Here is a 71,198-nt window from a genome sequence, read left to right as displayed (position 1 = left end):
CCACAGAGATGAATCGTATCTTGGTTGATGTTGATGAAAAGCAGGTGTGCGTTGCTGGTGAGGACAGAGTACAGGGCATGTCTGAGTTTGCCTGTGACACCAAAGAGCTCTCAAATACCGTATGTGAAAATGTGTAAAAGGTTTGTTGAGAGGTGATGGGGTTAGGCTAATATAAGGGGGTTTCTGTCCAACACCGAGCTTGCTTATATCTGTACGGAACAGTAAAACCTCTGAGTAGTTCCACAGATAGCATAAGAAAATATCACAGATACTCTCCAGTAGTCATACCCTTAACCCTGATTGAAGAAAGCTTATACACTTGCCCTCCAAGCAGAAGTTGAATATAATATAAGGGAGAGAAAAATAAGCAGGTTGCTGAGAGAGTTTGAGCTATACACTGAATGATGAACCTAATGATCAGCCTAATTTGAATTATTGTTGGGCAATCCATTATGTAATTTCAGTTTCTTTCATTTTGTCATTTTGTATTTTTTAGAAATAAATTTTCATACCATTACGTTATTTTGTTTTGGTTTTATTTCTAATAACATATTTGCTAGTTAGTCACCTTTCTAGTTTTACTTGATTTTCAGTAAAGATCTAAAAACCCTGTACTGTTTGAGATATACCACACTGTAAGCCTTTTCACGATGACCCTCCATTTTGAAGGAGCTTGCTTAATTATACCAATCAATAATTCCCCTGAGTTGAATATTAAGCTGTGCTGCCAAATGCTATTACTGTACTCTCATCATTCATGAATGAATAGCCTACTGTTGATGGAACAGTAAAGGACAGCCGTGACTGGACCGCAGCGAGAAGGCGCCAATAAATTGTGCACTTCAAATCAGTGTTTTCAAAAGGCACTTTATCGATGATTGCACATAAGCTACAGAACTGTCTCTCGCTGTTTATTTCTATTTATTTCGCGATCGTAAACAAACATTACATTGTTTTCCTTGATGTGCCATAATTACTTAATTCATTACTGTACTCAAACTTAAGATTCTAACAAAGTCGATATTTTCCAGATATTTTTATTACAAACTATAAACTGCAAAAGAGCGCTTTAGAGTTAAACCATACCATATGACCGGTATAACGATTCCGCAGTAGGCTACACGTAAGGTGTTCTTCTGTTTTTTAATAAGCATGCCGTGTAAAGACTTTTGTACAGTTCATTGGATTGAATGGGATAGCAATATTTTAGGGGACGCTGAAAACACAAATTCCTTAAAAGAAAAATATTCTGTCTGGTCCAACCAGATAACTGTAGGCACTACTAGATCAGTCGGTCGCTCTAACGACAGAGCTATTTCACAGGGAGAAGATTGTGATAGGCTGAAAAAGCGTTAGCTTAGGCTAACGTACCAATATCTAGGAGGCGACCAGTGGTAATGTGCAGGTGTTGCTTTGTTGATCATTACAGTAGCTTGTGTGAGGGAAATGAAGCTTTCTCAATTTCTAAGAAATCCTGTAGAATCTTACAAATCTCTTTCTTTTTTCTCTTGTTCGTTATTAACAAAGCTTGGCTATTTCAGAGAGAGATACCCTTATCAGTTGGCTATTGTTTTGGACGTTCAGGGAAAGGAAAACACGAAGTGATTATTGAAATGATGCAACACAGACAAGACAGCATTTCTTAGACCAGATTATTCGTTCTACATATAGCCTACAACGGGGGATAATTATTTTTAAAGTCACATGCTGTGAGAAAATAGATGCCCAGACAAGTTGTCAGATTTCTATTTTTCAAATCATTTCGCCGAAACAGAAGTAGCTAATGTATTGACAAAATCGACAAATTAGACAGTTACCTCAACTTCCAAATACTTTAACACTGGAAGAAACCCTGTACAAATGCAGATGTAAGTAAAATATACTGGCAAGAAAAATTTCTATGTTCACAACATGTACTATGTTTGAAAGAACGATGATGCGATGATGTCCATAAGGCAGACTGTAGAGGTGAAGCAAATTAAACTATTATCACCGTGGCGTTATTAGTAGCCTAAATCACCAACTGAAGAGCCTCTAAAATGAATGGCGCCAACAATATAAATATTTTGTTTTAATAAGATGCCTATGTTTCATTAGGAAATTATTTTGTACGCCATTCAAACGATTGATTCAACATCACTTGTTTATAAATGGGCTAATTAAGGTATACTGGTCAGCCACAGATATTCGAATTCCAAATATAGACCTATTGGAAATCACACTCTTGGATTAATTGAGGTGGAGCAAAATACTGAAGTCCCTTTCTTTATGTTCAAGGTTCGTAAATGTTTCTTTGAGACTTGTTTCCTCGTTGCACGTGTCCACCATGAGCAAAAGAAGAGGGAGTCTTGGGCGGTGTACGTCGAACCATTTTCACGTTCACTGGAGCCTTCGACAAACAGTGTTACTTCCTTTTGAGTGAAATACCTTTTTTGTGGAATGGTAGTTAGCAAGAGTTTGAATAAGAGGAAAGGTAAAACTATTTCATGGATCAAGGAGTGCCAAGGGTATTCGTTTGTTTCAATGGTAAAGATCATTTGCCAACTTCATCTAGATACTTGCGGTTTATTTCCGCTTGTTCTTTCTGACTTTCGATCCTCGCCATTTCTATCATATTTCTCAGCAGGTGGAAAGTGAGATCAATGGAGATTGGCGGGTCATCGTTCCTCTTGGAAAGCTCCGCGAAGTCTTCCAGACTGTTGCCTTCGTCCAGCGACCGCTCCTCTTCTGTGAGCGGCAAACTGCGCGCCAGGTGACCGAGCTCCTTTGTAGTGAGTGGCGTCATAACCTGGAGGTTGTCTAAAGGAAACTGCAGGAGACCCTTCTGGAATCTTGGATTTCTTTGCAAATACCTAAGAATCTTTTCTCCTATGAGGTATGAGACGGCGTTGTCGCCCGCTTTCAACAAGACCTCGTCCATTTGGGTTTTGTAACCGTGCCCATCGAATCTGCTGAGGTCCCTTGGTCGACAGGCGCTCGGGGGGATGTGAGAAGTCAGAAGTACTGTGGCTATCAGCAGGACCAGCGGAACGGGCTTCATAATGGATAGGCGCAAATCGTGGGGTCCTGTGGTGAAGACATGCATACAATGTAATAAAATAACGAAATGTTACTCTGGTTTCACCTGATAAACTGCATCACATGCTAAATGTTCCACTGCGTGTAAGTAGATATGAATTGTAATTATCTAACATTAAACAAATGTTAATAAAACCTATTGCAAAACTTTGCCTATTTGAAAATGCAGAAAATGCCTTTGAGATTACAACAGTGCAGCATGTAAATCTGTAATCCATTAGTTTCAATGTAAAGGACCAAATCATATTTTTACGTAACATCCCATAGAACAACTTTACTAAAATTCCGCAAACAGGTAGAAATCCAGTCTTATGGAAATCTTATCAGCATAATGCGTTGCTTCACTGTATCTAATCCATTGCCGTGGAATGAATACATTTTCAGTTTTAGCCAGGATTATCTTATGTTTATTATCATCCATTAGGCTACAGTATAAGAAATTAAACGATAGCTACCAAAAGTAGATGCTTTACGGAAGGAGTAGCCTCCAGTTCTGTTTTCAGTCGCTTTCTGGTGCTGTTTAATAGTTTTCACCAAGCACATTTTGAAAATACAACGGAAACAAAGGAAAAAAGCAACTTACCTGTTCTTCTGAAGCTTGGAAAGTTTTATACAGGTTAGAAAAGTGGTACTCAAGACCTTGGTCCGAAAAGTCCTGCTTGGATGAGATTGGAATGGAACGCTTCTTGACGAATGTTTATATGCATCCAAGACTGCTCCATTGACGTCAGTGGAAGTGCATAAACTGCTTGTAAATTAGACGACTCCGATGGAACTACAGGCAAGAGTGCGAGGAACATCAGATGATGCTCTCGCAAACCCTGTCAGAACGAGACATCTAAAAGCAGGTCATTTTTCGATCTTTTTCCCCCCCCCTCAAGGTAGACGTAAGATAGCCTACCTCATTTCACCTCGGTCCCATTTTTACCTGAGGGTCGTAGTGTGTATCGCATTTGTACAGGATCACCGTAAATTCTGCCCAGGACGACGAGATGCAATGTAGACAGCGAATCCTAATGCAGTGCGATCTGGAAACATACTCCTTAACAGCTCAACAGTAGACAGTTAGGCTTAAACTTCGAATTGCTGTCTGTGAATGGATCTTTCCAAGTGGATTCACGAGTGAATGTGCGAGTAGGCTATGCTTGAATCAGAACCACAGTCTCTCCAACACTTTCTGGGGGCATCTACGTAAAGAGAACAGCACCTCTTAGCAATATCGAAAGGTGGCATGACTGATGTCGTGCTGCCCTTCCGCATGGCCGAACATCTCTGGCAGAGATCGGAGTAAATGTGTAGAACAGCCCCGCAGGCTCCCGCGAGCCGGACACATGCATACCGAGAGACCTGTCCATGGTCCTGAAAAAGGCTTGGCGCTTGTTCAGATGTCGGAGAGGATGAATTCGCTTCATTTAGCTACAAAGGAAAAGCACATCTTTGAATAATAATAATAATGAAGACAGGAAACTACTCTTAAAACCTTTCTTTTTAGCCAAAATTACATTTAATCTGCGTACAAATTCATTGGGGACAGTGCACTAATTGCTCTGAAGTAACACCATATCTAAGTGTAGATTTATTGAACAGGTATTTGAATAGTAATTTAGGATCTTTCCATTTTGCTATACAAGTTTCATGGACATACCTTTAAACAATGAATTTAAGCCTATTTCCATTGCTAATAAAACCATATACTTAATCCAAGAACATGTTGGCAATTAATCTTCAGGCTCCAAAGGGACTTTGAAGGCGAGTATTTCAGATGTGGAGTACAGTAGACTCAAAGTGTAAACATAATAGGAAATGCCCTTTCAATTCAGACATTTAACCTGAAATACTGAACACAAACGTGCATGTGGGCTTTAATTTAACATTTTGATGATATATAGAAAACAATATTCATGATAATTGTTTGTATTTCACTTTGTTTTGATAATACTCTGTCAGACTACAGTTGTTTGCAGAATATGGATAGATGTTACATGTGTGATTTTCATTTTTAATAATTGTATAAAGCTAAAGAGCTCAGAAATATATATTGTCTGTAAATATTGTTAGAAACACTTTACACTATTTTTAATCCTGCCACTACTGCACCATTATCAAACAAAACACCATTCTCCTTTGGCTGCTCTTACCATGGCCATCCTTCCAGAACTTGAACTTCTTTGCCCATCTCTAAATCCTCTGTACTCATAAACATTGCGATATGTGATACTGTTAAAATCTGGCATTTTAATATTTTGGTAGCATCAGAGATAACCCAATCTATTCAGGGAAAACTTTGAGTATTTGTTTGTCAAATGTCATAATAACCTTTAATTTTTTAACAAGAAACAAATGCATCATGGACATTGACTCATGCTCATATTCACAAGTTGTATGACAAACAACCATGAACTGACCCAAGGAAAACTGACTCATTACATGTTTTGTAGATATTACATCAGCAGGGATTAAATTAACCGAGTACACATTAACATGGTGTTACTGCTATAAATTTTATATTTTCCACTTTTTAAAAAACAACAATTAATAATGCAATAGTATGCTTTCTTTTTAGATATTAATCAGCTGTTCCAATGTGAGATTAATCATCACTTTCAGTTTTTAGTTAGCATGGCTCAAAATATGGTGAAATACAACCCCTGATAAGATTAATTTGTTAAATATCTGATGACAAAAAGGAGAACAATTATATAGTGAGAAACATTCCTTTAATGTACCACATACTCAAATGCATGTACAATCTTCAAGTATAGGACACCTCTACATATGAGCATGTACAAAGTCTCTGTAAGAAAACTCGTACTAAAGCGTTCAACAAAAATAGCAAGATTATCTAAAATGACTGTAATCTGTATTGGCAATTAGTTTTTCGTTTTTTTTGAAGGTAAATTAAACAGGTTTTGATGTCAAAGGTTTGCCTGAAGTCAATCGCATTTCAACTGCGGCAAAAACCACTGACTGTCCTATGTATTGATACATGAGGTAGAAAAAAGAGGCTTATCCATCACATCTTATTGGCCTTCCAGGATAGATAGCAATTCCAGACCACCGCCACGATCTGCACCACGGCCAGCCTGCGGGGAGGGGGGGGGGGGGGGGGTGGGAGGGGTTAGCATTAAGCGACGGATGGACTTCGGTCAAGGCCCTGCCACTACACGAGGAGTGCGGGTCGGACGGAAGAGTTGCGTCCCACTTAAGTCTGACCTCGCGTCCGTCACTCTGGATGGGACATCGTGTGCCCATTAGGAGCGCTCTCCATCAAACCGCACCATCTGGATCTCACGTTATCTTGCGCCGGCGCAGGAGGAAGAGGGAGAAACGAATGCTAATGCAGTGTTCAGAACCCGCAGATAAAAACGCTACAGCTTTCTGCAGCCATTTTTACACAGAAGTGTCTAAGACAACAAGCGTAGTACAGATCCGCGAGTTTATTTTCTTAGGTGAACATGAACACGTTTGAAGACTACAGAAATTATTTCCCCAACTCCAGTACTAACTGGTCATTTATCTGAAGCCAGTGTGCCTACAAACATTCTATTTAGCCCACATCCTTCGCCGGATTTTCCCGAATTTCACCGGGTCTCATGACCCAGCGCCGGGCACGTCGAGCTGCAGACATTAAAAACTCGAGCATGCCGCGCTGAAAGGCCACGGATCTGGCGTGACGTGCGCGGATGTTTAAAAAGGATGACGGTCAACAGGAAGTGGGGACTCGATTCTTTGAGAGCCCGTGAAAGACAAATGCGCTGTCTGCCGTGTTCCTGGGATGTGAATCACCAAACCCTTTCCCTGCTGTCTCTGGATCTGCCTAAATTTAAGTGTAAGTAAAATCAAGCAGGCAGCTGCTGACCTGAGGCTGTCGCCCCCTAAATGCCTCCGGGTGCAGCAGCAGTACAGCCTCAGAGGCCCTTCAGAAACGAGGCATCCAGCAGCTCATCAGACGATGGTCTGCGCTGTCCTCTCTCTCTCTCTCTGATGTCCTCTCTCTGTGAGTGAGGCTCTGTGCTGTCCTCCCTCTCTCTGTGAGTGAGGTTCTGTGCTGTCCTCTCTCTCTCTGTGAGTGAGGTTCTACACGGTTCTCTCTCTCTCTCTCTCTCTGTGAGTGAGGTTGTGCATGGTCCTTTCTCTCCTCCTCTCTCTCTCTCTCTCTCTGTGAGTGAGGTTCTACACGGTTCTCTCCCTCTCTCTCTCTGTGAGTGAGGTTCTGCATGGTCCTTTCTCTCCTCCTCCTCTCTCTCTCTCTCTGTAAGGCTCTATTTCCTCTGTGAAAGACCCTTCCTGAGGGTGAATGCAATTTTTAAAATCTTCAATAAGTTTCTTCAAACGTTGGGTTCTGTGCAGGGAAGTGACTCCTTCCCCTCTCTTACCTGTGGTGGAGCGGTACGAAGTAAAAATTGGCAATCTGGACGGGAGGCCAAAGCTAGAAGAAAAGGATGTGATAAAAAATTTAGAGAAATTTGAGATCCATGTGAGGACTTCTTCAGCTTCACTGACAATGCAGTTTGCCCCTTTGAGATTTAATCTACCACCAACTGTCTGATTCAAGATGTTATAATTAAATAATTGACATTAAGAATTCGGGAAGCACTTCTAGAAGTGTGTAATCATTTTTATCCATGGGTATTCTTCATTTTATTTGCCAGTTCTTCCTTCTAAATAGATTCTATTTCTCAGTCAGACTTCCTGAATAACTCACAAAATAAAATAATTATCATACATTTATAGCTGAAAGTAACAGGGGTTGCAACAAAAACAGGTTGTATGGCAAAACAGAACAAGAACAGGAATGTACCATAGGATGCAATAATAAATACTAGCACAATTATAGCCTATTACCCAGAGCTAATCATACAGCAAAGTGCACTGATGTTAGCTTTTTATCTGGGCAGCACAATGTCCTGATGAAAAATATGGAGGTGGTTCAGCCTGGCATCACCGACAACTTCAGCTTGCCAACGCCATGGACATTCCAACGGTCAAAAAAACCAAACTTTGCAGGGCGGAACTTACGTAATAATTGGAGATGAGGGCGTCTGTGTAATCCTGTGGAAAAAAAAAAATCATTAAAGTCACAAATCGCTCCTACATGGCTTCCTACACTGTTGTTGTAGAATTAATGATGAGCTCCACTGTCTCGGATCGAATTCGGACTGCGCCAATGCCAAATGTGGACGGTAGCCCCCATAGGGGGACGTGCAATTGCAGATTGTATTGCCCAGGGTATGGGAGGGATCAGTTGGCACTGAGTAAAGCCCAGAACCCTCCCAAATCTGGAACATGGACTGAAGTAAAAAAAAAAAGAGCTGTTCTAAGGTTTACTCTGTGCAGTTATTCCAGCAAACTGGAGTCTCTTGTTGCAGATTAAATAGATTTAAAAATTAATTTATCCCTGTGTCAATAAAACTTCGAAATAGCGGCAGATAAGAAAAAAGACCGAGGCCAGGATGAACACTGGAGGATCTTTGTTTTTATTAAAGGGATTTGTGCAGATCTTTGCTTTTATTGATGTGTTTGTTTTTTTCTGTTTGTCTGTAGGTGCTTTTAGGTACTTGCTGTATGTTTTTATTCACTAACATCTTTGTACGTTTTTCGTATGTGGAATGTTTGTCTTTTACGGCTGCAGCATGGGCGAAAGCCCAAGCCAAGTTTTCCACTTTGTGGGACAACAAAGTTCATCTTGAATCTTGAATCTTAACCCTTGCATCATGGTACAGGCCCCAGGTTGGACATCAGGGCGTGTTTCAGAAGGCCTGAAGGTCACGTGAGACGGGAGTAACGGTCAAAGGAATGCTGGGAGCGCACGTTTTCTCCCCTCTTTCTTTCTTGTTGCTCGGTGCGCGGTACGACGCTATGAGGCTAGCGGCCAGGTAATGAAAACAGTAATGAGAGAAAGGTCATCGGCGCTAATGCTTGTTTTTCATGTGAGGTAATTTTCGCGTGACCTTTAACTTCGTTAACGGCAGAGAAGTTTATCTGAGGAATGGACGCTGTCGAGGGACAGAAAGGGTAGATCTTTTGCCGTTCACACATCCAGTGCTGCCACTTCAGTATGTGTGTATCCGGGTATGCGTGTTTACCTACATGTGTGCATGTAAATCGGCTTACAGCCGACTATGGTGGAATGCATCAAAATTCATTTTCTCAATTTAATGTCAAATACGGCAGTCCTTTAATTAAATAACATGACATGACGTGACATAATGACAAGAACAGGCCATGCAGCCAAATAATGCTCGCCATTTTCCTGACTAAAATGTACCTAGTGCTCTGAGTACCTACAAACTGGATACTATCTAAGTAAACTGATTGAACTAAGTAGAAGTATAGTGCCTGTGTTGCAAACTAAGTAAAATGAATGTGTGCATGAATATGCATGTGTGTGTGGTGTGCACAGTGTGTGTGTGTGTGTGTGTATGGAGTGCACAGCACAGTGTGTGTATGAGAGTGTGTGTGGTGCAGTAAGTGCCAATGACCCATACGCCTGACTGAACTCATCATTAGCCAGAGCAGTGTACTTTTTTTGACCGAGGCCAAGTGGGAAACGTTGAGAGAAGTGACCCCCTGACATTTCCACTCGTACAGGGTCTCTCCCCTGGCTGGCTTCCACTTCCCCTGGTTGGCTGAGCTGCATCAACTTTGGTGCGTCAGTTTCCAGGAAGTGAAATCCCAGCCGTAAAAAAAAAAAAAACTCAAAACCAACAGCCACACCACACACCGAAACCACACACACCACACACCGAAACCACACGCAATCAAAGGGAAGGGAAATATTAGGCTGTACAGTTAAGTACCTCTCTGTGTCATTAGTGGCGACCGGCTGCTATAGGTGGGCCCTACCGTCTTCAATCTGGCTAGTCTAAGGTGTTTTTCGTTATTGCCTTTCACCTCACACTTATTTTACATCACCGGCCCAGGTTAATGAGCACATTAGTCATTTGTTTTCTGTCTTTTCTGACATTTAGGCGATTGACCTTTCAGCCTCATTTTAAATCAACCGCCGTCCTTACATAAATAATTTATGGCGACGGATCATTGGCGTGTGCCCCCCCCCCCCCGTTCGTAGACCTGTCCCTCCTGTTCTTCAAAGTATGAGTCACAGCCCTTTATTTTAACTTTCCCTCTGCCAGTGGAAATAGTTTCTAATTATATTAGGGCCAACTTTAGGGGCATTCAGTTTCCTGGTGAACATGATAGCCATCTTAAAGGTTCTTGGGAAAGCAGCAAAATATCAAACAAATGTGAATTTCCCTGTGATTTAGATCCTCTCTTAGATACTCTCTATGACACACCAACCCAAATCTAGTTCGCATTGATTGTTTCCACACCACAAAGTACACTCAAGCAAGATTATGCCAATTTATTGTAAATTTTGTTTGTGTGCCAAATTGTCTGCATACATGCATTTAGTCTAAGTCAAGGTGCATGTTTAAATATTGCAAACTAATCACAGAAGGTATAGTGATGAAGATGGTAACCAACCCTGTTCCTGGAGAGCTATGCAGAGATTGGTCAATGTGTGGAATAGCCTGCCAGGTCACGTAGTGGAGGCAGAAACTCTGGGCATCAAGACTAGGCTTGATACGGTGTTAGATACTATCTAGTCTGTAGGTAATCAGAGCACTAATTTAGTCAAGAAAATGGCAAGCACTGTTGGGCTTAATGGCCTGTTCTTGTCATATTGTTATGTGAGGTTATGTTATGTTACCGTCCTGGAGGTTTTCACTCCAACCCTAAGAAAGCTCACCTCATTCAAAAGCAAGAGATCTTGTCGAGCTGCCAATTAGTGGAGTCAGGTGTGCCAAAAATTAGGGTTGAAAACAAAACCTACTGGACGGTAGATCTCCAGGAACAGGGCTGGTTACCACCAGTCTAGATTACGGTGTACGCAAGCTTGTCGAGAGGGGGATCTTGCTGCAGTTGGTGTGCGAGGGTTGGCAGCGTGACTCTTACCCTCTTGAGTTTGGCAATGTTCTCATCCACCGTCAGCCCGTTCAAGACCCCGGAAATGCTGAGGAATGTCCCAAGGAAACAGGGTGCGAAACCCACCTGGAGACGCAAGCAAATACTTCAGCCTCCCACTTACTTCGAGCGGGGGGGGGGGGATTCTTCAAGATTTCAAGGACTTTTACAAACGGTACGTTTTACCTCAACTTGTACGACAGAGTGCCGCTGACAGATGATTTCCATTCGAACCTATTAAAAGTTCCGTCAAGAGGAAAATTGGATGATTGGATGATTACTACGGTTAGAAGCTGATGTCCACACAGACCAGCGGAAGCTCTTAGCATGAAAGGCTCAGCAGAGGATGAAGCTATTTCTATGCTGTGGGTAAAAAATTTTGAACAAAAAAAAAAAATAAAAATAAATCTTGTATCCACAGAACCAGCTGTTCTAGACTGTCAGACAACCTTTATGTTTACAACCGAATCACAATTAATGATTAAAATAAATAAATAAATAAATAAATAACTCATCCGAAAGTAAACTGTTTAACCAAAATGTTAAAAGCCACTAATTATTGCTTCCCAAGAGACTGCACAAAATTTTATAACAATGGCATTCAAAATGATGTGTCAGCCCCTTCGATATCTCTGAGTTCAGCCATCACCACTGGAGGGGCAGTGACTATGAGCTCATTAACGATGCAGTTTCCTTACGTCTGGTCTGTTAAAAAAAAAAAAAAAAAAAAAAAGTGTGTATTTTTGGCCAGTAACACCCAAAGATGAGATAAATGTTTCCGGTCCACAGGCTGTCAGTATTTTTATGCTTTCCCGTCTTCCTCGTTTTGGACACATCGATTGCAAACGTGGTCTTGCTTCACGTGGCCGTACAGAGAGGGAGAGGGAATATCCTGTTCCGTGGCTGCAATTTTCCGGCCGGATAAACATGGGAACGCGCTTTTCCATGAGCTCCGCGGGCACCGTCCGGACCGGAGCACACACGCGGTGATCACGCCAATCGTCAATGGCAACCAACAAATAATGGAAAATGCCATCGCTCAAGAGTCAAACCCACGACCAGTCCAGCGACCAAAGTTAAATTTTCCTTATACGCTATTTCAGTTCGTCTTTTTAGACAACATGAAATATCCACATTTAACACTGAATTCACATTACATGATGCAATAATCATATCTGTAGATCAGTATGACTCTGTATTCCATCTCAGATGATAAAGACCTTAACCTTAAAAACGTTAAAATTTCCGCTATTTCATAAAATAAATAAAAAAATGACTATAGAAGGGACTCGCACATGTACAGGGCCCAGAAGCTTTTCACAATGGATTTATGACCACAAGGAGGACTGACCAGGCTCTGTTTGACATACGATGACAAATTGAGCTTCAGGTCTGCTGATAAATGATGTGTGTGTGTGAGTCCGTGTGTGACATCAGAATATCTTTGTTAGTCAACTGACAGGTCCACTTGGCTGAGACAGGTATGACGGTGCCGTCTGTCATTGAGGTTAGCCATCCAGGTGGGCTACAGCGCGACCATAAAACACTCTCCACTTAAACAGAAGGGCAGTTATAATCCGTTTAGGGCGCTAAGACCGTAACTGACAGTCCTACCACTTCCTCTGGCGGCCATTTTGTCCAAGTGGCTCTTACGGGAATGCAATAAAGAGGTCGGGAACTGGAGGTTGAATCACCGTGGCGATGAAGACCCCCCCTCCCCGCCCCCTTGGAAAGGTCAGCCCAATTTCAACGTTGAGGTTATTGCTGTGGTGAACTTCAGCGAGATGAGGTCTCCTAAAGACAACCTCCACTCGGTGAAGGCAAGGTGGAGGCAGTTTTTGCATTTAAATGCTGAGAGGAAGAGAGAGAGAGAGAAAGAGAGAGTGAGAGAAGGAGCAAGAAAGAGAGATAGAGAGACAGAGAGAGAGGGGGGGAAAGTGGGTCTCTAAAATTAGCTTAGAATCCTCTTTGTAAAAAAACATTTTTTTAAATCTGAAAAAGACTTCAATTGAAGGGGGAAAGAGGGATTGTTCCAAAGTAATCCTTTTTGTGATGGAAGGCCACGTTCCTCTCCTTTTGTCGTCCTCATCCGGTTTTCCCCCAATGCGCCACAGTCACACAAATCCTATACGCCCCTCAAGGGCTAAATGTGTGAGCAGGAATAACAAGATCTCTTATATTAGCCGTCTGATGGCAGCAGCTACTCCTGGAGAACATCGTTTAAAGGTTTGTTCTCATTTTGAAAGCCTGTAACTGCTGATGGTGTGCTGACAGGAAACAGCAGAGGACCTAGAAGGAGCTGAGATTTTTTTAATTTTTTTAAAAAAAAGGCCTGTTATGATGCTGTAGAGCTCCTGCTGTGACTCAATCTATGCCCAGAAAGCTTCCTTTTAGAATTTTCGGCGGCTGTTCGAACTTCGAAAGCCAAAATCTTACAAGCATGTGGATTGCAAGTGACAGGCAAATCCGAATGGTACAAACTAAATTATTATCTTTTTTTCCCCCCCATGTAAACCTGCTGAGAATATGCGGTGTGGCTAACAGTGGTCATCTGGTGCTTTTGCCATCTTGTGGTGTGAAATAGTTATTGCAACTGACTGCAGAGGGAGGCGCTCATTCATTTGCATTGTCAGCAAAAGAGTCTGGGTTGAAAACATAGTTGTTGTGACCTAGTGGCTGTGAGGCAGCGAATATGTGTGCGTGTGTGTGTGTGCTGTGTGTGCGTGTTTGTGTGTGAGTGTGCGTGTATTCTGTGTGTGTTTCTTTGTGTGTGAGTGTGTGTGTATTCTGTGTGTGTTTGTTTGTGGGTGAGTGTGTGTCAGTGTGAGTGTGTGTGTGTATTCTGTGTGTATGTGAGAACTCAAAAAAGAGAGACATTAGAAACATGCAGCACACGATCAGCTCACCTGGTCAAAAAGCATTTTCTTAAGCGCAGCCGTTTTGGTTTCGCCAGTCACCAGTCTGTCCAGAACCTTATACCATCCTCCCAGAACCGGGCCCTGGAACAGAACCAGAACTTTATACCATCCTCCCAGTACCGGGCCCTGGAACAAAACCAGAACTTTATACCATCCTCCCAGTACCGGGCCCTGGAACAAAACCAGAACTTTATACCATCCTCCAGTACGGGCCCTGGAACAAACCAGAACCTTATACCATCCTCCAGTACCGGGCCCTGGAACAAAACCAGAACCTTATACCATCCTCCCAGAACCGGGCCCTGGAACAAAACCAGAACCTTATACCATCCTCCCAGAACCGGGCCCTGGAACAGAACCAGAACTTTATACCATCCTCCCAGTACCGGGCCCTGGAACAAAACCAGAACTTTATACCATCCTAACAGTACCGGGCCCTGGAACAGAACCAGAACTTTATACCATCCTCCCAGTACCGGGCCCTGGAACAAAACCAGAACTTTTACCATCCTCCCAGTACCGGGCCCTGGAACAAAACCAGAACTTTATACCATCCTCTCAGTACCGGGCCCTGGAACAAAACCAGAACTTTATACCATCCTCCCAGTACCGGGCCCTGGAACTAAACCAGAACTTTATACCATCCTCCCAGTACCGGGCCCTGGAACAGAACCAGAACTTTATACCATCCTCCCAGTACCGGACCCTGGAACAAAACCAGAACTTTATACCATCCTCCCAGTACCGGGCCCTGGAACAAAACCAGAACTTTATACCATCCTCCCAGTACCGGGCCCTGGAACAAAACCAGAACTTATACCATCCTCCCATACCGGGCCCTGGAACAAAACCAGAACCTTATACCATCCTCCAGTACCGGGCCTGAAAAAACCAGAACTTATACCATCCTCCCAGTACCGGGCCCTGGAACAAAACCAGAACTTTATACCATCCTCCCAGTACCGGGCCCTGGAACAAAACCAGAACTTTATACCATCCTCCCAGTACCGGGCCCTGGAACAAAACCAGAACCTTATACCATCCTCCCAGTACCGGGCCCTGGAACAGAACCAGAACTTTATACCATCCTCCCAGTACCGGGCCCTGGAACAAAACCAGAACCTTATACCATCCTGCCAGTACCAGGCCCTGGAACAAAACCAGAACCTTATACCATCCTGCCAGTACCGGGCCCTGGAACAAAACCAGAACCTTATACCATCCTCCCAGTACCGGGCCCTGGAACAAAACCAGAACTTTATACCATCCTCCCAGTACCGGACCCTGGAACAAAACCAGAACTTTATACCATCCTCCCAGTACCGGGCCCTGGAACAAAACCAGAACTTTATACCATCCTCCCAGTACCGGGCCCTGGAACAAAACCAGAACTTTATACCATCCTCCCAGTACCGGGCCCTGGAACAAAACCAGAACTTTATACCATCCTCCCAGAACCGGGCCCTGGAACTCAAAAACACAGCTGTCCCAGTCAGTCCGAGAAAATCACAGAACACACATTACCAAGAGCCTCGGGAACTTCTCTAAGTAAACGGTGTGCGTGGGACAAACATTTTCCAGGCGCTATTTATAGAACAGCGCATGAATGACACGCATTGAAGACGTGTAGTAGATGCCTTATTAGAATACACACGGCTATTTCTCGTTATTCTGTCACTAGCGTACGGAAAGCTTACGCTGTGCAGATGCAGCACTGGCGCCTCGTTTATAAAAAGGCCTTAGATCAAACAGAATTTTAAACAGTGACTCACGCAGAAGGACATGACTAAGTAGCTGTTTGTGAAATCGACATGATCGCATCTCTACTTAAGTTTATGCTAGACCTAAATGAATTACCTGCCGGTTATTTGGAAGAACGGCACAAGTGCGCCTTCTTCCCACTTTAACGATAAAATTTAACTGCCAATCAATTTTAGGCATAAAGCGTGCAAGAAATGTTGAAACACAACCATATTTAGAGGAAAATGGCTGTTCCTGGCTCCATGCACAAGAAGAGGTAATTGGAAAGCACGTTCACTTGAGTTCAAACCGAAGCTCATTTGAGATTTTGTATATCACAGGTGCGTAAGATGCCAATACGCCACTTTAAACCAACGTAAGCAACTCCTTTTCATCTCAGCGTAAGCTCCAAGAAGATCCAAGAACATTTTCATAAATGAGTATAAAAAATTCTCTTACTCGATAAAGTCATAGTGTTTGATGCATCTGAATATTTTTTCTTCTCAATCCTCAAAGGGCCAAGGGTACATACACAGTAGGCCCCAACTGGCCCCCATTTCCCAGCCTACCGGAATATGTGACTGGCTGTTCAGCCCTACCTGTGCCATCACGACTAGGAGACACAGACACTCATCGAAGGAGTACCACAAATCCTTTCAGACAATTATTGCCCTGAGATATGAGGACTACGTCTGACAAAGGGGGAGTGAATGAGTTATTTCAAACTAGACAATTTCAAACTATTTTGGAGACATAACCACCTGTGATAACATTTATTTCCACCCAAAAAAATGAACTATCCCGCTCAGTATCATCTGAGGCTATTCTGAAGCACCTACAAGCCAACTTGTGTTCCAGGCCAGCTGGATGCCAGTGCTTGGCCCTAATCACTCTGGCTATGACACTTTCAACCTTAAGCTGCTCTTGAGGCGCTACGTGGAGCATTGTTAGGGGAGGTTTAATGTGCTCAGACATCTGCGTGGGCGAATGTTTTCCTAGCCACCGGCGTGCTGGCAGCGCATGGCACGAAATCACTTTAACATACTGTGAGCGACCGTGAGGAGATTATGTTTTATAAATAAAACTTCGGCGACGTAGTCATGACAAAACAAAAATAACGGAAGCCAAACGAGAGCCTCATTGTCTGGAAGCAGGGGGGTGGGGGGTGGGTGGGGTCATCTGACATCACACTGCAGTCCAGCCAATCAAAATCAATGCAGGTGAACCGAATGGCACACCGCTGTAGACTGTAACTCAAAATAATCATCACCAGCATATTGTAGGGTAATAGCTTCATATGTCTAGTCAATTTGAACCTGAGGAAGTAGGTACATATTTTCTGAATGGAAATTAAATATTCGAAAATGAAACTCAAAAAAATATTAGTTCATCAGTTCATCCATCCATCCATTATCTACACCTACTAATCCTGGGCAGAGTCGCAGGTAGTGCTGGAGCCAATCCAAGCGTGCATTGGCCGAGAGGCAGGATTAAACCCTGGACAGGCCGCCAATCTATCGCAGGGCACACACACCATTCACGCACTCATACCTATGGGCAATTTAGACTCTTAGCCTACTTGCATGTCTTTGAACTGTGGGAGGAAACCGGAGTGCCTGGAAAGGCCCTGGCTGGGATTCAAACCAACGACCAACCGACGTGTGTGTGTGTGTGTGAGTGTGAGTGTGTGTGTGTCGATTGCGTGCTGTGCGTGAGGTGCGTGTGTGTGAGTGGTGTCTCTGGCGTGGAGTGGTGAGTGTGTGAGTGGTGTGTGTGTGTGTGAGTGAGGCGGGTGGAGTGTGTGGTGAGTGCGTGTGCCACGGGCATGATCTACAGGATCGCGCGTCATGCTCGGCCGGCTGCGGTGAAGCACGACCACGCCGCCGCTCAACAGTAAACTGTCTCCGTCGGCTGACGCATCGCCTAGCACAACCGCTAACTGAGTGTTACTGGGAACAGCTGGGTGCCCTTTTCAGCAGCCCCCCCCCACACCCCCCACCTCCACGGTCCACTCCCACACACACCAGCTGTTGGCTTTCTCCAAAAACCGGCCCGGCTCCCGCGCTTCCTGATGACGTCACCAAGCCCCTCCCCCCCCCTTCCCTGAGCTGTCCCCTTAGGCCCCCCCACGCGTTCCTCCAGAGGCGAGAATCGGTCGTGCCATCCTTTTGTGGCTGTGCCTGACGCCTGGCTTGGCCTGTCCCTGCTCATGTGTGTCCATCTTGCGCGACGGTAAAAACACGGGGAGCTCACCTCTGGCCCCGGTTCATGCTCTCCAGAACAGCCTGCTGCTCCAGGTGCACATGCCAATCACATGCACAAGTGAGTCATATACGCTGAAGGGGATTGCCTTATAGCGCTATTGGGAGCTGGCCTGACGTCAGTGGATGCAGTGCAAATTTTAGGCTCAGAGGTTGCTAAAAATAGCACCTGTAGCTTACTGCTATGTTAGCATAACCACAGTGTGTTTATGACTGCAGGAGAAGACTCTATGCGTCTTAATGGAGGTGCCATGTGCATGTATGGAATGGACTAGGTGGACTAAGTAGCTGATTGGCTACATCCCTGACTAACCATAGTCCTTGCTATGGCTTAGTCCCGTGCTAAGACGGGGAGATCCACGAAAAAGAAGGGATCATCTGGCGTCCTCGGAGTGATGCCGCCCCTCTATACTGCGGGACACGCCCCCCACCAGGGAGCCTACAGGAGAGACAGAGAGAGAGAGAGAGAGAGGAGAGGGGAGAGGAAGAGAGAGAGAGAGAGAGGAACAGAGGGGGGGGGAGCCATGAAAAGAGATGAGAGTGAGATTGCTTTGGCAATATTTACAATGCATTTCATGCCAAAAAAAGCATTTTGAATTAGAAAAGAGTAAGACGGCAGTGACAGTCAGTCAGGCATCTGTTTCTGTCTGGGCCCTGTGACCCAAAGCCCCTCACACTGGCATCCTGAGGGGCCCCCCTCTCTGAAGTAGGGGCACTCCACCGGCCAGCTACCGCTACCCCAGCCCAGGGGAGAGGGGAACTCTATCAAAACCTCCCTCACCTTTCACCTATTTGCATACCGCAAGAAGTTGACTGGCCAAACGTTCTTCAAAAAGGCCCGTTGGTAGCTGTCGCTGTGTATTCACATTCACCTGTTATATACAGGAAGAGGACTGCCCTTATTATAAACACGTTCATAATATCACCCCAGCTTTCCGGTTGGTTCTGCAATCATTTCATGACCTAGATAGTTCTCTTACTCATCCCGAGGAGCCCGTATTTTTAGAAGAGAGCTTTTTACTATTTTTCCAAATATATTTGACATCAGAGATGTCTCAGATGATGAGGACTTGAACAGGGAACTGATTTTTTTTATTTTAGTAAATATCTTTAAAAGAAATCAAAGGAACCCATTAAAAAGATAGTTTTGTTGATGCCTCCTAACGAGCAGCCCTAATGAGGTTAGCGGGAGAGCGGTTCAGAATGGCGTGGGCGGCCTCGTGCAGCGAAGGAAAATGGCGGCTCTGTTCCGAGAAGCCGCAGCGTCGGGCGAGTTCTGCCCCCCTCCTCCCTCCCTCCCTCCCTTCATCCGTCAGCTGAGTCACCTCTGACCTTTGCTGAGTTAGCACGACCTCTGGGAACCCCACGGCATCATGGGACGTACGCAGCGACACTGTTCCTGCAGGACGTGTAGTGACAGACAGCAACTGAGTTCCTCCTTAAGCAACGGACTGATGCAACTGTGAACCTAGTCGATACCAACACGACACAACTGAACAACCTGACTACTACCCCTACACCTGACCTAACCTACCATACCGACGACCTACTAACCTGGCACTATCCCTAACCCTGACCTAACCTTACACCCTACCCTAACCCTAACCCTGACCTAACCTTAAACCTGGCACTATCCCTAACCCTGACCTAACCTTACACCCTACCCTAACCCTAACCCTGACCTAACCTTAAACCTGGCACTATCCCAACCCGGACCTAACCTATCCCTACCTAACCACCCTAACCACCTTACTGACTATCTAACCGACTACTACACCTACCACCTACCGACTACTACTGCACTATCCCTACCGACCAACCTTACCCTACCTACCCGACCACTAACCGCACTATCCTAACTACAGCCTTAACCTCCCTACTAACCTGACCTAACCTTAAACTGGCACTCCAACCCTGCTAACACACCTACCTAACCCTAACCCTGACCTAACCTTAAACCTGGCACTATCCAACCCAGACACTATCCACTACAACCCGACCTAACCTATCACATCCCTACCGACAACCACCTCCTACTAACCCTGACCTTCTCACTGCACTATCCAACCGACCAACCTAACCTACCTCCTAACCCTGACCACCTTAACTGCATATCCCTACCTGACCAAACTCACTACCCTAACCCTGACCTACTTAACCGCACTATCCAACCGGACCTAACTCCCCACACACCCTTACTACGATTCACCAAATCTACCCTAACAAATCTGAACATTCACCAGGGCTCAAATGTTTTAATTTTCCCCATTTTTGTATTTTACAGTTTTAAGTTTTATTTTATTTTGAAGATGTTTTTTTTTGTATAATTAAATTATTTTGTGGCATTCTGAAATGGTCTGCTTTCAAACTGAGGATTGGCACGATTGCACGTGCGTAAAATGCACCGCTTAAAAAACACATAATGGTATACTGAGTGAAAATTAATAGGTCACCCTTAGGTCACTACCACCAATCCCCCAAAACCATCACCACCCGCCCCCCCCCCCCCCCCATGCCCCTGGCCCTCTCCATTAAACAGAAAACTAATTTATACTACACGTCTTCAGTGGCGGCAGCGCTGATTCATGTACAGCAACAATTTTTTAAATTAAACTTTCAGGCTCAAACGCGCTAAAATTACATTCTTTGGCAGTCTGGCAAAGGTTAGGATCGGGATTAATTACAGAGAGCCGTGCTAATTTGCAAAGTGGTGCGGTGAGACGAAGCGTATTCCCGGTGTTTTAGAGAACGGCCGGAGCAGGTGACTCTGCGACACCGCCAGCAACCCGTTCAGCTCGGCCACTGTCCCTCAGAAGCCTTTATAACGCACGCGTGCGCTGAAAGCGCCTGCGTCTGCTAGCGCGCGGGCGCTACGGCGGCTAAGGCGGGCCCCTCCGTCCGCACCTCGGACCTCCGGCTGGCGTTCCGGAACTTCGGCGCAGGACGCAGATCCGCAAAAGTTAAGAAAGAAGGATCGCTACGGCAACCTGCGCGGGGACGGGTACAGAACGTACAGAATGGAGGAGTGAAAGAAGAAGGGAGGAGTGGGCCGATGGAGGAGAACGATACCCCACGGGCCACTTAATGGCACTGTCGCTCTCTCTCTCTCTCCCTCTCTCTCTCACACACTCTATCTCTCTCTATCTCACGTGCGCTGGCCCTGCCAACCGGACTGACGCAGTCGTACCCTCTAATCTCCCAAAAAGTGTCACGCGTCCCCTTTTTTTTTTCGGGCACCTGCGGCAGCGACGTACGCTTCCGGACGGTATCGATCATCTGGGACCGAAGCGTGCCAGGCGAATGCGGCGTTGCATTATTCATGCGGCCGCACAAGGAGCCGCATGCCAGGAAAAAGCCACGACGGACGCAAACTCGGGGGACGGAGCGTAACAACGAACTACCCTCAGCCAAACGAGCGCATTACGGTGGATTGGATGGAACTGAGGGAGGCGGCGTTCCTCAGTCCTCAGTCCCAGGCCTCAGAATACAGGAAACGGTTTCCCAGAATGCCTTTGGGGAGGAAATCACGGACAGTTTATAGATAGTTCTACGTAGGACGTGATCATGGCGCTCTTCATGATCAGGTCTCATAAACACATACATGAAAGGAACCGTTTAAAATACCATATGTACCATAGATATTCTGCCTGAGTTACATCATGAAATATTTGTCTGTGTATTCTGGCAGATTCTCTACCTGCAGGTAAACCATTCAAGGTGGACCTCACGTCCAAGCACACAGAAGAAACATTTTTTTGTCGTAAAACTTGACTCATGATGCTATCAATTCTTATCTGATCTGGCATACAAAGCAGAGGAGAAAACAGGTTGGTGTGTAATTGAGAAGGCTTATCCTGACAAAAGCAACACTTCCTTTGAGTTTGTTTGAGACCGAAATGATAGAATGACTCAAACAATGCAAAGTGCAGAATGTGTGAGAGCGGACTTGGAAGACCACTGCCAGGTTTATGAAAAAAAGGAAAAAAAACGAAACATTGAACATATTTAATCATGGACAATGGTGATGTTTGACTCCATAGTGACACAGTACTCTCGCTGCACTGGCAGAAATGTGTCAGCTGGGGGCGCTGCATCTGTGCTTCCGCTGCCACCGCACAAAAACAACACGGCAGAACATAACATAATGACGAGAACAGGCCATTCGTCCCAACAATGCTCGCCATTGTCCTACCACTAAAGGGTACCTAGTGCTCACAGTTTACCTACAAACTAGAAGGTATCTGGCACTATTCTTGAAAACCCTCAAGAGTTTCTGGCTGTACTGCATGTTCCGCCTCCACTGCCCAAGCTACAGTACGACGGGTGGAAGGAGAAACAAACAGGATCTGGTGTCATCTTCGCGAGCTCTTGCCGTCCAGTGAGGTTCTCGCGGCTGGAATCAGAAGTACCCACAAAGCACATACGCAAGTTTGGAGTCAGCCACGCGAAATGACTAACCGTGAAATGTTAGCCGTCAACAGCACCGCCATTAGCGGCGCCCAGACATTACTAAGCGAGTGTGGGTCTCCATATTTAGCCTGGACTCTCTGCACTGTTCTGATGAGGCCTGATGGGTACGGTAAGAAGAGAGAGCGGCCCGCAGTAATTAAAGGTACCGTGCCCCCGTGTATCTGGCCAGTGAGGGCAAAGACCTGCACTCCACTGCACACACACACACACACACACATGCACACACAAATCCACCCACATACACAAACACACACATGCACACACAAATACACCCACATACACACACACACACACAAATCCACCCACATACACACACACATGCACACACAAATACACCCACATACATAAACACACACATGCACACACAAATACACCCATACACACACACACGCACACACAAATCCACCCACATACACAAACACACACATGCACACACAAATCCACCCACATACACAAACACACACATGCACACACAAATCCACCCACATACATAAACACACACACGCACACACAAATACACCCATACACACACACACACACACACACACACACACAAATCCACCCACATGCACACACAAATACACCCACATACACACACATGCACACACACACACACATACACAAACACACATGCACACACAAATACACCCACATACACACACACACACACATATGTACACAGGCGCGCACACACACACGTACACAGGCGCACACACACACGCGCGCACGCGCGCGCGCTCACACACACACACACACACACACACACACACACACGCCCAGATCACAGCTCGGCCTCATCAGGGGGGGAGATTCACAACGGAGGTCCCTCTCGCACTGGGGAGAGCTATTAGCACTACCCAGACACAGCGACGTGATGTCATCGGTCCCCGCCCACTCGAGGGGATCAGAGTTCTGAGCCGGAACCCACGGCGTTCCTGTGGAACTCCCCGTCTCAACCGTGCAGACAAGCCAACACCGCCCACCCTCCTCCCGCCCAGACAGAGGGCCGCGCGCGGTAACGCCGCTGTCGGCGGAGGCAGCGAGCGGGTCCTTTTTATGTGAAATGACCTTTTCTTATAATGTCAGGAAAGAACATATAAAGGCAGTTGGACAGAGATTAGAAAGCGTGGGTTGAGAGGGAAAACCTTTCCGAAGGAGGTTTACAGGGACGTTTAAAAACCGACACTTCTGGTCGATTGCTAATACGCGACGTCACAGGCAAAAAAAAAAAAAAAAAAAGGCCAAAAACTGATTTAAAAAAAACCATCCACCATTCGCCAACTGGTAAACACCGCCTGCACTTTGGTTTAAATGACACATTGACTGCTTAGAAATCAAAACATAATAGTGAAAAATGATTCAACCTAAAATCAGCTCCAACTGCACCTGGAGCCAGGTTCTGCATGGGCTCAATGACTGCATAAGTCCTAATAAACCAGGCTTTGAATCAGTTTTTCCTCCCAGTTTGCTTTTTACTGAAAATGAGAAAAAATGTGCAAGCCAAATAAAAACATACATTAAAGACAGGCCACATTTACAAGAAGTTGTAACAGAAAAGCAGGCGTTTTCCGAGCCCGTATAATTTGCCAAGAACAGATGGACCTAGTGGAACAAAATGAGGAAGAGGCGGCGCAAGGAAAAACAGTTTAACTTGATCTTAAGCTTATATTGCATGTAGGGGGAACGCATTCGTTTAAATATCCTACTTTAATTGCCGGACGGGACTCGTTACTCAGACAAACCTTACATCCGTCGCAGGATGTCGCATTTAAAAAGCACTTGTTCTCATCTCCTTAATGCCAATCTTTCACTAATCAGTACAAGATGCCGTGCTGAGCGCGAGGGACCCAATAATTGTCCGCCCAGCTTCCAGGGAAAACCGCTGACGGCAGCACATTCTGAGCCGTCGTCCTTGAAGGATAACTCTCCCGGGGCTAATGGCCCTGATTGACGTATTTCTCCCATTTGGGAAATTATCCGCGATACATTTGGCAGATAGTCGCCAAAGACGCGAAAGTTTTCCACCGCGGACAACGTTTACGCCGCACCGCGGCGGAGCATTTAGCTGATGAGACGGTCTCGACCCTGCCGCAAGCCCGACTACGCAGGCGAGGGTTTATACGTCGAAGCTGACCGCTCCCGCGTCTACACGCTATTAATCACATCGGCTTACTGTCGCTCCAGGGGCCGCGGGTCACTAATGTGCTAACATTTCATTCGTGCACCCATCCATTCATCCAACCGCCCATCCATCCATTCATTCATTCATTCCAGTTACTGGCGTCGCTCCAGTCTTTGGGTAAGAAATCGTGGCAGGAGTTTTCAATTCTATGAGTTCAGTTGAAGTTCAGTCTTGGAAGAGGTGACAATGCAGAGACGGGGAAGTCAGCTGACGCAGGTTCTCTGCCTTTTGTGAGTCTACCACAGAATTCACAGAAAAAAATCAACTCTTCCTTCCAATGCAGCAATATTAAGGCTTTAGTATTAAACTTTAAGCTATAAAAATGCATTTCCCTGTAATGTATTTCCCTGGAATACATTATAACACTATAGTATTATGTCCAAAAACAGGGGGGAAAAATACAGAATGAGTGGTTTTCTCATTCCAGTGGATTATAAATCGTCTTTACTCAATACTGACACTAATGGATGCATATGCGTTCTATGGGTTTTTTTTTTTTTTTTTTTTACATACAGGCAAAACATATTCGGAAAAATAGCTTAAAAAAGATTCAGCTGTTCAACAGTGCAACCATTGGTGATTCTGAACAGAGCTGAACTTCAGAGAGAATGTTCCAGTCTTTAAAGCCATGTGCATCATGAGCAATGCAGAGAGATTTGGGGGAACATCTACTGTCCACACAGCACAGAGCACAAAGTTTCATCTCTTTCGGCGATGACCCTTCCTTTGGTGACCCACTCCTTTGAGTCACTTCACGGGCTTTTGTGCATCACAGGAGGAAACATTCCCATGCTGCCTTGGCGTCTAAATATAAATAGTCTTTCCTCTCCGATGTGGAAACAAAAGCAGTGAATCACTCTGCGAGTCTGTAATCTTTCTTACATAAATTCACACTCTCCAGCCCTTCAGATCAGTGCATTGGAACAGAGTTGGGGATTATTTCTCTGTTCTGTAATGGATCCATCAAACTGAGGATATGAAACTATCCATTTCTATAAATAATCAAAATAAAATTAAAATAAAAAAACAGAAAATAATTGGAACCTGTCCAAAATAGCAGAGAATCAATAAACAGGATAACTGCTCATTTGCTTCCCCCAAAAATGATACAAGAATGAATACAAAATCATTGTGTTTCTACACTTCTGACGCTGGTTTCTCGTTAACCAATCAGAAGCTGAGTGGCTGTGGGACGTGTTCATGCATGAGGACAATTTTAGAAAAGGCAAATGCACCCTTGGGGTAACCACAGTAAATTTAAAAAAGTCACATTAAATAGGTTTATTATAAAACTCCTGATTTAACCCTTTAAGGTGCGATATCACAAATATGTGAGTAGAACATTCTTAACTGAACACTCTAATGGTGACATAACAATCACTACTGGTAAATAGTAGGGTTATAGAACATTGACATTGGTTAAATTCAGACAGCTGTGTTTTCATGCTCGTGTACCTACACCCGATGAATCATTAAATGCAGAGCTGTTGGTTGTTGTGCTGAGTATATTAAAGAGGCATACTGACATAGCCTTCCATTTTTAGTCCAGACCTTCTGGTGCACTGGCTTTCAGGGAGGAACAGCTCTTTAAATATTATTCTTGACTAATACTGCACTCTCTCACCTTACTGCACTGTAGTCAATAGTGCTTTCACCTTCAAAATTTATACTAAGCTGGCAGGGTAACAATATAGACTTGATTTCTCCATATTCTCGAACTGGTTCCAGGACACCCATTTGGCTCATGTCCATTTTGTTAGAATCTATGTACTACATTTTAATCATCTTACCATATGAAAGCTCGCAATAAATCTTGCGTCACTGCTGAGAGTGATTGGTGTGAACTGCTGATGCTTTTTTTAAATAGCGTCAGTGCATGCTCATTAAAATGACAAGTCTTATTCATTATGGAAAAGTAATCCTTTCCCATACTGAATACGACAGCTTTATTTGCTGTATTAAATGAGAAAGAGTAGAAAATATTGATATTTTAATCTTAACATAGCATTGTGGACAATTGACTGCACACATAATTAGTTCCTGTACTTTGTCGCCCCCTGGCGGTGTGAATAAAGTATCAACATTCATGAGTAACGATGAATCTTGGCAAGCTCCAATAGGTACCAGCTTATACAACACTGGAACATGTCAGAGCCAAATCTTGTTTCATTACATAAACAATGATTAAAAATGTGTTTTTTCATAATTAGCAGCTATAGAAATCACATTTGTTACTTCTAATATTAGCTGTACAAGAGACATTGAAGTCCAGGAGTTGTTTTCAGACTAAACTTAAATTTTTAAAAATCTAAACAAGTGTTTCAATTTATTTTCACATGTTTTCTTCTCCTAACATAAAACAAATGTAAAAAAGAAAAAAGAAAAAGGCAATTTTCTCCCAGGCACACGATATTAAACTATGTCAACAAAAAGTGATCAAATATTCATAGAAAACACATTTCCATTTTTGGGCAGCGTACACTTTAGAAAATGGCAGTGCCAAGGCAGACCACGCATAGTTGTGCAGCAGGATGAGTAGGCCGTCTTGTAAACATTTGGGAAAGCACGGACTCAGAGATTGATTTGACCTTTAAAGCCACAAAAGCAGCAAATGTGTGAGTAAGACAAACAGACCCGGCAGTGATGGCGGAATTGTGGGAGTCAGAGAGAAGAAACTGGTATGTTGCGGGTGTTTTCTTACCGGCTGTGAGTATCTGAACCTTCCAGGGATGTTTGGACATCAGTAGCTGATAGGATCTCCACAAGCCTGCCATGCTCCTGACTCTGAAAGCACACCAACAGACATGAGCATAAGTTACAGAAAGACACCAGGTCGTCCATATATCTCCATGACATTGTTTTAATTACACGTCATCCAACAGAATATTTAATTCTTGAGCTGTTCAAATGACTTGTGCTGTTAAAAATCATACTGGTGAAGGACACTTGTTACATTGAACAAACAATAGACAATCACAATACACAAAAACAGCCAGAATTTCAGATGACATTAATTACGTAAACTGGCATAACGTTACTTGACATAAAATTGGAGATAATATCAGCCGAAATTAATCCTGAATCTCTAAAGCTACGCTGCAGGAAAACATTTTCAACTTACTGATCAGGTGGTTAAAATTTACACAAAAAACAAAGGCCATGTTCTCGTACTGGCGGTCGGCTAAAGTAAACAGTTCTGTTCAGCAGTTTAGTTTTCAGTTTTTTTCCCAAAAGCTACGCGAACTACATCAAAATTTTTAAGAGTTGTTGGTGTCTGTGTGTACCTCACGCATAAGTGTTATACAAAAAACGACACACTTTTGACCGTGCTATTAACCGTGTTAATAATTTGACTTCGCATTTCTTGCTGTCAGTGAAAAGCTAGCTAGCTATTAGACACTAGTAGTAGCTAGCTGTATTGCATCATAAAAATTATTTCGAAATGACAGCGTGGTTGATAAGCTACATTCACATCAGCGCTACTGCTCTGTCAAAGTAAGGTGTTTAAACAGTGAATGTTGTTGCAAACTGTTAACTAGTCTAGTCTACCTGTCATCAGCCTTCTAACAGCGTCAGTGACATGACTGTGGTCTGATGTGAATTGTCACGGACACCGTTGGAAGACTGATGACAGGTAGTTATGTAGACTAACTGAACATTTAAACTAAAATAAGAGATTTTTGAAGTTAAAGTATCCGGAGTATCCATATAGCTACATAACTAACGTTAGCTATCATCAGCGTTCCCATGCTATAGCTGTCATTTGACAGTTGATCATTCCAGCGAGAGGTGGCAAGTAATTAGCTAACGTTAGCATCGTTGACCAAGTTTATCTTTACATCACACTTGAATTTGTTGCCAAATTAAAAGCCTGAGCACACCAATTAACGTTAAACCTCACAGCTACAAGCGTCCTAGGTAACTTATATGACAAACAACACCTTTATGCAATAATTTAAGTTACCATTAAGGAACAGTGCTATCCTGAGGCTACTCGCATGCACTTTATTCTATATTAAATATAAGCATCCAAGCAAACAATACAAATTTATGGACATGCCTGACAGACTTCGGAAAGACTACAGCCACCGACGACGTCACTTCCAGAAGAAATTAAACCACGCATGTCATCGGATGGAATTTGTCGCCCTCTACTGGTAGGCGTTGTAGACACACTTAAGGAATTAATTCTAACATTAGTTGCGCAGTTACCATAACCTGGGATTTTGAATTTGAAACTTGCATGAGCGAATTTGCACCAGGAATCCAGAGCAACTGGCTGCTCATCTGTTCCTTGGCACTGTGTGACAGATTATTTACATCAAATGAAATGAAAGGAGAACTATATTTACATGAAACCTGCATGGGAAATTCTGAAATTCCAGAAAGGTTCAGAAAGTAAAAGTCCTCCCCAGTATTTTGATCCAATCACCTGGATTTGCTCATTAGCACAGTTCTTCAGCCATGAGACAGAACTAATTAGTGAAATCAGCTGGCTGAGTTCATGGGTGGGAGAAACACATGGTAGGATGTTTTACCTTGTGACCCCTGGACTTCCCACTTCTGCAGTGTCCTTGCTGAAGGGGCAAACCCAAGGCAGAACTACTGTGATACTTTCATACAAGCTTACCACACCACAAACAGACTTAATCAACTCACAAAAGGAGGACCAGAGTTCACAACACAGTTCTCAACTGCACAGGTAGTATTAGTAGGTCGACCCTTCCCAAGTCATAGCACTAAAATTGAAAACGAGAAGGGAATATTCACAACATTGGTTAATGCCTGTAGCTTGGCATACAAAAAAATATGTATTTGAAATACTTTCATGCCACGCTTGCCTATCTTTATACACCACAATCTAGAGGCATTAACAACCAAACTCATTAACACATACGTTTCATTAATCCATAAATGTGTGATTTAGTCCTGGATGAGGAGTAATCAGAATGTGTGAAATATAAAATTATTATAATCACACGCACAGTTAATTCATTCTCCACGTCAGCGCACACACATCTTCCATTGAAAATATTTAAAATACTGACAAACTGGCAGCAGTCCTGATATTTTCTCAAGTAGCCTGAAATGAAAGCACCTTAAGTGGCTTTTAAAACGCCATTTTGGGGATTTCATTAACAAGAGTTACAACCTGGTTACCATCATAGCAAACGGTTTTGATCATTTAACATGACAGACCAATGGGGAAAAGAGATGAGTGGACAAGAGGACATAGTACTGCAGCAGAGAAATGCAGATCAAGAAGAAAATGAGTAAAGTTTTATTATTTTTACGTATTAAGTACCTTAACTCTGTTGACGTGAGCACAGATGGTACTAAAGTGGATTTGGTGTTCTTTAGGGCTCAAAATCTGGAGCCTTTCTGTAATTTCTGTACAAAACCCCAAAAGGGCTTCGCTGTATGGCACATCAGCCAAATAGGATGTTAAAAAAAAAAGCAAGCATGACACACGACTGCATTTATATTATCTTTATTTAACTTCACTAAACAATAAAAGCAGAAAACTGTTCGACATTAACAAGTAATGGCTTATAAGCATTAGAACAAAGATGCAGGTGGCAAGCAAGCACTGTGGAAGGACAAAACATAATTCAGTGTTCAAGTTTACTGTGTCCTGTTGCCTTTTTGGTCAAGAGCAGGTATCACAAATGTTTTGACAATGAGGTCAGTAGGAGGGAAAACAAAAAACTATTCACTACAATCAAATAGGTCCCAGTACATTATCATTTTTAAAAAGGACACCCAAAGCCATTTTCTGAGAAATTCCGGAGAGCTGTGGAGGAAGTTCAGAATTTAAGCACCAGTACTGTGATTGGTTGGAAGTACCAAATTACATATCAGGTCAACATTCCAGACCAAGCAGATCTACAAATATTTTGTGTGCCCAACCAAACACTACTTCAGTGTAAGTCCACTTAAATCTTAAATTCACTTAGTCTAAAATTAAAAGTCTGACCATTAGATAAAAACCCTTAGCTAGCTTGGCAGCTCATCCAACCAAGCGCTCTCCCTGAGTCTCATGGTAGAACCCCAGGTGAATTCCAAGTTTAATGCAAACACAGGCGATGATACAACCAAACATGACTTATGGCACCATTTAAAAAGAAAATGTACTGTAACCAGTTATTTTTATTTTTTTTAAATTGTGAAAAATGGACACAATATTTTTGGCCGGTCTAAGTAAAGTAAAATAACACAAAAGTGGCACTAAAGCCAGATATTGTGTTCATCTGAGACAGCTTAAAGAGCCTTAAGTAGGTAACAGGAGTACAATTCCTGCACAGCTCCAGCTCTTATGCTTAGTGCAGTCACTGTGTACCAGAACTGCGCAGACACAACGCCAAGCATGCTTTGACTGTACACCCGGGTTCCAGTTCAGAAAGACTTTTGGTCTAGGGTTTATTATTGATGGAATTCATTCAGTATCACACCAATCACCAGGATACTTTCTGATAAAAAACCAAATCCTTCACAGGGAAGGTACATGTCATGAGTAACTTCCTATAGTCTTCAAATACCTGTCTGCCATGATACTTTTGCGTTTCAGGTTCGATCTTACTTTTAAAGAGGACTCTGAAAGCCAAGCGCTGATTTAGGAGATTTTTTTATGACGCAATAGCTACAGAAAATCTCACAAGTAACTTTAAATACGTACTGCAAAAAAGTAATATGCTGGCTCCCCATCTTAGATGTAATGCCTTTAAAATGACCAAGTCTTCTTAAGACAAAATGCACATTAGACACACTCCCCTGATCACAAGTTTTAACCCCTCACAACAAAAAGCACCAAATAAGAGAAATACTGAAATGCTGACACCCTAACAAAAAGTCTAGCACTTTGAGAATCCTCAAAATGGCAAAAGAGCATTACTACATGTATTTATTTTTATTTTTTTAAAACACAAGTTGCATATTCGGGCACACAACTTTTGTGAATCAGGGGATACGGTTTTAAGAGCATTAAATAAACATGAGAAAATAACTTAAGACAGAAAAGGCTAAATTCAAGTATATATCCCAGAGAAATTGGCTGCGGCAAAGTAATATAACCTGCACATCTGACATTAGCCTCATCTAATAATACATGTAAAAGGGGGGGAAAAAAAAAAAAGATTTAAACTTTAAAATCCGCTAGGCAAGGTGGCTTCCATTACAGACTTCCCTTTCAAAATCGGTCTAAACACAAAACTTACTGTTAGTGAGGTGCAGTCCCACTCTCAGTACCCTTTTTCACAGAGAACAGCTTCAATACAGCTTCCACAGCCGTCGACAGTGCCTTATCTCAAATTAAAATCGTGAGTTCATGAGGCACAAGGCTGCCGAATGGCATTTTCAAACTTACCAAAGCGGCAACAGCTTCTCCAACGGTACTTTCACACACAGACGCTCGCTGCACCCCGACACCATCACTCACACCGTGCTCCCCGTCACTCCTTCTCCGGCAGTACTCTTCACCACCAAGACCTCCAACGTGCACGTACCCGCCCCCCACCCACCCACTCGCTCTGCAATGGAAGCCTCCCATCAAACAGAACCCAAATTCCAAACCTGGACTCATAAATACCACGGCATCCTTTGGATATTGAGTGCTGAAACATTGGCAGTGACAAAAAAAAAAATAGAAAAAAACCCCCGCAAAAAACAAAAACAGACGTCATACAGTACTTCCTTATGCTTGTTCCTTGGTTACCGATCCAAAATGGCCACCAAGTCAAGACTCTTCACTACTACATTTTGGCCCACTTCTATTAAGTTCAAGTCAGGAACGGACAACTCCAGGCCTCTGGAGCCGTAATATCGGAGAGGACAGTGACGTGGACCTCTAGCTGTAAACCTATTGGCTAGCCAAAAATCACTCCAGACTAGGGGTCGGAGAAAACGTTCCTGGAGGGCCACATCGGTTTCTAGATGTAATATTTTACTGTGGTCTACCCTGGGAGTGAACTACAGTTAATGAACTGAGTCAGGATAATCGGTAGAAACCAATACTTCCATACAGAGGGCCCCCCCAGGAACAGGACTGCCCACCCCTGCCCTAGACTTGGCACAAGTGCAATCCACAACAGCGGACACTTCCCATCCCAACTCTCTGTGTGGAGACAGTAACGCAGGGGCTAAACTGTAAACCGTCCCCAGTTTTAACCCTTTGAAGAGTAGGTCTTTAGGAATGTTTTTTCAACAATCTAAGTCTGTGTTCTAGAACGCCATTGTTTTCAATTACCAGTAGTGATTGTTACATCAGCATTAGAATGTTAAGATAAGAGAGCATTTTAATCACATATTTTACACCACTAAGGGTTAAAAGGAGGCGGGTTTGCTGCAGGGCTACAGCTAAACCGGTCAAGTCATGAATCAAGTAAATCTTCCCTCCTCCTCCTACAGAAACGAAAGGCTACACCTGCAAGTGTTCCAGGAGTCCTGCAGGCAGACTTCTGCACGGCCTCTCTGCACTCTCCCCTTTGGAGGGTGACTGTAGGTTCTGCCACTGAAATGAATGGCCTTTCCTCCCAGAGTAAGCCAGCACAGCTGCTGGGACACAAGGAGGCTGTTGGGCAAAGAGGTGTGTGTGTGTGTTGGCAGTCTATTGCGTCTCCGGGGCTGTTTGTGTTTGTGTCTTTGTGTGTGTGTGTGTGTGAGAGAGAGAGAGACAGGGATAAGTGCTTCTGTTGACCCTAACCCACCCACCCAAACCCCATTTCCCACACCTCCTCCCAGTCTTCAGTAGTCCATTCCTTCATCGCTCTCGTACCAGTCAGACGGGGCGTCTGTCCCAAAGTAACGGTCCCCAAAATTCCCTGCAAACGAGACGGATGCACACAGCGTAAAGAGAAGGGCCGTCCTGCTGGTTCCTCAGCTGGCGTCCCGAGAGATCAGCACGATCAGCAATATCAGCGCGATCAGCGGATATCAGCACGATCAGCGATATCAGCACGATCAGCGATATCAGCGCGATCAGCGAATATCAGCATGATCAGCGATATTGGCATCATCGGTGAGATCGGTGAATATTGGCAAGATCGGCAATATTGGCACGACCGGCGATAACACCACCATCAGCGATATCAGTGCGATCAGTGACATCAGCACGATCAGCAATATCTGCGCGATCAGCAATATTGGCACGATGGGCAAATATTCGCAATATCGGTACGACCGGCGATATCGACAAAATCAGCGCAATGGGCGCGGCAGAAGGGACCTCTCCCGGGCGGTACCTACCGATGCCGGGGATGATGTGGAACTCGTCGTTGACCTTCTTGTCCACGGCGGTGGTGATGATGCGCACTTTGGGGAAGGCGTAGGCCACCGAGTGCACGCCCATCTCGGCCATGAGCAGCGACAGCAGGAAGATCTTGTCCTCCTGCACGTCGTGGTCCTGCGGGGGCACAGCCAATCAGAGCGTGTTCACTCAACGGGGCGGGCTCCGTATGGAAGTGAGCTCTAAAGCGGTCAAATCCTGAGTCAGCAGCACGATGACATCACACTCTCCACACAATGACATCACTGTTCCCTCAAGCGACGCATAATTCCTATCCAGCCATATAAAAGAGAGAATACACTTTTTAATGATGTTTGCTACAGGCATACAAGTTTCTGCGTATAAAATCACCTTTAAGAAAAGAAATAATGTTAATGCAGTGCTGGTGACAGGTGCTATGACAGCTGGTCACAACACAGCTCAGAGCAGAACACAGTGCAGTAAAACACAGCACAGCTCAGCTCAGAGCATGACACAGTGCAGCAAAACACAGCACAGCTCAGCTCAGAGCACAGCACAGTGAAGTGAAACAGCACAGCTCAGCTTAGCTCAGAGCACAGTGAAGTAAAACACAGCACAGCTCAGCATGACACAGCACAGTAAAACACAGCACAGCTGAGATCACTCACCAGCAGCACTCTGACAGCCATTAGCGCGGCCGCGCCCGTAGACACAGTGCTGTCCATCAGGATCACGTAGTCCTCGCTGATGTCCTTGGGCAAGCGCAGGTAATGGAGCTGGAAAAGCATCGATCGCAATCAAAACCCGAAAAGCCACCATCTCCCCCCCCCGCGACCCGCCAGCAGGACCGCCGAGCGGCGCACCGACGGAAGACAGGCGCGGAATTTACGCACTCGGAACGTTCCGCTCTTTTTCCGGTCGCCCCGGCAACCGGACCGAAAATCGATTTCCCGCTTAATGACCAAACGGGAGCTCTCTCGTTTAAAAACTTTGTCCGACGGGATTAACAGGCACAGTGCGCTTCCCATCAGAACACTGCGCCTTATCTTGATCCTTTTAATCAAGGCAGGCCTTCACCGATTTCCTGCTATAGATCAGAGGAACTTTCTCCACATTAAAGCTGGCCGTCTAGCTTTACAGTGATCTACACTTATTCAGCATAGGTCTAATAAAAAAAACACCTTCCACAGTAATGCTAATCAGTGACGTTCTTAATAAATCTGTGAACAAAAGCTGAAATATGAAATTCCATAGGGGGTTGGGGCAAGTCTGTTAGTCTCCCGTTGAATAAAAGATGTGGTACAATTCACTGAGAACAGAGCTGACCGAGGCTTGGAGGCGATTAAACTTACGGGCGCACAATGAAAGCGTGCGCTGGGGTGATCTGAGGTGTGGTGTCTGAAGTGCACATAAGGTAGTGAGCGAGTTATGCCAAGGGACCGTCTGTAAATCACGCGAGCCGCGCTCCCAAGGACAAGCCAGCAAGGACGAGCGCCAACAGCGCCAAGGTCTGGGGACGCAAAAACGCAGCGCTCCCTTGCAGCGGGGCCTGGGGGTGCCTGGCCGTCAATACCCTTTCATCATTTAACCCTCCTTACCTGGGACGTTCACAGGCTTTTTTAAAAATTAGAACTGCAGCTCAAACAAGATTACTTAAGGGCAGGCTCGTAACTAACGGTTACTCTCTCTCTGAGCAGAAAGGTATGTTACGGAAAGAGTACAGTGTGGTCTGTGCTACAGGCCACTACACACGGGGGTGGGGAGGGCAGGGGAGAGGAAGTCCAGATCTGAGCTCTGCTGCAGTACCTCTGGCTCTCCAGTGTCATGGTTGGTCTGGATGAGGATCTTTCCCAGCCGAATATCTTTACACACAGCGGTCAGGGCCTGCTCCATGGTCTCCCCCGCCCGCAGAATAGACACACCCGTGATCTGAAAGGACCCACACACACACACACATACACAGACAGACACACACAGACACACACACCCACACACAGACACACACACCAAATAACTCAAACCCCCTTTCCTCAATACAGCAGTTCTGACAGGGATTTCTCAAGCGTGAGACACATTGAATAAAATAACTGAATCAGGGGAAGAGCTGTTCTGTACAGGTCAGCAAACACAACCCCAGAGAAGAGCAACACCCAATGAAACCGCTCAAACGTTTCATCACAAACAACAAAAAAAAACCTGAAAGGGTTCTACACCCAATAAGCTTTCATTTCAGACTCACCCAGCTGCAAATAAAATCTATTCTGAGAACAATTTTATGAGGGATTTTTACACCCAGGGCCTATAATAAAACACTTGAGTGCAATAAATAATCTAAAGGTGTTTATTCAATATGCATCATACATCAGATTACCAAACTAAAAGCCTTATATTGTTTAACCTCTTCAGACAACTACACTGCAAACTATTTATAATACAAAATATCAATGAACACAGACTGGAGAAGTAATTGTTCCAACAGAATTGAATGTAGAGAGATGTCAGCGTGTCCTTTCACAACTAAGAAGCTGCGTACCATGTGACAACTCATCTGTCACATGACCTAGCGCAGGAGACCTGAGAACGGGGCTGCCGGTGGGGCACAGCTCTAAACAGCCTAAAGACCTGGACTTCAGTGCAGCTGGGGATGGTCACGCCTTCTGATCGTTGAATAACCCGTACTTTCACCCGAGGTTCTGCACTTTTCATTTTAAATGGCAACTGCATAAATGAATTTTTCAGCCGTTTATTTTATTTATTTTTTTTACATTCAAATCTCTCTCGATTTATACGTTTAATTTTCATCATCGTCTGCAACAAGAATTTCAGCTTTCACATCAGATTTTTAATTTCACAGAGACTACACTGGTTAAATAAGAGTAGCAAAACAAACCGTGTAACAATTTTTCACTGCTGTGGCAACACTGTAAAGATATGCAACATTCTGGAAGTGTTGTGGCAACTTTGTGACCTGGTGGCTATGGTGCCTCAGTGTCATAAACACTGCAAAGATCCAAAAATAAATCAGTCTTAAGTATTGAATTCTAGACTTAACATCTCATTTTTATTACTTTTTTTTTGTAAAAATACGTTAAATATATTGCTAATGAGGTGAGTGCAGTCCAGTCCATATCGGTTTTTGGGGGGTGGGGGGTGGGGGTGGACCTACCCTTTTCCCGCTGAGTCGCTTCCCCTCGTAGACCGTTCCCTGGGGCGTCTCCACAGACACGGGCTGGAGGAAGACAGGAGGACGTGTTAGCGGGGAAGGAAACAAACAGGTGCGCGGGTCAGCTGTGGTGGCGGTATCCGAGGCGACCTGCGCGTGGGGGGGGTGAGTGGGTATTTTCGCGGGAGGGAGCGCGCGGACCGCTCACCTTCAGAGGCAGAAAGGACAGGGCGTGCTCGATAAGAAGCCTCATTAATCTCTTGGAGTAGAAAATAAATTCGTCCCGATTAGTGTCCTTATTCCTGCGGACAGAAGAGGAGATTAACGATGGAGCGCCGGACGCCGTTCGTGCCCATTAAAGGCCTAATAGCAGTTCAGGATCAGAGGATTTCGTGGAGCGGGGGCCGTACCTGTTAAAGCACACGACCTGTTTGAACTCAGCTATCAGCGAGACTGACTGACTGGGTAACTGGGTGACTAGCTGGCTGGGTGGCTGGGTGACTGGGTGACTGGGTGACTGGGTGACTGGGTGACTGGGTGACTGGGTGACTGGGTGACTGGGTGACTGGGTGACTGGGTGACTGGGTGACCTGGTGACTGACTGACTAGCTGGCTGACTGGCTGACTGACTGACTGAAGCAGACCGCAAAGTCCAGCAGCACTATCATCACACACACATTTGTTTTTTGTCGTTTCCACCCACTTACAAGTTCCACTTACAAGCCTATTTACAATCAATTTACAAATTGTTCTCCCTCCATTTGGAACGGCCAATTAAATCCGTTATCCCCTCTCATTCCGCAGTTTGCCGGAATGTTCCGTCCCCCGAGGCGTGGCCGCCAGCTGCCTCCTCGTTCCGCCCGGCGGTCCAGCTGTGGGGAGCGGCGGGAGAACGGGAGGAGGAGGAGCACTTTAACGCACAGCTGGCGCAGGAGGACGGCCGGCTCCTGGGTCAGCCGTGGTCCTGTCTGACAGGAAGTGAGGTAATGATATCCCTCCCGCTCCCCAGGCGATGCTAATGCTAATTACATCACGGTTCTGTGGAGCTGCCAGCCACAGAGAGCAGCTAGCGTGGTCAGGATAGGATACCAGGCCGTGTGTCCCCTCACTATATAGTTCAGCAGCTCCGTTTTTTTGATTCTTAAGCGAATAAAACGGTCATTCTGAAATACGAAATCAGTTTCTTCTCTTTTAGGAGACCAGCTGACAGGCTTAACTGTCATCGTCAACGATGAGCACCTGCGCCAGCGTGCTTGAAACTACAGCACGGCAGCCATTTTTTTCACTCCTCCCTCCCACATACACACACACCTCTTTGCTTTTCCGCTGACCTGATGTTACCCTTTTCTGTTTTTTTAAAATGCATCCGGACCCTCGCATTTGTACATGATAACATGTGCTTAGTTTCACGCATTCCTTCATTCAATTTGTAATGTATTTCTAGCTTTTTTTGAATTCTTTGAACAGGAGCGTGTCAGGTGACCGTACGCGGTCGCTCGTTACCTGATGATGGTGTGCATCCCCCGCACCTGCGGGGTGCTCTCCAGCACGCTCAGGGTCTCGGGCAGGGGCTGGCCCTGGTGGGCGGAGGCCAGGGCTGATCTGTGTGCAGCAACACAGAGGAAGTCAGAGCAGCGCCCCCTGCTGGGCTGGGGGGGTCACACATCACTGCAACAGCACAACAACACTGCAAACACCAAGCCAGGGAAAAAAAGAAAAAAAAAAGAAATGTAGCAATCGCCATTTTCTTTTTTTTCCCCTCCTTTACAATCAAGTTTTAGCGGCGATAACGGCAGGGACAAGCAAGCGGGGATGTTAGTGCGCACATGCGAGCAACAGCAAAGCCGCAGGTCACCTGTTCACAGGAATACTTTGGACAATTTTGGAAAAATTACAATGTTTTCAAACACTGTTTCTTTCAAGTTTTTTTACTTGACCACAAAGCATACTTTCTTGCTAATCCCTCAGGAGCAAGTAAATTTTCAAAATATAAATATACTGGAAAAGATTATGTTTCATCTTATTACCACACCCTCCCTTACCCTGGAATTCTGCAAGCCCTCTTGGAGTTCACTTGCATGTACTTTCAAACAGTTTAAGGCATTAATTATGAACAATTTGAAAAGTTAAAACTGAAGTGGAAATTGTCCAAAGCATTAACTTCATTCTTGCTGCCAATAGTCGATTTTCTCTCTCCATTACCCTAGCAACCTGGCACAAAATGGCGGGTATTAAGGAACCCAGGTAACAATTAAAGCAACACTTCAAAAAAGGTGCAAAATTCAAGCAACTGCCAAAAAAAACGATGCGCAGGTAGAAAACAGCACAAAAGCGTTAGGTTTTTCTTTTTTTTTTGCTCTTAACATGTTAGTGGAGGATCAAAAAACGAAAAAACTAAAATGACAGCGGGGTAAAAAAATGAAATGTTAAAAAGAAGGAAACTAAAAAGATGCAGGAGTTTGTCCTCACATATCCCAGCGGAGCTTCCTCTGGAGAAGGTGACAAATATTCAGCGCGAGACAAAGTGGCGACAAAGAGAGAGAAAGAGGGAAAGAAAAGAGATCCCCGTTAGAGACCAGCGGCGGAGGGAGGGAGAGAGAGAGAGAGAGAGAGAGAGAGAGGGGCTCGGCTCGCCGTCCTGCCGTTCCTGGTGCCCGGAGGACAGTGGGGTGTGACGGGCGTGCTGGACACACCCCCGGCCTGGTTTTAGTTGGGCGTGGGTCTCTTTCAGGAAGGGGAGTTATTCTGATGGCACCTGAGCTCTAGGCATATCCTTCAGAGCCACTGTATGCATTCAGACTATGAGCTCCCAAAGGTAGGAGAAATCAAGCAAATCTTGGATTAAACTATTTTTTACTTCAGGATGAAGATGCAGATGTACATGGATACGTTTTCCTGAGGTTGGTGCCTTCAAGAAAAAAAATTCACCAACGTTCAACCTGTATGTTGGCACTTTCATTTTCTGGTGGGGTAAAAAGAGTACCAACTGACAGGGCTGCCCGGAAACAGTGCCACCGAAATAACTCCCACTTGGTGTTAGCGACAGCGCTCATAACCGACAGGGCTGAGGGGAAAACAAAGGGGGTGCGCACAGCAGCCGAACGAACTACAACCAGGCCTGAGCGCCGCACACAGAGCACAGCAGCCCAACGAACTACAACCAGGCCTTAGCGCCGCACACAGAGCATGGCAGCCTAACAAACTACCACCAGGCCTGAGCGCCGCACACAGAGCACGGCAGCCTAACAAACTACAACCAGGCCTTAGCGCTGCACACAGAGCACGGCAGCCTAACAAACTACAACCAGGCCTTTGCGTCGTGCACAGAGCATGGCAGCCTAAAAAACTACAATCAGGCGAGCCGTGCGGTTTGGATCGGCAGAAAGCGGCTCGGCTGTGCACTGGTCCCTCCTGTTCTCCCCGTCAGCTCCTGTGCTTTTCACCCGCAGGAGAGAAACGTCACAGAATATAAGAGGCGCTTTGAGGGGGTGGGCGGGGGCAGGGGTGGGGGCGGGGTGGGGGGAATAGATGGTGGCAGGCGTACCTGACTGTGATTTCACGCTGAGATGGTTAGAGTGCATTCGGTCAGGGTATAGCAAGTGTTTCATTATAAACACACGCAGGGAGGAGAGAAATAAAAACAACTCAAATGTGATGTCCAACAGCCAGGCAAAGGCCACATGTACAGTAAACACACGGGTGCAGACGCACACACACAGGCTCGCTCACACACGCACGCACACACACACACGTACGCACACACACACCTGTCACAGTATGGTCAATAATGTCAAGCCAATGTGCAGCTTCTCCACGCCTCACCATTTTGCCATGAATCGTGATTTTGTGCATCACAGCTCCAGGCTCTGAGCTTAGCGCCTCAGTTTCCCATAATGCCGCTTACATCATAAATGAGCCGCTCAAGGTGCCATCTTTCCCTTAAAAGTAGACTATATTCATGCATCACCACAGGCTGAATTAATGATGTGGCACACCACACACTTGAGAAAGAGTTGGTGGAGAAATACGCCACGGTCATCGGAAAGGCATTTTCCAGGCAGTAAAAATATCTGATTCAGCGATAAGATAAAAAAATTGTCATTCTCCACCATCTCCTCTCGCTGACATTCAGACATTCATTGCACCGATACATCCTGTGCTCTACAGTAAGGAAAAAAATCACAGACGTCAGTACCAGAGATCTGAGATTATTCTAGAAAAGGCACAAACTGAAGAGTTTGGGCTCGATCATCATGGCAAAATGGTGCTTCAGGACGAGCCAAGAGCGGGCAGGCTGGCGTGTATACGGTTCTAGCAGCCCGACTGTAATATTTTGTAATGTCTCTCTTCCTAGCAAACTGAACGCACCATTACCCTTAAGAAGAGACAGAGGCCCAGCCTCCATCACGCGCAGAGCGGAGATTTATAGCAGGGCGATGACTGCGCGCTCGCGGCGACGGTAACTCATTTTATTCGTGCCATCGGGCAGCGAATGAGGAGTTTGATTCAAAAAGAGCCCTGATCCCCCCCCCCCTTCAGCTCTCTGTGACGGGGTGACGGGGCGTTTTACCGGAAGAAAACAGACTGGGGGGGGGTAAGGTGGGGGGGAGTGCTGGTCGAATGGGTGCTTTCCTGACAATCGCTCAGTCTTGCCTCCTTTGCAGAGTGGGTGTGGGTGTGGGTGTGGGTGGGGGTGGGGGGGAGTTCCATCACACTGAGTGGAGTAATGGATGGCGGGTGACTGCCACGCTGTAAAACGCAGTTCATAAATGTACTGACGCCAGCGGCTGTTTGCCCCCTATGAATCACGGGGCAGGAGTCCCCCAGCCCCCCCGCCCCCCTGCCCCCGCCTGACACGTGACTACCACCTCCCCAAAAACTGCCACGTCGACATCACCTGGCATTTACAACGCGTCTGACCGATAAATCCAGTCCCCTTCCGCCCCCCAGTTTATTCCCCGTTAATAAATAGATGGCGGTAAACGGCGGGCGCTGAGCGGTACGTCAGACCCAGATGCACAGAATCTAAACACCCACAAATTATACGCCCTTAAACGCGTGTACGGGCGCAGGGCGATAAGCATCTCAGCACCGTCTGAAAGCAGTGACGCTGTCGCGACACTAGGGGGCGACAGAGCCTCTGCCGCACATCCACTGCAGGACATCCCCCTTCAGCCTGGCATGACTAGGCAGTGCCAGCCCGGCTGACCCGCGGGCGACCTCAACAGCTGCTCTGTGGCAACGAGCGTCTCCTCCAAAACCCCCGCCCCCCGGTGACCCGGGAGAGGGGGCCCCGCCCGTACCTGCGTGGGGGGCCCGCGCCGCTCGTAAAAGCCCTGTTCAGGGGGGCGTAGCGGAGGAGCAGATGCTGCAGTCATCAGAGAGCGCCGAGCCGTGTATTCCCCACACCTCCCCGGTGCAGTCCCACACCCTGACAGAGAGCTGAAGGCGGAGCCTGGCTGTGTGGGGGGGGCTGTCTTTAACCCCCCCCCCCCACCCCCGTTTAACCCTTTGGAATGTTGGTTCAAAAATCTACATCAGTGTTGTAGAACTCTGTCGCTTTCAGTTACCATTAGTGACTGTTACATCAGCATTAGAATGTTCAGTTAAGAACATTCTAACCACCCTTTTCTGATTTACCAACCCCTACCCATGGGCAGTGGGGCAAAAGGGCAGAGGGATTTGATTGGGCGCCTGGGTCAGCTGTACAAAATTCACAATGACATGGGCTGTGCAGCCGTGCGTAACAGTGAGAGGGTTTCTTTAAATGGTGAAGCGACATCATCTACAGGCTGCTAAACGAGCGCAAGCGTGTGTATAATGGCCCCCCCCGCCCGCCCCCCTGGGCCCAAGCGGAACACACCTTCTCCAGCTGGCTGTGCACGTGCTGGACAATTAGGTCCAGAGCCACAAAGTTCTCCCCACCTGAAATAAGCACACAATCACACCCATACACAGCACTGAACAGCAATGCACATATACACAGTCACACATACAGCATAACAGCAGTACACATCAGGTTTCACTACTGAGTAATGCTTTGAAAATAATAATAATTAATTCTGCATATTCAATTTTCATTTTCATCATTAGAATATTGTAGATAATGCAGAGCATCCCTAAAACACTGAATTCATGATTTACCATTTACAGCAAAAGGCCAAAGCACATAACCTTTACTAAAAACCTAATTACCTGATCTACCCTTATCTCAGACAGGCCCTTGCTAGACAGACAGAAGCGATCCGATTGGCCGCCGCTCACCTCTGGGGACCACGATGTCGGCCACCTGCACGGTGGGCTCGATGTACTGCTCGAAGGCCGGCTTCACGAACTTGTTGTACTGCTTGATGACGCCGGTGATGTCGCGCCCGCGCTCCATGATGTCACGCTTCAGGCGGCGGACCAGGCGGATGTCCGAGTCCGTGTCCACAAACACCTTCATGTCCAGCAGCTGGGGAGCAGGGGAGGGGGGGGGTGCGAGACATGAAGGCCCCGCTCCCAAAAGGTACCGATACAGGGCTGCCCAACCCTGTTCCTGGAGATCTACCGTCCTGTAGGTCTTCACTTCAACCGTAATTTAGCACTACTGATCCTACTAATGAGCAGCACAACAAGCCCTCTAGCTGCTGAATGAGGTGTGGCTTTGTTAGGGTTGTACTGAACACCTACAGGATGGTAGATCTGCCCTGTATCATCACAATACAAGGGGATTCCTATCTTCAGAGAAGCACATACTCTGGCCATATGCACTCGTGCATCTTGATATTCAGCCATTTAGGTCAGATCCCTCGTAAAGGCTACAAAGCCTCCACTCTACAACACAATATCAACGGCAGTTAGAGGACTGTGTGATACACAGCAGCACAGCTCCACGCCGGACTGGACCCAGCAGGATTCCAGTTTCAGTCACTCTCCAGGCCTGGGAAACGGCCGGCGTCCCTCAGCCGCTACGCCACAGCGCCTCTCCGATAACTCCGCCCTAAACGCTCGCCGTTGCTCAACGGTCAGCGGGGTCGCCATCGGAGACGCGAGCTCAGCAGATTGAAGGCGGGATTAATGGGCGGGCGAAAGGGTAACAGCGGGGGGTGGGATGGGGGGGGCAGGGGGGGGGCCTGGGGGGAAAGGGGGCCGGTCGCGCAGCCGACTCCAACGGGGGCCGGGGTGTAACTCAGCGGCCCAACGAGGGAGCCGGAGGCCGTAAATCTACTGCTGACCACACAACGTGGCCCCCCCCCGAAACGCTGGGGGACCGGGGGGGGGGGAGAAAGAGACCAGGGGCCAGTCAACAGGCTCAAATGCCAGGATGAAGAGTGGGCTGAGACAGAGAGAGAGAGAGAGACCCCCCATGTGACCTTAGAAACAGTGGGAGCAAGCAGTCCGGAAGCGGCAATGGCACACAGTTTGGTGGTCTTTCCCCTTAATCACCGGAGGACATTCTAGCCTTGAAGGCCTGTGGTTATTTATGAACCCTCACACAGCGACAGCCTTGGCCTTTTCTCACAAGCCAGTCTGGCAGCTCTGGGCTTCTAAACAACGCGTTTTATTCTGCAAGAACTGGGCATCTACGCATTGAATACACTGCACTAGCATAAATATGTAACTTTTCGTCAAATATACTTATAAACAACATATTTTTATAACAATAAGCAGCTATTTGTATATTTGCAGTACTGAAATATTTCCAATACATATTTTTTTTTTCCCCCAATATATTTGCAGTATATTCCATATTCCTTCAAGGCATACACCTATAAGCACACCATTTTATAAATATACACGTTGATATATTCTATTCAATATGATATGCATATGATATCCTTGATCCAACAGCTAAAAAAATGCGTCTGGCCCACGCAGCGGTGATGACAAAATGGCTTCAAATCGCTTGCTTTTCCCCTCAATATAAACAGCAAGGAACACAACGAAGTCCGAAAACGAAGCCACAATTCATACATATTGCTTTCAGGCCTCACACAATACAGTCGAGCTTCTCAACAAAGGCGCGATCTGATTGATTACCGGCCGTATTGCTTTTCCGATCCAGAAACAATCGTTCGCATTTTTAATTCGTATGGATTTCTGCGCACCCAGTACTACTAGAAACTGGACCGCGGCGGAAACCGCATCGATACTGAGCCGCTCAACGTCTTTCGGACAGGCCCGAGCGCAAAAATACATGCTTAAGCAAAAACAGAGCGATAAGAAACGGGGCTTTTTAAACGAACGCGGTCAGCACTCGCCGGGTTTTAATGGCTCCGATAAAAAAAAATGTGTGAATGGTGTAAGATATGCATGAGCCGCTTTCATTTCTAATAGAAAACTTCATTTGCTTTGCCCCCAGAAGTATATACACGAGGAATTATTAATCTCAAGAGTGTTTATTATGCGAGATTACATTTCACACAGGCTGAATTGCCCACTGCCTCGGGTTCGAACACCCCAGCCCCCCCCCCCCCACTCCCCCCATAACTCTCATCTACATGATCCAATGCACACTCCCCAGCGGGAGAGTCTAAAAACCAGATGACAATCACTCTCTGCAAGGGGGAATAAAGCCAGGAATCCCTGAACCGAGAACGAATGAAGAACCGAACACTAAAAAAATAATAATAAACGCTCTTTTCCACGCTACTGGCTGGAAATGGAGGCGGCAGTCCATTAATCTGTTTCTACCCAGGCTCTGCGGTGTGGCAGAGCCATTAATCACGGGGCCTGCGAAAGGGGCGTGGTCACAGGCGAGGGGAGGGGCTAGAGAGGCCCGCGTCTCTCCCGCCTCACGGCCACGGCCGACAGCTGAAGAGTCAGAGCCGGACCGTCTACGGTCACGCCCACGCCGCCTCTGGGCCAATCGGGTGTCGGGTGGGAGGGGCCAGTGCAGTGCAGCAGTAAAACACAGGCGCACGCTTGGTTACTGCTCCCGCTCCTCACGCGGTGCGGAACTGTGTGCGTAGTCTCCCTGTGTTACCGCCGCTGTGATTCGCCCGCGTGTAAACAACCCCACAGGATACGCTGGAAACAGCGGCGAGAATTCATTGGATGAGCTCAATGTTTTTTTGTTTTTTTTTTAATCTTAAAAATCTGTGAATATGGTCTAAAATTTGCAATGCAGTGTTAACCAGAGGGAGAGACATACCTTTAAAAGTTCTTTGTTGGCAAAGGCCAGAATCCCTTCGAATATAACCACGTTGGCCCCATAGACAGTTTTCTGCAAAACACACAGACAGAGAGACAGACACACACATACACACACACACACACACACACACAGGAGAGAGTGGTCAGTGTAAACAGTTATGGAGAAAAACACAATGGTGAAGATAAGCCCAAAACCAGCCATCCAGGCCAAGCGCCTCAGCCACATTGAAAGGACCCCTCACCGTATGAGGTAAGTGGATGAGAAGCGAGGTGCCTAGATCGTCTGAGAGATTCAATTCAGCCTTCACTGGCCTTCCTCCCCTCTCCTCCAACCTGCCCCACCCCAGCGAGCTTCCCTCAGCCCTCCTCCCGACCTCCCCCTTTAAATAAAACCCATCGGTTTGGTGTAAACACAATCCCCCACAGCCGTCCTGATGCGGTTTTACTGGGAGCTGCTAATCTCAGAGCTGGCTAACCAGCGGCTGGCGGCTGGCTAACGGAATGCGGCGGTGAGCACGAGCCAATCGGCCGTGAGTTGCGATCGCGGCTCGGAAACCGGCGCTCACAAGCACGCGGTCATACGGAGACGAGGCCTGGTCAGACCGGGAGGCAGGAGACCAGCCCCCCAGGTTCAAGCCGGGCAGATCAGCCAGTGTCGTGATCCCATTAAAGGAGACCGACAGGCGGGCCGAAGCCGTCGATTGGGCCTCTCCACACGCGTATCGAGCGGCGAGGGAGAAGACCTGCGCGTTTCAGCAGTTACCACGAGTTCAGTACACACACCCATTACATCAGCCTGATTTAAACCTACTTTACAAGGAGCCGAGCCGAATCGAAGCAAGTGTGTGTGTGTGTGTGTGTGTGTGTGTGTGTGTGCGTGAGTATGTGTGTGTGTGTGTGTGTGTGAATGTGGGGGTGGGGTGGGGGTAGGTCACCTCTAAGAACGTAAAGCAGTCAGGCTGAGGCAAAGCCGAAATAAAACTACTCAATTACAGCACTACCCGCCAAGCCTCTTGTCCTGACGGAATATAATTACACTCATTTTCGCAAAACAAATCATAAAAATTTTCTTCTGAATTACAAGCAAACCTTGCGGTTCCTTCCCGACCGGCTCCCTTTCTCTCAGCCATGAAATTGCATTCTGTGTGGGGAGCTCGAGGTCCCCGCTATGTCACCACTCACTACGCAGTGCTTGTGCTGCTCGGATGAATCACCGCCACCCTCATTCTCAATTCAAACGCAACCTGGGGTTTTTAAATCCTCAACTTACAGCCCACAAAGCTTCAGGAACGGCTGAGAGAAAACAACAACAGAGCATCGCTTTGAATTCATGATTATGGTGTTAATGTAACTTAAGACAGAATGCTGATGTGTTGTTCTGTCTAACAACAAAGTCTAATTATGAAATCTGCTTTGCTGACATTGTTTTCACATTGTTTTAATATTTTCAGTAGCTGCCTCTGCTTTACTGGATTTTTTTTTTAAATGAGGAGATTAGTGAAACTCCCATCTCATAACCCACTGATTAAACTCACTGCAGATTAATCATTGTACACGCCACCTCCAGACCTCCTGACGAAATTTTTATACAGAAAAGTTGTATAATTCTTTTATGAAAACTGACAAAACCAATTTGCTGATTAGTGTGAAAAATAAATGCAGTGCTATTTTTCAGATTTCCTAAGTACAGACTTTAGGAGGATAAAATATGGCAATTTCATGTGCCTGTAATTGCAAAACAGACTGATATTGACAGTTCAGAAATAAATTAATTCTGCCTTTGACTAAGTGCTGGTAGATAATTATACGTCGCTCAAATCTTATTTGTTATTGATCCATTTTACTGTCAGTTATAATTCATTCGTAGTTAAAGGTTGTACAAAAATTCCCCAACACACTACTCAGAATGCCCAAAGGAACACGTTGGAAATTGGACTGCTGTGTAATACATACTTTGTATAAAACCAGAGTAATACATCAGCGTCCTCTGATAAATTAATTTGTTTCTCCTACGATTGGTGCTTACAGCTAAATTTATCGTCACCTTCCTCATTTTGAAATGACCAACTCAACGTGTATGACTGTAATGCATTATCAAACTGAGTGGAGAATTTTTAAAATGTTGAACACACCCGACAGTTGGCAGTTGGTTTTCCCTGTAGGGCAGCTAGCCATGGGATGCTGGTGACACCCCCCCCCCCCCACCCCCGGGCCTAGGCTTACCCACTCCTTGCGCCGGCTGTGCGTCGTGAAGTCATAAACGGGCACTTTGATGCTCTTTCCCTTCTTCAGTTTCCGCAGCACGGTCACCAGGAGCTCGAAGTCGAAGGCGTCGGGGTGGTCGAAGTTGTACTCGTTCCTGGCTGCCAGCTCCTGCGCCTCTTTGGACAGGATCTGCAGGGACCAGAGTTTGGATTAGGCTGGTGAGGCCTTTACCCTGTGACCAGTACAAATCCCCCTTGTGCTTGACCCTCTGCGTGTGATCTGGCAATAGCACCTCATCAATCATCTTATGGACTAGTTAGGAGTTCTTTAGCAATAATGAGCTCAAATGGCTATTGATGGACAAGTCTCAGAAATGAATGGTAGGGCATAACTGGAGAATGTCCATCATGCAGTCGTATTTCACCAACGCTGACTAGAAGCGACCTGGATGTGAAAGAGCCCACCTATGGAACTGAGGTCTACACCGGTCTGAAAGCGGCCCAATCAGACCCAAGCTTCCCGGAAAAAAAAAAAAAAACAGTAGCCTCATTCTTGCCCAAGGCAAAGGCACAGGAGGTTGCGTTCACCTTGTAGAAGGAGTCCATGGAGAGCAGCACCACCCAGGGGACGTCCAGCGCCTCGATGATCTTATTGGCCACGGTGGTCTTCCCAGAAGCGCTGCCACCACACAACCCTACCGAGCAAAACAGGGCCTCTCAGGAACCGACCGAGTTCCGGAACCCTCCTGAGCCGATTTATAACGGAATGCATCACGCTGTACATCAACAGTCTTTCACGCTACCGCTCCCTGAGGCAACGGTTTGTGTGTGAGGTAAAGGCGACTTTGATAAAAAATCTGTACTTAATGCATTGTATGAAGAGGAACAAAGATCTTCTCATAGCCTGGTGACATTTGTTAAATGATAAAGAGAATGGGAAATAAACACAGTACGTTCCAACAGTACACATTAGAAAGGCTCGTTTTGACAAAGGATCAAATGAACTGCAGAGACAACGCTTTCAGATTGTAAAACGAGAAGCCTGTAAACTTGATCATCACAGCTGGCACTGAGAACACAAAGGGCCCACAAACAATGAGGGCTTTGGCGGAAGGTTTTACGATTTACACCTCAAACCTAAAAAAAGAGCACCAACCGAAACGAAGGCCTTGAGACTGCCGCGAAAACAAAACCCCACAACTGAAATCGGAGCCGAACCCCGCTTCTTTCTTCATAAACCAGGCCGCCCCATCCATCCTCATCCTCTCGTCGCTGACCTTTGATACAGGTTGATTATTCCACATGGATGGATTTATTCCCATTTCCATGAGCGGGAAGGAGCAGGGAGGGGAGGAGGGGGGGGAACAGGCTTTTATGGGAACAATCGACCAGAGCACATCCAAGTGTGAAATTGTAACCTGTCAGCCGGGCTCATTGTAAGTAACAGATCGCATACTAATGATAACGCTTTGGGTTCCCGTAGCGCCCGCGTCAAGCGGACAAGCCTGTACGTAGCGCCAACGGAGAAACGACCAACACTGTACGGCGGACGACTGTCAGCCCACAGAATAATACGGCCTGGGGTTCGATTCCCTGCCATGGCTATTTCTACACGTGTGACCCCATCTCCATCTGTAACCCTCTCTACTGTCCACCCGTCCGAAAGTGAAAACATACGCAGCATGACAGACTCAGCAGAATATGCAGAATCAGCAGACAGTCGGCCGTAATTTAAAAAAAAAAAAAGAGAGAGATGAGAATGGAAAAATTCACCCGCTTCCTTAGTTTACCCATAAACAAAGGTCTACCCAGGTCCTGTCAAATGAGGGCAGCAGTCAGGTTAACTTAAGACGTTTTCCAGCAGGTTGAAACCAGGAATATTTCCATTACAGGGAGAGAGTCTGATCCTACCAATGACGAAAGCCTCTTTGAAGGTGGTCCCAGTGACATTGTACCAGGGCGGGCGTCCCGCGGTGTAAATGGTCCTCTTGTTGGTCCTCAGCAGCGGGGGCTCCGTCTTGCTCTGGCTGGTGGTGCGTTTCCGTGGCGACAGCGAAGGCGTGAGGGGGCACCGATGGCGTAAGAGGCGGTCCAGGGAGTCCTCGCCACTGCCGCTAACAAAACAAAACAGAAACCAATCCAAAGCACGTCACATGGTTTCTTCCCCCAGTAAGAGTATTTATCAGTCGACATAGGCCTGCTTTGAATCACCATACTGCCATCAGAAATGCCTTCACGCTCATTACTGCCTCATGGTGACCTGGACGACTGAGTTTCTTGACTGATGTCCTGTGGACAGGTGGAGAGGGGGACCACATACTCGAGGACCCCTCTGTTTTTTTGCTGCCCACAGTGTTGCCTGTCCGTGTGGATGAGGGAGAGGAGTGAAAACTCTTTAACTCCTTCCAGGAAATCACACGGTCGTCCAGACTGGGGCAGACATTCGCCTGAGTAAGGCCCTCATCATATGGCCACACTACACATCCACGTGTACATGTACTCCATTCAACGTAGCTGACAAATCAACGGCAGCTGTTGGCCGTTTCCCTTATAGAACTACACATCACGTCAACCTGAAAAGAACGTACCGTGTGGTCTGAATGATCTAATATATAAAACCAAAGGCCAACTTTCACTTTCACTTTAATATTCTTACATGCCGTTGGCACTGTAATTTCAGCAAAACAATCAACATTTGTTTTCGCCGAATTTCCATATAGATAAAGTTAGCCAGATTAAAATGCAGATAGTTAAATTCTTACACAAGGCCCTGAAAATAATCTTTAGTCTATCCAGATAGCCTACTAGCTGGCCATAAGCTCAACAAAACGTTAAATGGCCAACAGCCAACTAACGTTAGCCACCTCAACAATAACCGAACACGTGGAACTAAAGCAAACGCCAACGCGTACCAAACAGCTAGCTCGACCGCTACATGTGAATTTAATTAACGTTAGCTACCCAGCAAACGTTACTCATTTGGGCCAACTCAGTACCTTATCCAATAAATACGTATTCAGAGGATAGCCAAGCTAACCAGTCAATCAATAAACAAACTGTGCACAATCTCTAATATTTGAACAATTATCTAGCATGCTAGCTATATTAAGCTAGGCTTTCGCTTGCTAGTCAGACCACGTCGGTAACTGAACTAGGCAACCACTATTTATCTCAGCAATGCACTTCATTTTAACAAGTGGGCAACCATCTGGCTTAGAATAACAAGCTTTGGGTATTAATTCAGGTTCCCGTTAACATGTCAAAAGAAGGAACACTATGTAGCCAACAAGCAATCTTAGGTAAAATTTACAAATCACAAAAAACATTGCCTTGAGCCAGCTAGCGTTAGCTTGCTAACCCCCGTCTATATCAAAATGCATAGTTTGTATGAGATTAACAACTTCCATTTGGTTTGCCACTGATAGTACGTGTTGTTGGATAGTATTATCAACGAGTCGTTCCTGTTTCACAACCAGTCACACATCTATCCACATCTGCTCTTTGAAGTCAGCTAGCTAGCGCACTATGTTCCACTGCAATACGTGTCAGTCGTCACCCACACATAATAGCCAGCAACAGACTTTCGAGCTACTCCGAAAAATGGTTAGACCCGCTTCCTCTAAAAAACATATGCATGCAACGCAATCTTAGAACAAACTCTGCATTTACCTGTCAGACCTAGATATTGACCGGTCGTCGTCTTCGCCCTCTTCCTTCTGCTGCATCTGTACATCTGCTTGGTTCATACTCACTGCCATGTTTTCATCTCTTATGCCGCGTAAACACGAAACGGGAACTATACAAACGCGACTCAGCGGTGCATTGTGGTACTTGTGGTTTGTTCCAGACTAAACGTTACCCTTATTTTTCTCGTGAGTGAGAACATCTCTAACTTTATAATTTTGTATGAAACACGTGTCTCTTAGTTTGTTATTACCTGCGTGTGCAATGAGCTATATATACTTCTGGAAGCAGGGCCAATAAGTTGTTTCAGCTTCACAAATACTATATTACTTGCATATTAGGCTACATATTAAATATGTAATATTTAAAGATACTGTATAACAGTCTACTTTGTACAGGTTAATGTTAAAGTTGTAACAGATGCCGAATTACACAGAGACACAATCACAGTACATATTTTTATACAGATCTAATAATGTAGCCTCCACCCTCAATCAATTTACTAAGGATGGTACAGTGATGGGACACAGACAAATGTTCAGTTAAATCAACTCTAAAGAGTACAGATCCCTTTTGGACTCATATGTACTGTGTTAGGGTAAAATTAACTCTGAACTCTTTTACTGTGAAATTGAAAAATCCGAAATCATGCTTACTCAAAACCATTAAAAACTGATAATTTTGATAATTGCTTCAGATTTATATGTGCTTGCAGTAAGATGATAAGAACATACATATATCTCTCAAATAATCTCTCTTTAACATTTACATGATTCCAGAATTTGTGATCATGTAGGATGATTTTTTAAGGTTTGTGTGTGTGTGTGTGTGTGTGTGTGATATTGTCATCATATGGTGATTCTGGTAAAACCAGAAAACTCTCTGTATTGGAGACTATACGCTTATAATAGCCGCAGATGTAGTCTAGGTTATACGTGAGGTATCCCAAGGGAATCTCTGCAGTTGTTTTCCCGGGTATTTACTGCCTCCAATTTACATCCCCACAGACACAGGCATTTTGGAAAGTTTCAAACAAATTCTAATTCAGTTATTGACCGAGATAGCAATTTTAGTTATATACGATGCAATATAATTTCTTCATTTTTTTTAACTACCAAACTTAGAAGACCCTGCTGTTTCGTCTTCCTGACAGACGCGTGAAGGAGGAGTTAAAGGGGAGGAATTACACTCAACCACTCCCTACTAAGGCTACCACAAAATTACCGCATAGGTTGCCTTCTGTCCTGCTATTCACTCGGTACAATTGAACGTTATTCTGGAGCATACAACGCGTGCACCGTTTTCGTTTTTATCGGCTCATTCAAATGACTGGGATTGTTGCAGCCTTTAACATCACTTCCTTTTTTGACCGCTGTGGTTTTTCTAGATGCAGCAAAAACCTGCTGTCTTAGAGTCAAGTTCAGAAGCTCTCCAAAATACAGCTGAGGAATAAAGAAAATTTCGCGTTTATTCGTTTCACCTGGTTAAAACAAGATGCGATGACGGATTTTCTTCACTTTACACGCTGGGAATGGCCTGGGCGAATTATTCATTGTATCTTTTGAATTAAATAATTGTGTTTGCCATCGAAACTAATCAGAATTCTTACGATATAGGGTAATACCAAGTACACACAGGTAAAATATTATAGTAATGGATACCACGGTGAATTCTGAGAAATCTCACCTTATTAACGAAAAGAACGCGAAGATGTATTCACTCAAACTAAAAAGGTAAGCTTTTCTTCATGCGCTTAAGTTGTAGGCTACTGTTCGAATAATGAATTCAACTGTTGCCTCGTATTTAGTTTTTCTGAGTTCCCGCAGTCCAGATCATAGTCCCGATAAATGTGCAGACAGGAACGTTGGATAGGCTATGCAGTTGTTTTGACTAGGCAACTTCTGAATCGTACTCCATAGAAAATATTTTACATTACTTAAAATAACGGCTTTCGAAAACAATTGTGGCAACTATTTGAAGAAACTGAACAAACGTTTCCAGTCGTGCAGCTGGTTCTGATAATAATAATAATAATACTAATACTACTACTACTACTCTAATAATAATAATAATAATAATAATAACAATAATAATAATAATAATAGCATTTCCATTTTTTATTGTTTATTTTGTTTGATTTCAAAATAAATTATTTCAAATATATTTTAATCTTGCAGAGATTGGGCTCGGCATAGCTGTACGGCTTGTTACAGTATAGAAAGCGATTTTCTGTGTTGATCGATGGACATTTTAACAATCAAAAAGTAAAAATATAAGATCTGACATGAGTATATGGAACATGTCAGTTACCTATTACTTTATTTAATATTGCATCTAAATCATAACCTCCCACTTATGAGAATAACCAAAGTAGGCTATTGCTAAGATTATTTAGATTTATGTTGATGATGGTGGTGGTGGTGATGATGATGATGATGATGCTGTGTGCTGCTGCTGCTGCTGCTGCTGCTGATGATGGTGATCATGAGGATGGCGTTAATATTTTGGGGCATCACTGCATCAGTTTACTTATCCGTGCAGCCCACCCATTATTTCAAAATGAAATTAAAAATCCCGCGTTTGCGATACAGTCATTAAAAGCCATCGGCAGTAAATGGAATCAGCCATTTTTTTGAAACATTGAATAGTCAGTTCCCTGAGGACGACGTGTATCGCCACAAAATAGGTAATGCCGCTTCAGCCTTATGTGCCCATCTGGCACCAAACTATCTCCGTTTTTCCCCAGTGTTTTTCAATGCACAATATTTACGCAGTCACTGTCCCCCTTTTCTTAGAAGACCGTCGTCTGCTGTCCACGTGCCCCCATTAACCGGGCAGTCTGTGAAATGTTTTATGTGAATGAACAAATTCATTTCCATGCCTCACTTCATGTAAGACAGTGCCTGACGAATGGCCGCGGGGAGCTTCGTTGAACACTAATGCGTTTAAATAAAGCCATCATTTCTCATTACGGGAATCTTATCAGGCAAAGACTAAAATATCAAAAGTGACCTATTCAGTTCTACTTTTCCGCCAAAGATTTCCGGAAAATTGTCTGTGTGGATCATGGTGGTTATAGCCTACTTCATTTGTATATGTCCACTGATCATTTATTACGACCACATCTGACGACGTGATGTCTGTGTTTTTTTTATTAGTAGCCTATCTTCGTCACCAGCAGCATTGATAAAATCTGAAGTAATTTCGTATGAAGTCACACGACACCAGATTTAGATAACAGTCAGCCTCACCGCAAAATGGTAAATCAATTTCGGACTTAGTTTAGGTGAGTCTCTTTAATACACTGCTATGTTCTCCAACGAGGTTAATGGAAAATTGTGCAATATATTATTGTGTTACTGCCACTAGAACTATGCGAGACGCATGTTATAACATCAGCACAAAGCCGCAATACGAAGCTTGCATGTAATACTAAATATTTTTTACATTGGACAAATAAGGAAAACGCAACTTAGTATTGATATTTTATCATTTAGTCTGCTGTATTTAAAAAACCGTGCTTGCTTCCAGAGCACTTTGATTGTCATTTTTGAGTAGCCTAATAATTAACGCAATTCCGTTTTTCAGGTCTACAAAAGTCAATTCCTAATTTTTGTATTAGTAAATAAAAAAGAGTAAACTGAAGAAGGCACATTAGAATAGGCTACATTTTTCTGGATATTTTTATTTAAAGATGAACGTACAATTACACTGATTAGCCAAATAAGTACACATTCACCTGGAAGTCAAAATAAATAAATACAGAAAATAAGTAATTAAGTAAGTACGCACGTAGGCTAGGCTACGTAAGTAAGTAACCTGTCTGGTTTAGTAAAACAAATGTTAAATGTTTGATAAACGCACAAAGAAAATGTCCAAATAAAATATAGGCCTTTTGTTTATGACAGAACTCCACACAAATAATTATGTAAGGTCTGTTTTCGATATTTCATTTATTTGCTGTGTTGCGTATCCATAAAACAAAATTATAGCGTCAAACAACAAAATCATATTTATATGAACCCGGAAAATATTTGAAAGAATATTTCAGAAGAAATCTCTATTTTCTCACCTTCGTGCCTCAGATCTTTTCAGTCGGAGATTATCCATGAAATGTAATACATTTAAATATTTCAAGCTGTAAAATAGTACAATTGTTATAGAACTGTACACACTTCAGACTAGATTCAGCAGTTATACAAAAAGGAGACTTCAATTATTTCAGAACCATGGACAGCGAAATAAGAACAGACGGGAAATAATGTGGCAGGAGCAATCATGTTCTCTGACACGAGTAACAGCTAATCGATGTATATTTCACGCACATACAAACAGCTGAATGTTTATTCTGCATCACTACCCCAATCACGACATCTACTTCGGTGTCTGGTATATTGTTTATTCGGTGTTCATTGCAATCTGCAAATGTTTCCACTCTCCACTCTTCAGTAGCCTATTTGCCATAATCGCATAATTTCTAAAGAAAATGTATACTGCAGAAATATTATGACTAAATCGTTCAAGATAAAACACTTTCCTTGGAGAACTACACTGTTTTCTCACTCTGAATGGAGGTTAAGGAGATGATTACTTGGAGTCGGTATCTGCAGTAGCTACAGATTTTTTAGAGAATATTTGAAAAATTAATTTGTTTCGTTGGAACGAAACGGGTATTTGACATGGCAGTACATTAATTTATAATACACATAAATAATGATTTTTATTGATAAAACACAGTCTAATTTAATTTAATTTTAATTTAATTTATTTAATTTTTCTATATCTGTCCACATGTATGTTTTCATTATAATTCAGAATTAGCCTACTTTTATTTGACTACTGTGGGCAATGACATTTATAAAATCAAATGTATTAACACGGATAGAACTTTGATAGTATGTTGCCCAGTCATCTGCCTCTGCTGCACTTTGAATAATCACCGTGCAACCCATTACAATGAACAGGTGCATGTCTTTACGCATTTAACAGAGATTGCTGACCTTCACTGCTCTACTGAAACGTCAACCCCCTAGTGGTGAAACCGTGCAACCGCCGTCTATTGATGTGGACAGAAAGATAGATAGACAGACCTGTGCATTATTTTTACGGCAGAAGTGCTTAAGTCATAATAAGTGTGACTCTGATACTCTCCAGTCTCAATAGTATAATAATTCACGTGCCATCATCCTTAATTATATTTTGCATAATTATTAGTTATGCTGTTGTAATTTGTTTGATGGCTCATTAAGCCAGCATCAACAGGTAATATTCTTCATAACATTATTATCTAATTATGATGTCACATTCATACTGTATGATGTAAAAATGTTGGATTTTGTAACATGAGTAAAATGGCCACCCTCATTAGTCATTTCTGCACTACCACATTATTTGCCTGAAAGAAACAAAGTAGCCTAAACGAAGGAGTGGGTCCCACTTTTTCATTGGCAGTAGACTTAAATAATTACATTATAGCTAATATAGCTAAACACTTGCATTGCATGCTAAGGGTTGTGTGACTGCTGTGCAAGTTTACATTGTTACTTGACTTAAATGGAATTACATAACGGTCTTCTGCATTTATGTAGGAGTATTTAAAAGTTTATTGGAACATTTGTAAGAATTTTAAACCCCTGGAAAACTGCAATCAAAAGCAAAAATGATTGTGCTTTCTACTGACAAGTAGAACAGAAATCTTTCTGGAAATAACTGTGCACAATGTAGTCCCTTTTTTCCAGGCTATTAGCCATTATGCTCCCTCATATTAGGCCTAATTGACAAAGATGTCATACAAAAACTGCACAGATGATGTGATTAATTAAAGCCTATTAGGGGAACTGTCTACAGAAAGAATGGAGAGTACATTCAGGAGAGAGGAAAGGTTTTACAACCATCTATCAGGCCCATGCTGAAATTTCCAAAACAGGCTGAGTCATGGCAGTTTAAAATCCAAAATTTTAAATATATGATAGGATACAAACCAAATACAAACCAAAGCTTATCTATCTACATATGCACTGAAAATCTTGAACATCTGCCTCTCTTAGGTGACCCTATGTCAGGAAACGGGGTTTGTAAAATGCCCTTAAATGTATTTCAGCGTTTGTAACAAGAGAGATGCTTGTGCACATAATTTAATTTGGAATTAGGAAATTGGAAAGAAGTGAATTATCTATTTGACAAAAGTGAAGTAACAAGGCAGACACCGGATTTGTCACAAAGGTGCATTGTACCCAACGTAACATTCCGATAATAACATGCCCCGAGGACTTCCAGACTGGGAAGGTGAATTAATTCATCGACTTCAGGCATTTCAGTGGTGAGCCAGACATCCCCAGTGAAAATGATGCAGTGAGGAAGCTCCTGCTGCTGCAGTGGGCCTAGACTACTGTCTCTGACTAATTCTGTCGTCACCGTTTGTGAGATGTTGCAACGTAACATGACTGAGGCTGTTCTACCCTCTCTGGTCCCCACGACAACGGTGGCTAGGGCTCATTTTCCTGCCCAGACAGGGCGAGGAAGGTCGCTGGCGTTCGCTTCCACGCCGCGACGCGCGCCGAGAGCAACAGACCAGAGGGACTGCTTGGCAGACAGAGAGACCCGGGGGGGGGGGGGACAGTAAATCAGCTGACTGGCGCAACGCCGGGCGGACGAGGACCTTTCCTGCGACCGTTCGAGCGCAGATCTGAAAAAAGTGCACAAAGCGCTGCACCGAGGCGCGCCATTCTCCCCTAAAACCCTCTGCACCCTGAAGCGCAAAGCAGCCCGAGCCAGCGATTAGCCAGCAGCCCTCTCGTGCTCCTGGGGAACCAGTACGGTGCTGACTGCTGACACTGGAGGAGCAGGCGACCGCCGTGGGCATCGTCCTAAAAGCTTGTGTACACAACGTCTCCAAGAGACCTCACACAGGAAGTCATCATCCTCAACACACATTAGAGTTATTAGCGAAAAGCCCCAGGGCAGCTGTCCACCTCTGCTCCGTGAACAGTGGGGTGTCTCGACCCCGAAGCGGAGGCGGAAAGTCCAGGGGTCAGAAAGTTAAAGTCATGCCATGTGCTTATTCCACCCATGAACTCAGCCAGCTGATTTCACTAATTGATTCTACCTCCTGGCTGGAAAAAAATGTGCTAATTAGCAAATCCAGGTGATTGGAACAAAATACTGAGGGGGATTTGTGAACCTGGATTTTCCACCTCTGTCCAGCGCAGCTGCGCTGAGAGGGAGACCCAGCCGCAGTAAACGCCACTGATTAATCACACTCGAAACGAAAAGGGCTCGTCAGTCTAGCCAACGATAATAGCCACTGGCCGCCCTGACGGTCCCGCTTGGAAACGTCCTTCCCAATGAGGCCGTAAGGCACCGATGCTGGCATTGCAACTCAGATCCCTGTCAAGATCCCCGGGAGCTTTTTTTCACTCTCGAGTCAAACTGCGTCAAGCTTTCGTTTCCCAGCGTCCTCTTATCTCAGCGCTGATGTGAAGGGGCCATCAGCCACAGTCAATCTCCCCCTCCCCCTCCCCCCCCCCCCCACCTCCTGCGTCCATTCCTCCGGCTTAAAAAAACCTCCCCGTCTAGCCGGGGCTCGGAGAAACGCAGCACCGATTGGTAGATTTACCTAGTCTACCTTACCGACCATTCCGCCCATAGAGAATGGTACTCAGAGCCTAAAAGGCTGCGACAGTGACACACGAGCACTGTTACCATAACGTGCCAGTTAGCACATTCCATGCTTATCTGTCCTGTTCTATCTTCAGATAATGATCGCACCACACGGTCCAATCAGACCCCTCTGTTCTGCCACTTCCCATGACCCTCTTCTCCGCTCTCTTCCCCAGATGGCATGATCTCCTGTCATTCAGCAAGGCAGACTCCCTGGCTGTTTTCCACAAATATTAGTACTTTTTCATACTATACCTCAATGTGTAGTTTGACCCTTCTCTCCCTTCTTGGCCTTTAGGCATACACCTTTTCCTATAGGGTTGCACTGATATGTGACAGCCTATAGTGTCTTTAGCTCTTTTGGGGATTTTTGCTTGCCATGTAGTAAAAAGCACTCTCGAAAGTCCCTTTGGCCAAGAGCGGCTGCCACCTGACTGACTAAATTGCAAATTCTAAATCGGAACGTACCGTCCCTCTCTATTGGGGTCAACAGCAGACAGCTAAGAGAGCACACATTGCTGCTCAGGCAGATTTGGTCAGATTTATGATGTGATCTCGCCTGGGTCCATATAGCACAGGGAGTGTGTTAGGCCCGAGAGAGAGGCCAGGCGTGGTTCAGTCTGCTCTTATCTCAGCTGACTGCACCGGGGGACTGCGAGGAGAGGGGGGGAGATTTTTGGCTTCCAGGTGCCCAAGCACCTGTCCCTTTTGCCCCCAAGTACCCAATGTGCCCCTTTGAATTGACAAAAAAAAATTGAATCATTATCGCTGCTGTCATTCATTTTTATTCATTCATTTTAGTAAAATATGTTCTTTCTGTGTAGTGGCTGGGTGTAGTAAAACAGTTCTTCTAGGTCAGGCTGGTGTGCCCTTTTCTCATTTTGAGCACCTGCCCCTCAAATGGTCCCTGTTTGGCCCTGCTGGCACTCAAACATTATATAATTAATATATTTACTATATTGGTACCTTATGAGCGCTCCTTCAACTAGTTGATGTCTGCTCCAAAGAAAAATTAAAACAGAATTTGCCGATGTCGTCCTTTTTTAACATTTTAGCTCAATTAAAATAGGCAACATAGCTACACGTGTACAATCCAAGCGATTGAAAATCACAAAAGGGAATTTTGCTCTTCTTTTTTCTTTAAGAATAAATGCATACCATTGAGCTGACATTGGTCAGAGTCGATGTATAAGCCACTTCCCTTTGCTCATATTTGTTTTATAATCCGTAAATGTATTGAAAAATAATAATCAATGCAATTAAGTCACCCGAGATACAATTTTCATTCCTCACGGCAAATTACTAAATCTAAATGTAATTGCGCGTGAGAAGATTATAAAGCCGGTGTATGAGATCACTTGGAGTGATGATTTCACGCACTGCTGATACTAGACGTAGCCTCAGGTCCCTGGCAATAGAGTGCATCAGCATTTGTTATCTTTACAGCCGAAATCTGGAAAGCTAATCTGTATATAACACACACAACGCCAGTTCCGCCGAACGTTATTACATTTTGTAATTCCGGTTTGTTCAACGGTCGTTCTGTTCTTCACAACAGGGAGCGACAATTTCCCTGTTAGAGTTAGGCGCTTTGTTACAGCTCTAGTTTCCTACCCGCCCATTTGAAACAATGCTTAATTTGTTCAATTTAGCAAATAATTGATTGGCCTGAATAATGAGAAGTTGATGTGGAGTAAAGCTCGGCTCTCTCTGGGGAGATGGGGACGGCAGTGTCTAGCGACTGTCTAAGGAACTGACTTCCAGTTGAAGGGACATGGCCCAGAATTGGAAGGAAGGGCAGCTTTTAATGCCCTTTAGCGAACTTCAACCACAGCTGTGCAATGAAAATTCAGCTGTGTAACAGACTGTATGTGTGTGATGTATGAATGTGTAGGCATACTGCAAAAATGATTATAGATTCAATCTATAAATCATAGATTATATTTTATGCACAGAAATTGCTCTTCTGAAAACGATAAGAATGAGAACAGACTCACAGAGTACAGTATTCTTATTAGGTTTTTCACAGCATGTGAAAAATGTTTAGTTCTTATTTTTTTAGTATGGTTATAATGGAACAGTTTAACTACAAATTCTATTGATTTTTATTTGTTAATTGTTGAGAGTTTTAATTCTTCAGGGTGAAGGATTTGCATAATAATAACCAAAGATCTGAGAACCGACTCATAATTTCTGGGGACAATTTCACCAATTCTTGGGAACACAGGTTCTCAATTTGGGAGAATTAATGAGAGCTGGACTCGAGGTTAACGAAGTAAGGCTATCTTGTGCGCGCGGCGTGCAATGCAGAGATTTTAATATCCCCGTGCGTCGCGAAGGCTATCACGATGCTGTCCCCGCGGTGTGATTAAACAGACGCTCTTTTCCACGCGACTGACTCCATTCAGCGCTGAAGTGTCCCTCGGTACGGGAGTGATGGAGTCGGAGACGGGAGCTGGGTTATCTCCTGTGTGTCGAGATTGCGCTTTTCCAGCTCATTAGACTCATCATGCCGAGTCTCGTCTGAGTGAGAGGGGGGAAAACGAGCTAAGTCAGCGGATCTCTGTCCGGTAAACTGATTGAATTTTAACCCGGCGCTTGCGTGGTTTGTGCGTGGCAAGAGCTGCAAAGAAGTCCCGTATCTCTGGATTATTTTTGTGCTGTGGGGTAGAAGATTTATTCCTTGTAATCACATGACCTTTGGTAACAGATCGCTCGCGCTCGTGTGTGTGTTCTAAAAGAAAATATAAATAATATAAATTTCCTATCAGAGCATTATAATTTACAAATGCTCCAATTCCATATGAGCTTATAAAAACACCTGAAATAAAACATTTGTGAGTGTTTATAGATATCTCTATATCCACTTTCATTTTTTTAAAATTATTTTTTTAAATTAAAGAAAGCAAATTACACACTGAAACAGCACTGCTGACTCCAGCATAATCTTTCTGCTTCGGGTATTGCATCATATTAAAACATGCCTTTTTCAAGTGTAGAGTGCCTGTTGTTATCATGAGCTTCAAGGGTGTAATTCGTTTTTCTCATTGGATGGAGGAACTTAGATTTGCTTTTCTATTATCACATCTGTTCCTGAAAAATGTACGGAAAATCAGTTTCCTAAGAAACTCCTCTACATTAGGGGTGGTCGATGGGTGATCAGTATCCCAAATGAACACCCTATATATAATTCTGCTAACAGACATGTTAATCGACTCTTTCGGTGAATCATTTCTAAATCCACTCTGTTTTACATTGTCCCCAACCAATACCTCCACAGATGGAGACATTTTGTGTGAGTCTGTGAACACTAAGAAAGCATTGTGTGGCTCTGTTTTCAACAGTAGGCCTTTCATTGGTACGAACGGTTCTTTACAACATTCATTATACGAGCAGCAAGAATAGGCCTTTTTGAAAAGAAACCCAAAAGGAGATTTGCCTTTGTGAATTTCTGCTCGGAACACAGTAGAAGGTGAACGTGCTCCAATGTCTTCCAGCCCATTCTCGGGGTCCAAGGAGGGGTACCCCAACTTCCCGTTCGAGAATGGGGACGCGGCGGGCCCTATCGAACTGAAGCAGCCCGTCGGCACGCACTGCCACGGCAACAAGACCGTTTATGGGGAGACCCGTGAGAAGCTGATCGCTAGGAAGAAGCTGTACATCGCTTCCACGGTTTGCCTGATCTTCATGATCGGAGAGGTCATAGGTAAGGGACAGCCATGGTCTAAACCCAGGGGTGTCGAATTTCAGTCCTGGAGGGCCACAGTGTCTGCTGGTTTTTGGTGTGTTTCAGCACGAGTGGTTACTTTAACACAACATAACATTACATAACAGGCATTTAGCAGACACTCATATTCAGAGCGACTTACACAACATTCTACATAGCAAACATGCATTCACTTTTACTGTTGGATATATACTAAAGCAATGCAGTTTAAGTACCTTGCATAAGGGTATAATGGCATTGTCCCACCTGGGAATCGAACTTGTGACCTTCAGATTACAGGACCAGTTCATTACCCATTATACTACACTGCCGCCCAACAATGTTCGCCATATTTATTGCTGATTACGGCGAAAAGAACTCTGAATGAACTCTAATTGTATTGTAAATTTGAGTCATTGGCTAAAGAGTGCACACACTTTGCTCTCAAGGCCTTGTTTGGCTGCTGATCAAAAGGGAACCACAAATACCTGCAGACACCGTGGCCCTGCAGGACTGGAAGTTTGTTACCCTTGGACAATGTCATGACCCACCACAGGTAACACGTGAACTCCACATTTTCTCCATGTTGCCACGGCATTGCAGCAGCATGATAAGAGTCTATTACCACAATGTCATCAAAATGACAACAACTTTAGGCCTTGGCGGCTGTACTCCACACTGAATTTCACCAGCCATCATTAATGTGCAAAGAAACGTAACTCAAGGAAGTCCATGAAGAATATCCTGATAACCTTTGGACAGATGCATAAATTCATATCGTGATGCATATAGTTTTCCTTGTTCATTCTCGTATCTCTCCACTGACTATGGTTTAATTTATTTTTCCGTAAATGCAGAGATCAACTGCAGGCTGTGACAAATGCCTCTTCAATGTAAATAAAATAACACAGTACGCAATAACTTGTGAATGCCAAAAATTGAAATGCCAGTACGCTCAGCATGAAATCTAGGCTCCAGGCCAGTTTTAAAACCATCATTTATACTCACACGACTGGACTTGCTCCAGAAAACTTGAACGCTTCTGTCAAACTTTTGTAATATTTCAGGTCTTGGAGGTTATAGTAGAGAAATTTAAAGTCTTATGGTCACCGATTTGACTGTTTCATGGCTATGAAAAAGTGATGATAGAGCTGTTGTGATTTCTCCACTGTATTGTGTTTTGTAGATGTAAGTTTGGATGTTATCCCTGATGTCACCCTGACCCTGTCTCAAGCTAAGAGTTATCTGTGCACTTCTCACTATTTCAGGAGGCTACCTGGCCCATAGCTTAGCCATCATGACAGACGCGGCGCACCTCCTGACGGACTTTGGCAGCATGATGGTCAGCCTCTTCTCCCTGTGGATCTCCTCCAGGCCCCCGACCAAGACCATGAACTATGGATGGCACCGATCGGGTGAGGGGCTTCAGTGCAGCGCACCTTTCCTCTGCAGAAGAACACGCAGAATAACTCCTCAGTGTGCGCTGTAGCTCGAATGAGCTGAGCATGTGGAGCGTGTCAGCTTTGGACAGGAAGGTCATAGTAGTTCTTTCCTAATTTTTTAATTTACCGGAACGGCTTTTTGTCTCTTGAGTTCAGCAGACGCTCTTATCCAGAGCAACAGCCTGATGACATCATTTTTTTTACGCAGAATTGTTTATCCAATTTCACTGAAGCAGTTCAGGCGAAGCATCTCGCTCAAGGCTACGACTGACCTGGGAGCTCAATCTTCAGCCTCAGAGTTGCAGACCCAGTTCCCTAACCGTTATGTTACACTGCCTCCCACGACCAGAATGCTCCATGCAGTTTAAAAGTTCTTTTCCCCGCAATCAGTAATAATCAAATTTTTTTATCTAACACGATTGCAGTCTTGGGTGACAAAAACATGTTGCAGTGAAAATATTTTCCAAAATATAATTTAGTTAATTTTTAATGTCCCTTGTAGCGTAGGTTTCAGAATAGTACAATATATGTCTCTGGATATTATGACTGGAGATTCACGGCCCCTACAGGGCAGATAAATGAATTGGCAGGCCGTAGGATATGTGTGGAAGGAAGCTGAGGTCATGACAGGAAGTCCTGCAGGAAACACTTTGACTGTGTCCATATTGGCAAACTTCCAGAGTTGAGGGCTGGCAGAAGATTAACTACAAGTTGACTTCAGGTAAACAATTAAAAAAAAAGACGAATGGCTTTTTGCTCCCCAGAGATCCTGGGAGCGCTGGTGTCGGTGCTGTCCATCTGGATCGTGACGGGAGTGCTGGTGTACCTCGCCATCGAGAGAATCGTCCGGAATGACTACGAGATCGAGGGCCACGTGATGCTCATCACCTCTGGCTGTGCGGTTGGGGTCAATATCATGTGAGTGGCCCGCTGTTGGGGCTCTTTCTTGACTTACGATGATTTATGTTATGTTATGACGTGAGAGTGTATTCTTTATGATTCTGATTTGTGTTTGTTAAAGCAACTGCCCTTATGAAGCTGTTCAATCAGAGAGGATTCTTAGAATGATATCAGTTTCAAATATAAGTCCATATGTTTACAATATATTATGGTATATTCAATTTCTGTGAGGGTAATTATTGCGATGTCAGTTTGTTAAAAGCAACTGAACTTGAGAAACTGGCCAATCAGAGCTGACTCCTGCATTCTGTTGTTCATTGGATGGAATAACTGTACAGCTGCTGTTAGTGACCTTTAGATTGCTTTAAAGAGGTTTGTCTTACTGCGAGTGGTGTGAAGATCATCGGTCTCCATCCGTTCCATTTTGCTCTCCAGAATGGCCTACATCCTGCACCACTCCACCACCTTCCACAGTCACGGCTCAGGGTACCAAAAGATCGACGAGGGCGGGGCCAGCCCGGTCAGCCACGGCCACTCGCACGGCCTCCTGGGAGGTCACAGCAACACCAGCGTGAGGGCGGCCTTCATCCATGTGATGGGGGACCTATTACAGAGCGTGGGCGTGCTGGTGGCTGCCATCATTATCTACTTCCGGGTCAGTCGTGTCTTTGTTCAATTGTAAGCTTATTTGAACATTTGCCTGAAACAAAACAATAGTTGTTACTGGCACTCTTTATATTTTATAATGTCAGAAAAAAAACACATTGCTTTGTGAATATTCTTAAAAACAGTACTTTGCATTGCAACAATACATCATTTTATGATTTGTGTCGCGAACACAAGACGAACAACAAGACGACAGTTACTAGCAGCTAAATAACAGCCGCATCTGAAAGTGAAGGGTTCATTTTTCTAGCTAATGTGCGTAATGCAGTTCTTAAGCATTTTCTAATTACAGATAGCTAATGTATTATGACACTTGCTGGAGCAGGCCGCCTTATGTCATTTATCACGTAATTGCTGCCTCCTGTTCCTTCTGCGCCTTCCCTCACAGCCTGAATACAAAATAGCCGATCCCATTTGCACCTTCCTGTTCTCCGTGTTTGTCCTGGGGACCACCATCACCATCCTGAGGGACGTCTTCAGGATACTCATGGAAGGTAAAAATAGACCCGGAACTGTTTTGTTAGAACAGCTTTGGTCATGTTGCACGGTAGAAATACACTATAGGTTTGGGTGACTGAAAAACTTTCCTCTTACCCTAACTACAAAATTATAGAAACTTTAAGAAGGAAGAGATATATATATGGTTCCCTCGGGCGGCAAACCCGTTTGAGCGCTAAATTTCATTTCAAGTTTTCTTGTCTTTGATTCATATCCATGTCCAGATCATGTTGAGGTCATGGTTCAAATTCACCGTTAGAGCTGCAGCAGTAGTGTCATGCTCACTGCTGACCCCGGTCATGGTGTTCCCGCCGGTCCGTCCGCAGGGGCTCCCAAGGGGGTGGAGTTTAACTCTGTGAAGGAGGTGCTGCTGTCCCTGAAGGCGGTGAAGGCCATGCACAGCCTGCACCTGTGGGCCCTGACCTTGGGCCAGTCGCTGCTGTCCGTCCACGTCGCCATCGGTGAGCCCGCCGCCTCCCGCGCACCGGGGTCCACGGCGCTTCACCGTGCTTACTCTGCGGAGGGGGGGGGGTGGCGTGCTTTCTCTGAAAAGCAGAAAGGGAGGGGGGGGGCATTCCACTGTGCTTTCTTGAAGGGGGGGGGGGGGGGGTGAGGTCTGCCGTGCTTTCTCTGAAAGGTGGGGGGGGGGGTGCTCTGCTGTGCGTTCTCTAAAGGGGGGGGGCAGTCCGGATCTTGGGGACGATCATTTCATCTTTCCTGCCCTCCACCACACCAAAGAAAATTAAACAGCATCTCATTTAGACAATATAGAGTGTGTCACAAGCCTGAAGGTTTAGTAATCTCCATTGCAAATAGTAATCTACATAATATCGGGGTGAGGGCATCTTTTTAGGCAGCTTGAAAAATACTCCTCATGAGTCCATGAGAATTTGCGATGACACGTTACTAACCAAAACACACGACCCTTTGATGGAAGAAGTTTGTTCTGAATATCGATGAAAGTTATTTCTAATTCAGCAAGAGTTCTTATTGGTGACTAATAGATAAAACTATTTACAATAATTAACTGCGCCACCTCCTGTCAGTGTAAATCACGGTAAAGACTCCTGCTCCTCCAACTGTGACCTGTTAATTACACTGCAATAAAGTCTGTCTTAACGAGTGTTTTAGACTTCTAATGAGACCTAAAGTCTTCGTTTTTTCTCTGAAGTAGAAAACATTAGCTTGTTTTAAGTTTTAAGTTTCACTTTTTGCTTGTCAAGTGAAATTATCTTACCCCATTGGCAAATCTTGAAATGAGTCAAAGTGTGTCACCTTATTGGTAATCTTTCTGTCTAACTTTGCAAAAACCTAATAGTAACAAGATTTTAAGTGCAAATACTGAACAAAAATACTTCTTAAGATTGACTTGTTTTTTTTGGTTTTTGCAGTCTATTTGCCTCAGGTGGAAATTAGACAAATGTTTCTGCTGCTAAGGAGCAGACCACATTGCTAATAAGCCAAAGATTTCCTTTTTTTAAGGGACACACAGGCGGACCAACGCTCAGTACAATGGTCAGTGTAAAATCTACTCCGAGAGTGTATATTTTACTCTGACAGAGGACATGTAATCCCTATTGGACACACGCTGAGTTGGATTGACATGGAGCACTGAGAGTGTCTGGCTAGCGACTCTCTGCAGACTAGGCTTCAGGACAGTCGTACTCCCCTGGGGCACTGTGCAGGGACAGGAACGTGAATTCTTTCTATGAAAACAAATAAAACAAAAGGAAGAAGAAAAAAAAAAAAAACTAATGAAATCGCTGTTTTCACGGACTACCCGCAGGGTGTCTGCTTCAATCGATCAAAGGGGCACCAGTGTAAAATAAACAGTTCGTTTATAAACAGTGGCGTTTTTTGATTTTTGTTTTTTTGCGTCGTTTTATTTTCCGCAGAGGAGAACGCCGACCCCCAGTGCGTCCTCAGAGAGGCCACGGAGCTCCTCCGGACCAAGTTCGGCTTCTACTGCACCACCATCCAGGTGGAGCGGTACTCCGAGGACATGGCTCACTGCGACCAGTGCCAGGACCCTACGGACTGAGGTCCCCATGGCAACCGCCGCCTTTCCTCTGAGGAAGGGGGGGGGGGGGGGGGGGGGCGGGGGGGTCTGCTGCAGGTAACCAGTGCAGAACACGCATTCACATTCTAAAAGCATCACTGGGGGGGGGTCCCAAACCAGAGATGGAATTCGCACGCAAACGCATCGGCGTCCCGGACCGGGGCTCTGGGATGTCCTTTTGGCCTGTCTCGCCCTTTCCGCTGATCTCGCTAAACCAAACTTAAACCAAACCCCTCCACTGCACCAAAGAAAACTGAATAGCATTTAATTTAGACAACGTAGAGTATGTTGCAGGTCTGAAGAGGTTTTGTAATCTCCCCTTGTGGGGTAATAACTTAATATGCACCAACTTATGAATGGTGAGAGGTGCATATTCCCAAGGGGTACTAATACAGCGGTGGTGGCTTTCATCCAAGTTTTGAGCTTGCAGCTATGCACTGTAAACTGGTCTGGTAAGAAAGCACCATATCTAGTTATACACAAGTTGATATGGTCTTTTCTATTACAATAACAATGAGCTATGGCAGAAGGACAAATTACATTTTCAAGAAAAGCAAAAGACTTTTTTGTCCTTATTCGTAATCGAACAGTGTGACTTTTAAATGCCGACGACGGGTGGGCCAGAACCGCAAGCTGAAATGTGTAGCCTCTAGCATCCCACGGTAGCTATGAGAGCACAGTGCAGTGAGTGTACGGCATTTCCAGCACAGCGCTAAAGCGTTAAAACAGCAGCATCACTGCCCATCTCACAGCTCCGAGAGCGGGAGAGATGGGTATCGATGTGGCAACCGAAAATGCAATTTAAATCCATTTTATTAGACGCGACAAAATGCCAAACTTGCAATGTGATTCAGTGGCGCTATAACACGAGCTCAGGCTTAATGATGCCAAGTCATTGCCAAGACAAAAAAATTGTGTTTGTTCAGACATCAAAGAGAAGGTATCCTATAAATACATTACAAAAGTCTGATAAGGAATATAAAACTAGCTACCACAGAATTTGGTTTGCTTACTCCCAATCGCAGGTTGCAAAACAAACACATATCAAAATACCATTGCAAAATGTTCACTAGCCTAGCTTGCCCTATGAAAATATATGTGAGGCTTAAGGTAATGAAAGATCGTATAGTAATTCTGCAGTAGGCCTCTTTATATTCCACACTGGCAGAAATGACATTTTAGATAATGTAATTTAAATGCTTAATGATTGCATTAAAAAGCTTCCAGGCCTAATAAAAATTGATTTGACCTGTGTGGTGTCACACACATAACACAGTACTACTTACATATCTCACTGCTGTACAATAGGCCCACTCGGGTCTGAGCACAGGGACCCCTGTGTGGGGGTAGCCCTGTAGCTGATGTGAGAGTTCAGGCTTTAGGACCTGGTGGACGTTTCAATATTTCCCCCCGCCCGTGCCGCGTTTCCTTCTCTGGTTCCAGTGTCTCCGCACTGCCGCAACAACCTTCCAACATTCCAGGGTGCCGGAGTTTCAGACGCCCGATTCTAACCTACCGTACCTGACAGATCCCTGCCTGTTCCGAACGACCCACAAAACACATGCCCGCAAAAACATACGTGATGATGGTTAACGTGATTCTCAATAATAAAATGTACAGTGATGTTTATCACACACAAAAAAAGCATCAAGTCAAACTTGCAAGCGACACACCATGATGTCACAAAAGACCAACGTTTCCGCTTCAAACATCACACAAATATCCACCGTACATGTCGTGTTTTGATGCCTGTTGTAGAAAATTGATGTCGTACCTCACACCATAAAAAAACGTGGTAACCTCACAAGGAAAGGGATACTTTCGTTCCAAGGAAACACTTAATGCATGTGTGGTTCTTTTTTTTCCTCGCCCATTGTAAAGAACTGCCTTGGGCTGAAATCTCAACAAATCAGACTGCCAATCTGACAATAAAGATGAGGATTTATCTGCTATCAGTCGTTATAATATCCTATATTTTGGTCACTTTTGATATGAGGAAATTATATTTTAAATGTAAATATTTTATTGCCATTTGTAAGCCATGTTAAAAGCGAACAAAAGAATAACCAATCAAAATGAAACCGTTAAACTACATTAGGAAATAAGACCAATGATTTATTGTCTGTATATTTTTGATACAGTCTGTCGTACAGAGCGAGTGTAGAAGGACTTTGAAGAATTCTGATATTATTCTCTTTGGAGGAAAATGGCTACCATTTTC

General features: G+C 44.8%; 5 protein-coding genes across 7 annotated transcripts in view; 2 read left to right on the top strand and 3 right to left on the bottom strand.

The window, feature by feature from the left end:
* Nucleotides 1–517, top strand: part of trim54 (tripartite motif containing 54) — a 13,587-nt gene extending 13,070 nt beyond the window's left edge. For both annotated transcript variants that reach the window (XR_010330656.1, XM_064340216.1), the window contains one exon: nucleotides 1–517. This exon is cut by the window's left edge and continues 408 nt beyond it. The gene's annotated coding sequence lies outside the window, so the exon portion shown is untranslated.
* Nucleotides 518–2,510: 1,993 nt separating this feature from the next.
* Nucleotides 2,511–4,927, bottom strand: uts1 (urotensin 1). The gene is made up of 2 exons (XM_064340217.1): nucleotides 3,662–4,927; nucleotides 2,511–3,066 (listed from the first exon to the last, which is right to left on the bottom strand). Exon 2 carries the CDS (start codon nucleotides 3,038–3,040, stop codon nucleotides 2,534–2,536), a length of 507 nt encoding a protein of 168 aa, XP_064196287.1. The 5' UTR covers nucleotides 3,041–3,066; nucleotides 3,662–4,927; the 3' UTR covers nucleotides 2,511–2,533.
* Nucleotides 4,928–5,773: 846 nt separating this feature from the next.
* On the bottom strand, nucleotides 5,774–14,081 carry mpv17 (mitochondrial inner membrane protein MPV17). The gene is made up of 5 exons (XM_064340218.1): nucleotides 13,953–14,081; nucleotides 11,038–11,133; nucleotides 8,098–8,130; nucleotides 7,455–7,507; nucleotides 5,774–6,161 (listed from the first exon to the last, which is right to left on the bottom strand). Exons 1-5 carry the CDS (start codon nucleotides 13,965–13,967, stop codon nucleotides 6,092–6,094), a joined length of 267 nt encoding a protein of 88 aa, XP_064196288.1. The 5' UTR covers nucleotides 13,968–14,081; the 3' UTR covers nucleotides 5,774–6,091.
* Nucleotides 14,082–27,318: 13,237 nt separating this feature from the next.
* On the bottom strand, nucleotides 27,319–52,176 carry si:ch211-243j20.2 (uridine-cytidine kinase-like 1). 2 transcript variants are annotated; one of them, XM_064340215.1, is made up of 16 exons: nucleotides 52,033–52,176; nucleotides 50,275–50,477; nucleotides 48,952–49,058; nucleotides 48,383–48,553; nucleotides 46,158–46,229; nucleotides 43,286–43,475; nucleotides 42,885–42,946; nucleotides 40,566–40,582; nucleotides 38,525–38,623; nucleotides 37,230–37,323; nucleotides 37,025–37,087; nucleotides 35,665–35,787; nucleotides 34,527–34,634; nucleotides 33,858–34,014; nucleotides 33,344–33,433; nucleotides 27,319–27,401 (listed from the first exon to the last, which is right to left on the bottom strand). In XM_064340215.1, exons 1-15 carry the CDS (start codon nucleotides 52,119–52,121, stop codon nucleotides 33,357–33,359), a joined length of 1,632 nt encoding a protein of 543 aa, XP_064196285.1. In that variant the 5' UTR covers nucleotides 52,122–52,176; the 3' UTR covers nucleotides 27,319–27,401; nucleotides 33,344–33,356. The 2 variants fall into 2 exon arrangements, with proteins under 2 accessions (XP_064196285.1, XP_064196283.1); XM_064340213.1 differs by lacking the exon at nucleotides 40,566–40,582 and adding an exon at nucleotides 39,491–39,510.
* A 1,101-nt stretch (nucleotides 52,177–53,277) lies between these two features.
* Nucleotides 53,278–68,986, top strand: slc30a2 (solute carrier family 30 member 2). The gene is made up of 8 exons (XM_064341223.1): nucleotides 53,278–53,780; nucleotides 63,204–63,412; nucleotides 64,681–64,827; nucleotides 65,619–65,772; nucleotides 66,190–66,409; nucleotides 66,809–66,914; nucleotides 67,245–67,379; nucleotides 68,814–68,986. The coding sequence occupies exons 1-8, from the start codon at nucleotides 53,701–53,703 to the stop codon at nucleotides 68,957–68,959; spliced, it is 1,197 nt and encodes a 398-aa protein (XP_064197293.1). The 5' UTR covers nucleotides 53,278–53,700; the 3' UTR covers nucleotides 68,960–68,986.
* The last annotated feature ends 2,212 nt before the right edge of the window (nucleotides 68,987–71,198 follow it).

The sequence above is a fragment of the Anguilla rostrata genome, chromosome 6, assembly GCF_018555375.3.
Source record: "Anguilla rostrata isolate EN2019 chromosome 6, ASM1855537v3, whole genome shotgun sequence".
NCBI classification, from domain to species: Eukaryota; Metazoa; Chordata; class Actinopteri; order Anguilliformes; family Anguillidae; genus Anguilla; species Anguilla rostrata.
The sequence above is the reverse complement of the archived record's forward strand: the minus strand, read 5'-3'. Positions and strand labels throughout refer to the sequence as shown.

What these genes read in the sequence shown, in the direction of transcription:
- mpv17 (XM_064340218.1), bottom strand. An exon ending in CCCTCATCTCCAATTATTAC is followed by an intron (nt 7,508 to 8,097) that starts GTAAGTTCCGCC and finishes CTTTTCTTCTAG; the next exon opens with CTTTGGCCTCCCGTCCAGAT. An exon ending in TTCGTACCGCTCCACCACAG is followed by an intron (nt 6,162 to 7,454) that starts GTAAGAGAGGGG and finishes CCCTCCCCGCAG; the next exon opens with GCTGGCCGTGGTGCAGATCG.
- slc30a2 (XM_064341223.1), top strand. Translation starts at nt 53,701, where the DNA reads ATGGATACCACGGTGAATTCTGAGAAATCTCACCTTATTAACGAAAAG. An exon ending in TATTCACTCAAACTAAAAAG is followed by an intron (nt 53,781 to 63,203) that starts GTAAGCTTTTCT and finishes AATGTCTTCCAG; the next exon opens with CCCATTCTCGGGGTCCAAGG. An exon ending in CATGATCGGAGAGGTCATAG is followed by an intron (nt 63,413 to 64,680) that starts GTAAGGGACAGC and finishes TCACTATTTCAG; the next exon opens with GAGGCTACCTGGCCCATAGC.
- si:ch211-243j20.2 (XM_064340213.1), bottom strand. Translation starts at nt 52,121, where the DNA reads ATGGCAGTGAGTATGAACCAAGCAGATGTACAGATGCAGCAGAAGGAA. An exon ending in CCATGGACTCCTTCTACAAG is followed by an intron (nt 48,554 to 48,951) that starts GTGAACGCAACC and finishes TGGTCCCTGCAG; the next exon opens with ATCCTGTCCAAAGAGGCGCA. An exon ending in TGCACAGCCAGCTGGAGAAG is followed by an intron (nt 39,511 to 42,884) that starts GTGTGTTCCGCT and finishes CACCTTCTCCAG; the next exon opens with AGGAAGCTCCGCTGGGATAT.
- uts1 (XM_064340217.1), bottom strand. Translation starts at nt 3,040, where the DNA reads ATGAAGCCCGTTCCGCTGGTCCTGCTGATAGCCACAGTACTTCTGACT.